This window comes from Physella acuta, unplaced genomic scaffold (assembly GCF_028476545.2).
Source record: "Physella acuta isolate Inbredline_101_S28 unplaced genomic scaffold, ASM2847654v3 ptg001944l, whole genome shotgun sequence".
Classification (NCBI taxonomy): Eukaryota; Metazoa; Mollusca; class Gastropoda; family Physidae; genus Physella; species Physella acuta.
In genome coordinates this window covers 1,075-73,163 of record NW_026733449.1, presented here as the reverse complement: position 1 = coordinate 73,163, position 72,089 = coordinate 1,075, and the positions used below count along the sequence as shown (strand labels likewise).

The 72,089-nt window shown below is 38.8% G+C and overlaps 4 protein-coding genes and 1 long non-coding RNA gene across 6 annotated transcripts in view; 4 read left to right on the top strand and 1 right to left on the bottom strand.

The window, feature by feature from the left end:
* LOC131931328 (uncharacterized) overlaps positions 1-9,257 on the bottom strand; it is an 11,017-nt gene extending 1,760 nt beyond the window's left edge. The window contains exons 1-2 of the long non-coding RNA XR_009384270.1: positions 8,825-9,257; positions 6,997-7,295 (exon numbers count right to left, since the gene is read on the bottom strand). This is a non-coding gene — a long non-coding RNA (uncharacterized LOC131931328). The remainder of the gene's footprint in view (positions 1-6,996; positions 7,296-8,824) is intronic.
* A 9,097-nt stretch (positions 9,258-18,354) lies between these two features.
* LOC131931327 (S-adenosylmethionine-dependent methyltransferase Rv2258c-like) lies at positions 18,355-21,864 on the top strand. Its single transcript, XM_059288083.1, has 5 exons — positions 18,355-18,579; positions 19,241-19,443; positions 19,695-19,814; positions 20,620-20,709; positions 21,377-21,864. Exons 1-5 carry the CDS (start codon positions 18,404-18,406, stop codon positions 21,862-21,864), a joined length of 1,077 nt encoding a protein of 358 aa, XP_059144066.1. The 5' UTR covers positions 18,355-18,403.
* Positions 21,865-26,000: 4,136 nt separating this feature from the next.
* Positions 26,001-44,110, top strand: LOC131931322 (uncharacterized). The gene is made up of 9 exons (XM_059288077.1): positions 26,001-26,633; positions 31,124-31,293; positions 31,793-31,937; positions 32,036-32,230; positions 37,979-38,158; positions 39,283-40,127; positions 41,245-41,546; positions 41,978-42,200; positions 43,945-44,110. Exons 1-9 carry the CDS (start codon positions 26,001-26,003, stop codon positions 44,108-44,110), a joined length of 2,859 nt encoding a protein of 952 aa, XP_059144060.1.
* Positions 44,111-46,393: 2,283 nt separating this feature from the next.
* On the top strand, positions 46,394-51,287 carry LOC131931326 (phospholipase A and acyltransferase 3-like). The gene is made up of 6 exons (XM_059288082.1): positions 46,394-46,484; positions 46,909-47,032; positions 48,517-48,655; positions 48,944-49,073; positions 49,907-50,015; positions 50,430-51,287. The coding sequence occupies exons 2-6, from the start codon at positions 46,927-46,929 to the stop codon at positions 50,468-50,470; spliced, it is 525 nt and encodes a 174-aa protein (XP_059144065.1). The 5' UTR covers positions 46,394-46,484; positions 46,909-46,926; the 3' UTR covers positions 50,471-51,287.
* A 5,445-nt stretch (positions 51,288-56,732) lies between these two features.
* LOC131931325 (ankyrin-1-like) lies at positions 56,733-66,867 on the top strand. 2 transcript variants are annotated; one of them, XM_059288081.1, is made up of 2 exons: positions 56,733-56,804; positions 63,635-66,867. In XM_059288081.1, exon 2 carries the CDS (start codon positions 63,647-63,649, stop codon positions 65,777-65,779), a length of 2,133 nt encoding a protein of 710 aa, XP_059144064.1. In that variant the 5' UTR covers positions 56,733-56,804; positions 63,635-63,646; the 3' UTR covers positions 65,780-66,867. The 2 variants fall into 2 exon arrangements, with proteins under 2 accessions (XP_059144064.1, XP_059144063.1); XM_059288080.1 differs by lacking the exon at positions 56,733-56,804 and adding an exon at positions 58,483-58,569.
* The last annotated feature ends 5,222 nt before the right edge of the window (positions 66,868-72,089 follow it).

The window sequence follows — 72,089 nt, the reverse complement described above, 5'->3', positions numbered from 1 at the left end:
GTTTCGTGTCTCATGTTTCGTGTCTCATGTTTCGTGTCTCATGTTTCGTGTCTCATGTTTCGTGTCTCATGTTTCGTGTCTCATGTTTCGTGTCTCATGTTTCGTGTCTCATGTTTCGTGTCTCATGTTTCGTGTCTCATGTTTCGTGTCTCATGTTTCGTGTCTCATGTTTCGTGTCTCATGTTTCGTGTCTCATGTTTCGTGTCTCATGTTTCGTGTCTCATGTTTCGTGTCTCATGTTTCGTGTCTCATGTTTCGTGTCTCATGTTTCGTGTCTCATGTTTCGTGTCTCATGTTTCGTGTCTCATGTTTCGTGTCTCATGTTTCGTGTCTCATGTTTCGTGTCTCATGTTTCGTGTCTCATGTTTCGTGTCTCATGTTTCGTGTCTCATGTTTCGTGTCTCATGTTTCGTGTCTCATGTTTCGTGTCTCATGTTTCGTGTATCATGTTTCGTGTATCATGTTTCGTGTATCATGTTTCGTGTATCATGTTTCGTGTATCATGTTTCGTGTATCATGTTTCGTGTATCATGTTTCGTGTATCATGTTTCGTGTATCATGTTTCGTGTATCATGTTTCGTGTATCATGTTTCGTGTATCATGTTTCGTGCATCATGTTTCGTGCATCATGTTTCGTGCATCATGTTTCGTGCATCATGTTTCGTGCATCATGTTTCGTGCATCATGTTTCGTGCATCATGTTTCGTGCATCATGTTTCGTGCATCATGTTTCGTGCATCATGTTTCGTGCATCATGTTTCGTGCATCATGTTTCGTGTATCATGTTTCGTGTATCATGTTTCGTGTATCATGTTTCGTGTATCATGTTTCGTGTATCATGTTTCGTGTATCATGTTTCGTGTATCATGTTTCGTGTATCATGTTTCGTGTATCATGTTTCGTGTATCATGTTTCGTGTATCATGTTTCGTGTATCATGTTTCGTGTATCATGTTTCGTGTATCATGTTTCGTGTATCATGTTTCGTGTATCATGTTTCGTGTATCATGTTTCGTGTATCATGTTTCGTGTATCATGTTTCGTGTATCATGTTTCGTGTATCATGTTTCGTGTATCATGTTTCGTGTATCATGTTTCGTGTATCATGTTTCGTGTATCATGTTTCGTGTATCATGTTTCGTGTATCATGTTTCGTGTATCATGTTTCGTGTATCATGTTTCGTGTATCATGTTTCGTGTATCATGTTTCGTGTATCATGTTTCGTGTATCATGTTTCGTGTATCATGTTTCGTGTATCATGTTTCGTGTATCATGTTTCGTGTATCATGTTTCGTGTATCATGTTTCGTGTATCATGTTTCGTGTATCATGTTTCGTGTATCATGTTTCGTGTATCATGTTTCGTGTATCATGTTTCGTGTATCATGTTTCGTGTATCATGTTTCGTGTATCATGTTTCGTGTATCATGTTTCGTGTATCATGTTTCGTGTATCATGTTTCGTGTATCATGTTTCGTGTATCATGTTTCGTGTATCATGTTTCGTGTATCATGTTTCGTGTATCATGTTTCGTGTATCATGTTTCGTGTATCATGTTTCGTGTATCATGTTTCGTGTATCATGTTTCGTGTATCATGTTTCGTGTATCATGTTTCGTGTATCATGTTTCGTGTATCATGTTTCGTGTATCATGTTTCGTGTATCATGTTTCGTGTATCATGTTTCGTGTATCATGTTTCGTGTATCATGTTTCGTGTATCATGTTTCGTGTATCATGTTTCGTGTATCATGTTTCGTGTATCATGTTTCGTGTATCATGTTTCGTGTATCATGTTTCGTGTATCATGTTTCGTGTATCATGTTTCGTGTATCATGTTTCGTGTATCATGTTTCGTGTCTCATGTTTCGTGTCTCATGTTTCGTGTCTCATGTTTCGTGTCTCATGTTTCGTGTCTCATGTTTCGTGTCTCATGTTTCGTGTCTCATGTTTCGTGTCTCATGTTTCGTGTCTCATGTTTCGTGTCTCATGTTTCGTGTCTCATGTTTCGTGTCTCATGTTTCGTGTCTCATGTTTCGTGTCTCATGTTTCGTGTCTCATGTTTCGTGTCTCATGTTTCGTGTCTCATGTTTCGTGTCTCATGTTTCGTGTCTCATGTTTCGTGTCTCATGTTTCGTGTCTCATGTTTCGTGTCTCATGTTTCGTGTCTCATGTTTCGTGTCTCATGTTTCGTGTCTCATGTTTCGTGTCTCATGTTTCGTGTCTCATGTTTCGTGTCTCATGTTTCGTGTCTCATGTTTCGTGTCTCATGTTTCGTGTCTCATGTTTCGTGTCTCATGTTTCGTGTCTCATGTTTCGTGTCTCATGTTTCGTGTCTCATGTTTCGTGTCTCATGTTTCGTGTCTCATGTTTCGTGTCTCATGTTTCGTGTCTCATGTTTCGTGTCTCATGTTTCGTGTCTCATGTTTCGTGTCTCATGTTTCGTGTCTCATGTTTCGTGTCTCATGTTTCGTGTCTCATGTTTCGTGTCTCATGTTTCGTGTCTCATGTTTCGTGTCTCATGTTTCGTGTCTCATGTTTCGTGTCTCATGTTTCGTGTCTCATGTTTCGTGTCTCATGTTTCGTGTCTCATGTTTCGTGTCTCATGTTTCGTGTCTCATGTTTCGTGTCTCATGTTTCGTGTCTCATGTTTCGTGTCTCATGTTTCGTGTCTCATGTTTCGTGTCTCATGTTTCGTGTCTCATGTTTCGTGTCTCATGTTTCGTGTCTCATGTTTCGTGTCTCATGTTTCGTGTCTCATGTTTCGTGTCTCATGTTTCGTGTCTCATGTTTCGTGTCTCATGTTTCGTGTCTCATGTTTCGTGTCTCATGTTTCGTGTCTCATGTTTCGTGTCTCATGTTTCGTGTCTCATGTTTCGTGTCTCATGTTTCGTGTCTCATGTTTCGTGTCTCATGTTTCGTGTCTCATGTTTCGTGTCTCATGTTTCGTGTCTCATGTTTCGTGTCTCATGTTTCGTGTCTCATGTTTCGTGTCTCATGTTTCGTGTCTCATGTTTCGTGTCTCATGTTTCGTGTCTCATGTTTCGTGTCTCATGTTTCGTGTCTCATGTTTCGTGTCTCATGTTTCGTGTCTCATGTTTCGTGTCTCATGTTTCGTGTCTCATGTTTCGTGTCTCATGTTTCGTGTCTCATGTTTCGTGTCTCATGTTTCGTGTCTCATGTTTCGTGTCTCATGTTTCGTGTCTCATGTTTCGTGTCTCATGTTTCGTGTCTCATGTTTCGTGTCTCATGTTTCGTGTCTCATGTTTCGTGTCTCATGTTTCGTGTCTCATGTTTCGTGTCTCATGTTTCGTGTCTCATGTTTCGTGTCTCATGTTTCGTGTCTCATGTTTCGTGTCTCATGTTTCGTGTCTCATGTTTCGTGTCTCATGTTTCGTGTCTCATGTTTCGTGTCTCATGTTTCGTGTCTCATGTTTCGTGTCTCATGTTTCGTGTCTCATGTTTCGTGTCTCATGTTTCGTGTCTCATGTTTCGTGTCTCATGTTTCGTGTCTCATGTTTCGTGTCTCATGTTTCGTGTCTCATGTTTCGTGTCTCATGTTTCGTGTCTCATGTTTCGTGTCTCATGTTTCGTGTCTCATGTTTCGTGTCTCATGTTTCGTGTCTCATGTTTCGTGTCTCATGTTTCGTGTCTCATGTTTCGTGTCTCATGTTTCGTGTCTCATGTTTCGTGTCTCATGTTTCGTGTCTCATGTTTCGTGTCTCATGTTTCGTGTCTCATGTTTCGTGTCTCATGTTTCGTGTCTCATGTTTCGTGTTTCATGTTTCCTGTCTCATGTTTCGTGTCTCATGTTTCGTGTCTCATGTTTCGTGTCTCATGTTTCGTGTCTCATGTTTCGTGTCTCATGTTTCGTGTCTCATGTTTCGTGTCTCATGTTTCGTGTCTCATGTTTCGTGTCTCATGTTTCGTGTCTCATGTATTGTGTCTCATGTTTCGTGTCTCATGTTTCGTGTCTCATGTTTCGTGTCTCATGTTTCGTGTCTCATGTTTCGTGTCTCATGTTTCGTGTCTCATGTTTCGTGTCTCATGTTTCGTGTCTCATGTTTCGTGTCTCATGTTTCGTGTCTCATGTTTCGTGTCTCATGTTTCGTGTCTCATGTTTCGTGTCTCATGTTTCGTGTCTCATGTTTCGTGTCTCATGTTTCGTGTATCATGTTTCGTGTATCATGTTTCGTGTATCATGTTTCGTGTATCATGTTTCGTGTATCATGTTTCGTGTATCATGTTTCGTGTATCATGTTTCGTGTATCATGTTTCGTGTATCATGTTTCGTGTATCATGTTTCGTGTATCATGTTTCGTGTATCATGTTTCGTGTCTCATGTTTCGTGTCTCATGTTTCGTGTCTCATGTTTCGTGTCTCATGTTTCGTGTCTCATGTTTCGTGTCTCATGTTTCGTGTCTCATGTTTCGTGTCTCATGTTTCTTGTCTCATGTTTCGTGTCTCATGTTTCGTGTATCATGTTTCGTGTATCATGTTTCGTGTATCATGTTTCGTGTATCATGTTTCGTGTATCATGTTTCGTGTATCATAATTCGTGTATCATGTTTCGTGTATCATGTTTCGCAAGACATAATATGGCTCACGTATCATGTCTCACGTATCATGTCTCACGTATCATGTCTCACGTATCATGTCTCACGTATCATGTCTCACGTATCATGTCTCACGTATCATGTCTCACGTATCATGTCTCACGTATCATGTCTCACGTATCATGTCTCACGTATCATGTCTCACGTATCATGTCTCACGTATCATGTCTCACGTATCATGTCTCACGTATCATGTCTCACGTATCATGTCTCACGTATCATGTCTCACGTATCATGTCTCACGTATCATGTCTCACGTATCATGTCTCACGTATCATGTCTCACGTATCATGTCTCACGTATCATGTCTCACGTATCATGTCTCACGTATCATGTCTCACGTATCATGTCTCACGTATCATGTCTCACGTATCATGTCTCACGTATCATGTCTCACGTATCATGTCTCACGTATCATGTCTCACGTATCATGTCTCACGTATCATGTCTCACGTATCATGTCTCACGTATCATGTCTCACGTATCATGTCTCACGTATCATGTCTCACGTATCATGTCTCACGTATCATGTCTCACGTATCATGTCTCACGTATCATGTCTCACGTATCATGTCTCACGTATCATGTCTCACGTATCATGTCTCACGTATCATGTCTCACGTATCATGTCTCACGTATCATGTCTCACGTATCATGTCTCACGTATCATGTCTCACGTATCATGTCTCACGTATCATGTCTCACGTATCATGTCTCACGTATCATGTCTCACGTATCATGTCTCACGTATCATGTCTCACGTATCATGTCTCACGTATCATGTCTCACGTATCATGTCTCACGTATCATGTCTCACGTATCATGTCTCACGTATCATGTCTCACGTATCATGTCTCACGTATCATGTCTCACGTATCATGTCTCACGTATCATGTCTCACGTATCATGTCTCACGTATCATGTCTCACGTATCATGTCTCACGTATCATGTCTCACGTATCATGTCTCACGTATCATGTCTCACGTATCATGTCTCACGTATCATGTCTCACGTATCATGTCTCACGTATCATGTCTCACGTATCATGTCTCACGTATCATGTCTCACGTATCATGTCTCACGTATCATGTCTCACGTATCATGTCTCACGTATCATGTCTCACGTATCATGTCTCACGTATCATGTCTCACGTATCATGTCTCACGTATCATGTCTCACGTATCATGTCTCACGTATCATGTCTCACGTATCATGTCTCACGTATCATGTCTCACGTATCATGTCTCACGTATCATGTCTCACGTATCATGTCTCACGTATCATGTCTCACGTATCATGTCTCACGTATCATGTCTCACGTATCATGTCTCACGTATCATGTCTCACGTATCATGTCTCACGTATCATGTCTCACGTATCATGTCTCACGTATCATGTCTCACGTATCATGTCTCACGTATCATGTCTCACGTATCATGTCTCACGTATCATGTCTCACGTATCATGTCTCACGTATCATGTCTCACGTATCATGTCTCACGTATCATGTCTCACGTATCATGTCTCACGTATCATGTCTCACGTATCATGTCTCACGTATCATGTCTCACGTATCATGTCTCACGTATCATGTCTCACGTATCATGTCTCACGTATCATGTCTCACGTATCATGTCTCACGTATCATGTCTCACGTATCATGTCTCACGTATCATGTCTCACGTATCATGTCTCACGTATCATGTCTCACGTATCATGTCTCACGTATCATGTCTCACGTATCATGTCTCACGTATCATGTCTCACGTATCATGTCTCACGTATCATGTCTCACGTATCATGTCTCACGTATCATGTCTCACGTATCATGTCTCACGTATCATGTCTCACGTATCATGTCTCACGTATCATGTCTCACGTATCATGTCTCACGTATCATGTCTCACGTATCATGTCTCACGTATCATGTCTCACGTATCATGTCTCACGTATCATGTCTCACGTATCATGTCTCACGTATCATGTCTCACGTATCATGTCTCACGTATCATGTCTCACGTATCATGTCTCACGTATCATGTCTCACGTATCATGTCTCACGTATCATGTCTCACGTATCATGTCTCACGTATCATGTCTCACGTATCATGTCTCACGTATCATGTCTCACGTATCATGTCTCACGTATCATGTCTCACGTATCATGTCTCACGTATCATGTCTCACGTATCATGTCTCACGTATCATGTCTCACGTATCATGTCTCACGTATCATGTCTCACGTATCATGTCTCACGTATCATGTCTCACGTATCATGTCTCACGTATCATGTCTCACGTATCATGTCTCACGTATCATGTCTCACGTATCATGTCACACGTCCTAAACGCACAACAAGACGAACACACATCAAACAGACCTTAAAGTCCTTAAGCCGAGTACTCTTGCAGGAGATCTGCCCATGATGGGTCCACTCGATGATGGGTCCACTTGATGATGGGTCCACTATATGAAGGGTCCACTTGATGATGGGCCCACTCGATGATCGGTCGACTTGATGATGGGTCCACTTGCTGGGTCCACTCGATGATGGGTCCACTCGATTATGGGTGGACTTGATGATGGGTCCACTCGATGATGGCGTGTAAAGTAGCTGTCGACAGCATCACATAAATGTTCTCCCCAACTTCCGGTGAAAGTTCCGGTATCCAAATCACCCTGTGATGAAATAAGTAATAACATAATGAAGAATTTTGTAATGTTTGTCATATTATTAACGATTTAATAAACTTGCTGTTTTGTTATACGGTAATTTATTTTTATCTTACAGTTTATTACTTTATTTCCATCATTCAGAACAAAGAGGAGAATACTTTGTATTGACTTCAGTGTTTTATTATTTACAGCAGACAACTCTGACTATACGTTAACAGACTGAACATTCAAGGGAAGTAACTATGATATGTATAATACAAGGGACGTAACAATAACTAACAAGATATAATTTAAATCTTACTAAAATAATTTTATATTCTATATATATTGTATTATGTCTTTTGTGTCTATGTTCGAATCGTTTAGGAAATGGTCCTGTATAACATAATTGAAAAAAAAAAGTTTTTCTTTAAAAAGAGGGGGTGGGCGGGGGAAGAGACAACTTTCCTGACGAAAAGTATTAAATCCCATAATTTAACTAAATTATCCTAATAATATGAAAGCCAGTGTGCACACCTCTCTCTCTGTCTCTCTCTCTCTCTCTTTCTCTGTCCGCAAAATATTTTCCGAGGCAATGAGATCAGTATCTTCAGCGATATATGGATGTATGGAGACCTTAATGAAACGGGCTTTTGTTGCAAACTATATGTTGGATTATTAAATGTATAACCTAAATTGTATTTAAAGAAGGAAGATGAAAAAGGAATTATCGAATGTAGAAACTTTTTAAATCATGCAACTGGAAAAGTGTTTATGGTTGTGGCAAGAACTCTTTAGAGAACATACAAATTTAAAAACAATGGCGTCATCGCTTTCAGGATAAAAATAGAATGTCGAAAATGATACACAATACTAATGAAGTCATCTTCAATAATATTTGCTTTCCACATTTTCCAATTATAGAATATGAAGAAAGGAACTATTTCGCTCAAATTAGATTTAAATCTATAGATTCTAGATCGGCTTATCAAGACTTAAGCTATAAATGTAGACCTTTATAATTTTCTCGGGCAAAAAAATACTTTAAAAAACAACACGAATAACAGCCGGGCTTTTAACGGAATCATTTTTTAAGTCTGTTAATCAGTTTGTGCATTTAATATGGTTTTGCGTTGACTAATAATGTATATGATTTGTTTTTTCTAATAGGTATTGGTAGCCTATGTTATTTTAAAGGTGTCGGATTTTTAGCTATTTAGTTATTTCTTTAATTTATCGCTAATATCGTTCAACGTGTAGTAAAGCATATTGCGTTTTGACCAATAACTATTTTATAAATTATTTTTCTCCAACAAGAATAACAAAAATATATAGGCATAGGGCTATAATTCGCGTCGGGTACCGATGGCTAGTAGTTTACCATAGGTATTCGAGGATATGTAAAATAAATATCTCATGATACTAAATACTCTATATACTTAGTATATTTCGTATACACTACTATAGACCTATTTGAGAAAGTAAAAATAAAAATAAAAGTTAGCCCTTATAAATTTTAAATATTCTGTACATTGATATTATACAAAACTTACATCAACCCTCGTCGTCAATATGATGCTGTTGTTTAGGTCGACGTTGTTTAGTGGCAATTAGAAAGATAAGTTATCCAAACACATGAACGATTAGCACCATTTTATTAGCAACATCGTCGTCAATATGATGATGTTGTGTAGGTTGACGTTGTTTAGTGGCAATTAGAAAGATAAGTTATCCAAACACATGAAATATTTTATTGAAATCCCTAAATTCAAGATGGAGGTCTAAGTCCAAAGGATACGCGCCTGTTCCCAAAGACACATGACTCGATTCTGCACTAACGTTTGGCCTCCACTGCGCATGACATCTCACAATAATGTGTCACACAATGAACTATTTCTACCCCAGGCACTTGTCAAAACAAACACGGGTACTGGTTGACATTCTACTTGGCACTGTGCTAAACCCATCAAACACACACGTCACACAATCTCACTACACATTCTACTTGCCGCTGTGCTAAACACACGTCACACAATCTCACTACACATTCTTTATAGTGAGCGTTTTCGCATAAACTTCACACAAACCACGTCACCAGACACCCCAGTTTCTTTGTCACCACCCTCCACTGGAATCTATATCTAGGGGGGGGGTCACAATTTATGACGTCAGCATAGGAGGGGGGTGGGAAAAATAGACTTTAGCAGAAGTGTGGATTGTGCGGGGGGGGGGGGTGGTAGGATCTTTTTGTACGTCCACATGATGGATTTAACATTTAAATTAAAAAAAAACTTCTCATATTGTAAATAAGACAAATATACTGGTAGTTTTTAGTAATTCATAATTTATAGGTTCGACACTACCAATGCTGCGACTGGACATCTCTATACATAATATCTAACCCTCCTCCCGCCCCCTCCCACGCTTTCCAGTCTGGTGAGTTGTGATTCACGCCGAATGTTTAAACGATTTGAAACTAAGGGGAGGTAGCCAAGGACCGTAGTCCATACATATTGTACTGTCTAGCGGCCGTTCATAAATGACTTCGCGTTAATTAGCCGAATTTTTCACCCAACCCAAATCGTGTGCACACACCAGATAGCCACTGACGACAATAAAAATGTTTTGTTCTGCAGCCCACCCACCTCCTCTTCAGTAAAAATTTTTTTTTAATTATTTGCATGTCTGACTGTAATAACATGCAATCTCTGACTAGCTTTAAGAAAAATTGTTGGTAAAATGGAGACGTACGCGGTGTCCATATGCGATCACTCTTTGAATTAACAAAAAGTTAAATAGTCTTAGCACATTCACACCGCCACAGTGTGTTTATAGATCAAATGTACTTCCATTGAATTATTTATGGTATCCAGGAAGATAAAATTGTAATCAACTTTCATAAACAGAAAATTAGCCGAGGAAAGAAAAATGTGTTGATGTTTTGTGATCCGTCACACAAAAGATTCTTCAGGGCATGACCACGTGATGTAAACATGTTTATTAACTTGATTCAGTTTCTAATCTTTGTCAACAATCAATAGAGTTACGTTTCCGGCACTAAATGATTGTTTCGGTCTATTTTAAACACTATTGGAGTATTACAGTATCGTCTACAAAAATGTGTAATTAATTGATACCTTGATTAATTGCTGAACTGATATTTGAGTTAGTTGTAACTCGCATGACGAAGATTGTCTAAGTACTGTTTTAACATTCTTTGGGTTGCTTGAAGGGTTTTAAAAACGATACTTTCGGATGCATAGCGACGTATTCCTGCGCCCGGGAGGTGCTATCACTTTAGCTATAACGCTAATAATAAATAGGCCGAGCTATTGTAAATGAACACACACTATAGAAATAACACGGTGAAAATGTACGACAATGCCACGTATAAAATGCTCACACAGAAAAACAACAACTCTGGCGTAATTTCCACACCGGATCTAAATTATAAAAAAAAAGTAACAAAACAACTGAAGCCGTCTTGTTTATCTGACCTATGACCCCCAATACACTTTGCTGTGTTTTACCGTCATGGTTAGTTTATATTTTGTTATTGTAGGTTATGTGAAAAACATGGTGTGGTGACTTAGTCTAGATAGAACATGGTGTGGTGACTTAGTCCAGATAGAACATGGTGTGGTGACGTGTTCTATCTAGAACATGGTGTGGTGACGTAGTCTAGATAGAATATGGTGTGGTGACTTAGTTTAGATAGAACATGGTGTGGTGACTTAGTCTAGATAGAACATGGTGTGGTGACTTAGTCTACATACAACAAGGTGTGGTGACTTAGTCTAGATAGAACATGGTGTGGTGACTTAGTCTAGATAGAACATGGTGTGGTGACTTAGTCTAGATAGAACATGGTGTGGTGACGTGTTCTATCTAGAACATGGTGTGGTGACTTAGTCTAGATAGAACATGGTGTGGTTAAGTGTTCTATCTAGAACATGATGTGGTGACTTAGTCTAGATAGAACATGGTGTGGTGACTTAGTCTAGATAGAACATGGTGTGGTTAAGTGTTCTATCTAGTACATGATGTGGTGACTTAGTCTAGATAGAACATGGTGTGGTGACTTAGTCTAGATAGAACATGGTGTGGTTAAGTGTTCTATCTAGAACATGGTGTGGTGACTTAGTCAAGATAGAACATGGAATGGTGACTTAGTCTAGATAGAAGATGGTGTGGTGACTTAGTCTAGATAGAACATGGTGTGGTGACTTAGTCTAGATAGAACATGGTGTGGTTAAGTGTTCTATCTAGAACATGGTGTGGTGACTTAGTCAAGATAGAACATGGAATGGTGACTTAGTCTAGATAGAAGATGGTGTGGTGACTTAGTCTAGATAGAACATGGTGTGGTTAAGTGTTCAATCTAGAACATGGTGTGGTGACTTAGTCTAGATAGAACATGATGTGGTGACTTAGTCTAGATAGAACATGGTGTGGTGACTTAGTCTAGATAGAACATGGTGTGGTGATTTAGTCTAGATAGAACATGATGTGGTTAAGTGTTCTATCTAGAACATGATGTGGTGACTTAGTCTAGATAGAACATGGTGTGGTGACTTAGTCTAGATAGAACATGGTGTGGTTAAGTGTTCTATCTAGAACATGGTGTGGTGACTTAGTCAAGATAGAACATGGTGTGGTGACTTAGTCTAGATAGAAGATGGTGTGGTGACTTAGTCTAGATAGAACATGGTGTGGTTAAGTGTTCTATCTAGAACATGGTGTGGTGACTTAGTCTAGATAGAACATGATGTGGTGACTTAGTCTAGATAGAACATGGTGTGGTGACTTAGTCTAGATAGAAGATGGTGTGGTGACTTAGTCTAGATAGAACATGGTGTGGTTAAGTGTTCTATCTAGAACATGATGTGGTGACTTAGTCTAGAATCTAGACTAAGTCACCACACCATGTTCTATCTAGACTCTAGATAGAACATGGTGTGGTGACTTAGTCTAGATAGAACATGGTGTGGTTAAGTGTTCTATCTAGAACATGGTGTGGTGACTTAGTCTAGATAGAACATGGTGTGGTGACTTAGTCTAGATAGAACATGGTGTAGTGACTTAGTCTAGATAGAACATGGTGTGGTTAAGTGTTCTATCTAAAACATGATGTGGTGACTTAGTCTAGATAGAACATGGTGTGGTGACTTAGTCTAGATAGAACATGGTGTGGTGACTTAGTCTAGATAGAACATGGTGTGGTGACTTAGTCTAGATAGAACATGGTGTGGTGACTTAGTCTAGATAAAAATGGTGTGGTTAAGTGCTCTATCTAGAACATGGTGTGGTGACTTAGTCTAGATAGAACATGGTGTGGTGACTTAGTCTAGATAGAACATGGTGTGGTGACGTAGTCTAGATAGAACATGGTGTGGTTAAGTGTTCTATCTAGAACATGGTGTGGTGACTTAGTCTAGATAGAACATGGTGTGGTGACTTAGTCTAGATAGAACATGGTGTGGTGACTTAGTCTACATACAACAAGGTGTGGTGACTTAGTCTAGATAGAACATGGTGTGGTGACTTAGTCTAGATAGAACATGGTGTGGTGACTTAGTCTAGATAGAACATGGTGTGGTGACGTGTTCTATCTAGAACATGGTGTGGTGACTTAGTCTAGATAGAACATGGTGTGGTTAAGTGTTCTATCTAGAACATGGTGTGGTGACTTAGTCTAGATAGAACATGGTGTGGTGACTTAGTCTAGATAGAACATGGTGTGGTTAAGTGTTCTATCTAGAACATGATGTGGTGTCTTAGTCTAGATAGATCATGATGTGGTGACTTAGTCTAGATAGAACATGGTGTGGTGACTTAGTCTAGATAGAACATGGTGTGGTTAAGTGTTCTATCTAGAACATGGTGTGGTGACTTAGTCAAGATAGAACATGGTGTGGTGACTTAGTCTAGATAGAAGATGGTGTGGTGACTTAGTCTAGATAGAACATGGTGTGGTTAAGTGTTCTATCTAGAACATGATGTGGTGACTTAGTCTAGAATCTAGACTAAGTCACCACACCATGTTCTATCTAGACTCTAGATAGAACATGGTGTGGTGACTTAGTCTAGATAGAACATGGTGTGGTTAAGTGTTCTATCTAGAACATGGTGTGGTGACTTAGTCTAGATAGAACATGGTGTGGTGACTTAGTCTAGATAGAACATGGTGTGGTGACTTAGTCTAGATAGAACATGGTGTGGTTAAGTGTTCTATCTAAAACATGATGTGGTGACTTAGTCTAGATAGAACATGGTGTGGTGACTTAGTCTAGATAGAACAATGTGTGGTGACTTAGTCTAGATAAAAATGGTGTGGTTAAGTGCTCTATCTAGAACATGGTGTGGTGACTTAGTCTAGATAGAACATGGTGTGGTGACTTAGTCTAGATAGAACATGGTGTGGTGACGTAGTCTAGATAGAACATGGTGTGGTTAAGTGTTCTATCTAGAACATGGTGTGGTGACTTAGTCTAGATAGAACATGGTGTGGTGACTTAGTCTAGATAGAACATGGTGTGGTGACTTAGTCTAGATAGAACATGGTGTGGTGACTTAGTCTAGATAGAACATGGTGTGGTGACTTAGTCTAGATAGAACATGGTGTGGTGACTTAGTCTAGATAGAACATGGTGTGGTGACTTAGTCTAGATAGAACATGGTGTGGTTAAGTGTTCTATCTAGAACATGATGTGGTGACTTAGTCTAAATAGAACATGATGTGGTGACTTAGTCTAAATAGAACATGGTGTGGTGACTTAGTCTAGATAGAACATGGTGTGGTGATTTAGTCTAGATAGAACATGGTGTGGTGACTTAGTTTAGATCAGTGGTTCCCAACCTTTTTCGAGTGGCGACCCCTTTAATAAAAAGTAAGTGACCCGCGACTCCCATAGAATTAAAAAGCCGAAATTAGTATGGGCATTAATAAGCACTAATGTAAGATTTTCTAGTAGACTTTCAATATGAACTACTCTTGATAACTGTTTTAATAGTATGAGTAAAATTGTATACTATTCACTAAACCTTCGTGGTTAATTTTTTAATTTAAAATTTTTTTTGTTAACGCCAATCTAGGTCATTATAATTATCTTAATTTTGTTTTTAATCGAAGAATAGTGTTGAAAATCTATTATCGAAAAGTCAATCAATTTTACGTTTGGGTATGAATGGTGAATACTACACCAAAATTGTGTCTGCAGTTTTTCATCTTACTCGGAATCATTCTGCAAATCAAAGAATTCATATTGTAATTCATCGGGAATGCTGGCAACATCAAGGGAAGAAGAGAATGGGTAATGCGTAAATGCAGATTCTTCTTTTTTCAGCTCAGAGAAATAGCTTCTTTCAAAATTTTAATTATCTCACGGTCAGATTCATCTACCACACCGCAGAGTCTCTCAAATTTACAATATTTCCAAGATTTATTTTCTTTACCGATTTTGCAGTTTTGATAAAATGCCCCGAGATTATCATGGAAAGTTATAATGCTCGTTCATTTTCCCTGAAGCTTCAGGTTAAGCTTATCAATAAAAATGTGTTATTTAACATTTACGTACATGCAAGCAGCGTTTGATGAGATTTTCTCCTATTGTTTTTTTTTTTTGTTTTTGCTTGGCATTTTCTATCGCGACTTCATTTGATGCTTGCACTAATGCTGGTGAAAACTTCCTGTTCGATCAAGTCTCTGGCGTTTGCAACTAGCTTCTTACCGACGAAAGAACTCCATATATTTTTTGGTGTGTTCCGAATGACGTTTTAGTTTTGAAGATTTCATAGATTCGTGACTGAGAACAACTTTGTTCAGTGCGCTTTGTTTCTTCTCTATTACATTTCCAGTGATGTTAATGAAGCCGAATTTCAAAAATTATTCTAAATATTTATGTTTTGTTTCAAATTACTAAGGTTTAGTATACCAGTTGGCGACCCCCAGAAAGACCTTCGCGACCCCCAGGGGGGTCGCGACCCCCAGGTTGGGAACCCGTGGTCTAGATAGAACATGGTGTGGTTAAGTGTTCTGTCTAGAACATGATGTGGTGACTTAGTCTAGATAGAACATGGTGTGGTGACTTAGTCTAGATAGAACATGGTGTGGTGACTTAGTCTAGATAGAACATGGTGTGGTGACTTAGTCTAGATAGAACATGGTGTGGTGACTTAGTCTAGATAGAACATGGTGTGGTGACTTAGTCTAGATAGAACATGGTGTGGTGACTTAGTCTAGATAGAACATGGTGTGGTGACTTAGTCTAGATAGAACATGGTGTGGTGACTTAGTCTAGATAGAACATGGTGTGGTGACTTAGTCTAGATAGAACATGATGTGGTTAAGTGTTCTATCTAGAACATGATGTGGTGACTTAGTCTAGATAGAACATGGTGTGGTGACTTAATCTAGATAGAAAATGGTGTGGTGACTTAGTCTAGATAGAACATGGTGTGGTGACTTAGTCTAGATAGAACATGATGTGGTTAAGTGTTCTATCTAGAACATGATGTGGTGACTTAGTCTAGATAGAACATGGTGTGGTGACTTAATCTAGATAGAAAATGGTGTGGTGACTTAGTCTAGATAGAACATGGTGTGGTAACTTAGTTTAGATAGAACATGGTGTGGTGACTTAGTCTAGATAGAACATGGTGTGGTGACTTAGTCTAGATAGAACATGGTGTGGTGACTTAGTCTAGATAGAACATGGTGTGATGACTTAGTCTAGATAGAACATGGTGTGGTGACTTAGTCTAGATAGAACATGATGTGGTTAAGTGTTCTATCTAGAACATGGTGTGGTGACTTAGTCTAGATAGAACATGGTGTGGTGACTTAGTCTAGATAGAACATGGTGTGATGACTTAGTCTAGATAGAACATGGTGTGGTGACTTAGTCTAGATAGAACATGGTGTGGTGACTTAGTCTAGATAGAACATGATGTGGTTAAGTGTTCTATCTAGAACATGATGTGGTGACTTAGTCTAGATAGAACATGGTGTGGTGACTTAGTCTAGATAGAACATGGTGTGGTGACTTAGTCTAGATAGAACATGGTGTGGTGACTTAGTCTAGATAGAACATGGTGTGGTGACTTAGTCTAGATAGAACATGGTGTGATGACTTAGTCTAGATAGAACATGGTGTGGTGACTTAGTCTAGATAGAACATGGTGTGGTGACTTAGTCTAGATAGAACATGATGTGGTGACTTAGTCTAGATAGAACTTGGTGTGGTGACTTAGTCTAGATAGAACATGGTGTGATGACTTAGTCTAGATAGAACATGGTGTGGTGACTTAGTATAGATAGAACATGGTGTGGTTAAGTGTTCTATCTAGAACATGGTGTGGTGACTTAGTCTAGATAGAACATGGTGTGGTGACTTAGTCTAGATAGAACATGGTGTGGTGACTTAGTCTAGATAGAACATGGTGTGGTGACTTAGTCTAGATAGAACATGGTGTGGTGACTTAGTCTAGATAGAACATGGTGTGATGACTTTTTCTAGATAGAACATGGTGTGATGACTTTGTTCTATGTAGAACATTCTGTGTTGGCTTGCTCTGCTTAGAACATTGCGTGATGACTTGCTCTATCTAGATTCTAGAACACAGTATATTGACATTTTACACACACAGTCTACCATTTTTATATAATGGACACTGCACATATATAACTATATAATATTTACTAGCACCTGCTGTCAGTATATAAATAGTCGCTCTTTAAAAAATAAGCCGAACATAGCTGTTGTTTTAAAATTATTTTTTTTTACGGAGTTATTCTATAACAAGGTCCATTCGAACAGTGGCGTAGCGAGGTCGGGTGTCACCCGGTGCGGCACTTAATGGTGTCACCCCCCCCCCCCCCCCCCCCCAGAGGCGCAGCGACCTTTCCCGGCGTCCGGGGACAAACTTTAAATTTTCGATTTGCATCCCTCTCAAACTTTCAATTTGCACCCCTCCTCAAACTTAAACTTTCGATTTGCATCCCCCCCCCCTCTCCACCCTTGTCGGGATTGGTCAAATTTGCTCTTAAACGACTATTTAACAGTCGAATTAATCACTTAATTAAGTGGAATTATCATTTTTCTCTATATATTTGGTTATTTTTTGCCTTGGTGTCACCCCCTAAATGGTGTCACCCGATTCGGTCCGCACCCCCCGACACTGCATTCGAAATTTGAACCTCACACCATGGTTGTTGATTGGGGTGGGAGAAGGGGCTGGGCTATATCTTCTGTTTCTACGTCACAGATAGAACAACGTCACGCTTGGTTTCTGTGGCGTGTCTGTAACAATGTCATTCTAAGGAGGTAAATACAAGTCAAGGCGCATAACTCATAATAATTCTTTGATTTATTCTCTTTATTCAGTAAGGTAAATGTGTTTTTCTGTTAATTGACAGTTTTGAATCTCTATCCTTCTATCTAATTATTATATATATATATATATATATATATATATATATATATATATATATATATATATATATATATATATATATATATATACATATATACATATATATATATATATATATACATATATATATATATATATATATATATATATATATATATATATATATATATATACATATATATATATATATATATATATATATATACATATATATATATATACATATATATATATATACATATATACATATATACATATATATATATATATATATATATATATATATGTATATATATATATATATATATATATATATATATATATATATATATATATATGTATATATATATATATATATATATATGTATATATATATATATGTATATATATATATATATGTATATATATATATATATATATATATATATATATATATATATATATATTTATATTTATATATATATATATATATATATATATATATATATATATATATATATATATATATATATATATATATATATATATATATATAAACACATATAATAGGTATTCGTATTAATTTTTACTTCAAGCAATACAGATAGTCTAGCGTGCTGCTATTACGTATAACTCCATGTAACTATAAATTATTCTTGGTTACAGTACTAGTACGGAAACGACCTGTCCAGTCAATCTCAGTGATTTAAAATAAAGCAATGGCGAGCAGCGTGAAGAATCCACTACAAGACAAACTGGAAGAGACCATCCGTCACACTCTGGTGGGCTTGGCTCTGTCCATGTCCTACGAGCTGGGGATCTTGGAGGCTCTCGTCATGTCAGATACACCCATGACGTCACAGGAGATAGCAGACGCCAAGCAACTGAAAGAGAGGTCAGTAACATAGGGTTCGATAATGCTGCATGTTTTATCTTACTACTGTTTAAGTTTAGAAGACTCCCAAATATGAGAGTTAGGGTCTTTAAATCAACCTTTCAAAATGAACTTAAATCTGCCGCAAATACTTTGATTATATAAATGGTTACACTATGGGGACAGCCATGTGTGTGTGGCGGTTCATTTCACCTGGGACCAGCTAAGGGTTGTTGTGAAGGGGGGTGGTGGGGGGTGGTCCAAACCCGCAGCTTACGGGATGGATGACAAAATCTTTCCAAGGCCTCGACGCCACATACCATGGGACTGTGTGGCCTAGCGGTAGAGCGCAAGACTGATAACTCGAACGTTTCGAGTTCGAATCCCTGTTTAAGTCGGAAGGTCCATGAGTCCACTCAGCTCTGATGGGTACCTAACTCACTTTAGCATAATGCTGACCACATTCTTCTTTCATTTGCCGAGGTCAAGAAACGTATGGACTCTAATTCTTCTGCCAAACGGATCACAAGGTCTAAAAAAAAGAAGCGTAAGCGTCACATGACAATGTGTCAAAAAGTAATATTTTGTATTACCAGAGACTGCCCAAGTCTCCACAAACATTTACAATTTAAAGCTCTTTAAATATTCCTTGAATGTGACACACTTTAAATATCTATCTTAGATACGTGCGTGAGCTCTTGAACAGCCTGGTGTGTGCGCAGATAGTTGACATCGAGTGCCATGGCAACGGCTACTACTACACCGTTGATAAAGAGTTAAGTCCCATCCTCCTTGGCAACAGCGTGCCAGTCTTAGCCGGCATATCGGCTGTTGCTGTACGCTTCGAGCCTGTTATGAAATGTGCGAGGAAAGACGGACCGTATGGTATGTGGCTTGTACACTTAAAATAACATTTTCGAAAATGGTACCAAATACCGTGTTCAAGTTATTTGTTTGGTTTAAGGTTACCAGCATAACACAACCTTTAACTCTAGCATTAATCCTAATCTTAATAATAATCAAATTGAAAACTCTAACCCTAACCTTCGTACAGATAACGACAGAAGAGTCTAACTTCTTGTTTAGTGTTGTGTCAACGTGTGGGCCTATATGTCTTTTATTACAACCATTTCCAGGGTGTACATACACGGGGACTACACAGTTAGTCAGTTTTTTAGACAAAGCCAGCTCTCTCGTGTTCAACACAGAGGTCAACATTATCCTAGAGAACACACCTGGGCTGAAGGACAAACTTGGTGAGTTGTCCATTGGTCTTGCTCTACTGCAGGGGTCTCCAAACGTTTCAGTCCGAGGGCCGCATTAACTATTAAATTTCAGTTCGGGTGCCTATTTCTTCCAGGCATGTCTTTGATTTTTCTGGGCAAAGTTCCTCAACCATCACTAACAAACGATTTTTCCTTGGACGAAAAGATCTCCGCGGGCCGGATGAGAGGACTTCGCGGGCCGCATCCGACCCGCGGGCCGTAGTTTGGAGACCCCTGCTCTACTGTAAAGCAGAAAAACGTCTTGTCAAGAAGATTTGTAAAAATTAGGGATTTGAATTTCATTTCGTTTCTTATCACGCACTTCGTGTTGCTAACGTAGATATTACAAGTAGCAAACAACTGACTTAAAGTATAACAAGAGATCCTCGATGTATATACATATATATATATATATATATATATATATATATATATATATATATATATATATATATATATATATATAGGTATAGGCCTATATATGTGTGTATAATGTTATACGCGGAAATGGGTCAATGGTTGTATAACTCAGACTTTAATTTCTTTAGATATTTTCTATCACACAATGTTTGCTAGTTGCTGTGGTTGATGAAGTGTCTGAAATCACTGACTGAATCATGTACTGATCATGTCATTATGATAGAAGCAGTTATGACTACCCCCTACGCTACACCATGAAAATAATTTTTTTCCTTAAAAACTTAATAAAACAAAATGTTAGTTTTTTGTTTATTTTAAATCTAAACAAAAATTTATATTCTCACACAATTATTTTGACATTTCACCCCACATCTAGAGGCAGGCGTCAACGTGATCGAGGTAGGTTGTGGGATGGGGACGTTCATTTCACGTCTGGCCCAGTGTTTTCCCGCCAGTACATTTACAGGTAATTTCTTCCCCTGGTATTAAGTGCTACTTATATAGTGAATGCATTTGTGGTACTATATGTTTGCGGATGCGTGAAGCGAATTTTATAATCCAACGAATTTGCACTTTAGCAATTATATTTTACATCATGATCCTGTCGTACGAACGCCTAAGACAAAGCTAATCTTTTAGTCAGCAAAATGTTATTTTTAATATTTTATTTAATATTATCTTAATGTGATATTTTAACCCACTTTGGTCTTTGTAAAGTTAAACCTAAGACAAGAAAAATGGCGTCTCTAGGTGAGATGACTTCAGGTGGGGTAACGCAAGTTGTGTCTCCCCCTTCGGTGGTGGTTTCAGGGCACTTTAGCTATAAACTCATTGTATCTTAAACACAAAATTATACAACTTGTCTTGTTAAATATGCACCACGCAAAGTAAACTGGCCAAACCGATATGAAACAGAAGTCATATTTAGTTGACTTTTACTAGGGGCTAGAGTGAATACTCGAAGTGTAATTCACTGAACGGCTTGGCGAAGTTAAACAATTTAATTCATCTATATATATATATTTGGTTTAAGTTACGCCGATAAATATGTAGCTCTTTAAGTTGATTTTGTTAATATTGGAAATTTATTTCAATTTTTAAAACTAATATTTTTCTACATGTTAGTTGTTAAGGATCAGATTACTCCAGTGTTTGTTTGGAAAAAGGGAGAGAAGCGATATCAGCCATGAACCTACCAAATTTAACCATGATACAACTTGATGTGTTTAAAATCCCTGAAGAGATGCACGGCAAATATGACTTGGTCGTAACCCGAGGGTTCATCCACTGTCTACCTGACCCAACCCAGGGTCTGACCAATATCCGGAAACTGGTCCGACCCGGAAGTTATTACGTCATGATTGAAGTCGGCCCGGAAGATGACGTCGTGTTAAACAAAGATAATCCTAAAACAGCCGGATTATACTGCATGAGCGCCTTCCACTGTGTCCCCCAGACCTGCCTAGACGACACGTCCACCACCCACGGCTTACTGTGGGGGAAGGATACAACCATCCGTTATGCTAAAAAATCTGGTTTCAAACTTGTTAGTCACCATCCCCATACTAACATATACGTGGTTTATATATTGCAAGCTGAAAATAAACAAGCTGAACAGTGATGGAGTCATATATATATATATATATATATATATATATAAATAAATATATATATATATATATATATATATACATATATATATATATATATATATATACATATATATATATATATATATATATATATATATATATATATATATATATATATATATATATATATATGACTCCATATACATATATATGCATATATATATGTATATGAAAGAACAACTTGGTGAGTTGTCTCAGTGTTTGAGAACACACCTGGGCTGAAGGAACAACTTGGTTAGTTGTCTCAGGGTTTGAGAACACACCTGGGCTGAAGGAACAACTTGGTTAGTTGTCTCAGGGTTTGAGAACACACCTGGGCTGAAGGAACAACTTGGTTAGTTGTCTCAGGGTTTGAGAACACACCTGGGCTGAAGGAACAACTTGGTTAGTTGTCTCAGGGTTTGAGAACACACCTGGGCTGAAGGAACAACTTGGTTAGTTGTCTTAGGGTTTGAGAACACACCTGGGCTGAAGGAACAACTTGGTTAGTTGATGTCAACATTTTGTTCTACAAGACAAAAACTAACAATTCAGGAATGTATGCAGTATTGTATTATTTTGGGGGTGTAGATCACATGACATCTGACCTAGTGACGTCACATAGTAGGTGCACATTTTATAAAAGGTGGATTTGCATTACTCACCCCTTTGTTTAAGTTTACCCTACCGTTAACTTTGTCGCTTAAGTCGAGATCACGCATACTTGTACTTTCACAATTCAAATAGTTACATGTATAACTAGCGCCAATATAGATTTATTTCTAACGCAAATAATAGTTTTACATGTGACCAATGTGGTTTCAACTTCGTGTACACCTAGAACGAATTACTAAAAAAAAAATTGGAAATTAAAACAAATACCGGGTCGGCGTGGTCGAGTCGGTAAAGCTCATGGTTGCTAAGCCGAAAAGTCTCGAGTTCGAACCCTCGGGCAGATGAGGCTCGTTAGCTGGGGACAGCCACTCTTCTAGGAGAGACAACTCCAAAATTAAACAACTGCTGCCTTGTAGTTTGTTCTTGGTTGGACTTAGTCTATGGAAGCAAATCCAAAAAGAAAAGCAGGCTGAAATCGGAGTCTATGGCCTTAATGGCGCAAAACCAGTTGACACGTAACGCTTAATTGTGTTGGAGGCGTGGTCGAGTCGGCAAAAAGCTCATGGTTGATACATTCGAACAGTCTCGAGTTCAAACCCACTGGCAGATAAATCTCGATCCCCTTCAACACTAATAATTAAGAACGAAGAAGAAGAAGAAGACTTGGTGTGCAATTCTTTTTTTTTACGAGATTCTATTTTATTATCAAAAGTTTTAGTAATTAAAAATGGATAACAAATATTGTCTATGTCCTGAGTTGCCATCCCTCGTAATTTTATATTAGAATATTCGAGAAAATTTAGGGGAGATCACTCCCGGTTTATTATCAAATGTATTCTGTAAATACATTTTAGATATATAAAAGATAGCAATAGAGTTGTTTGTCATATAACTGTAGAATGGTGTGGCAGAAAACAGTAGGATGGTGTGGCCGATAACAGTAGGATGGCGTGGCAGATAACAGGATAATGTGACCGATAACAGTAGGATGGCGTGGCAGATAACAGGATGATGTGGCAGATAACAGTAGGATGGTGTGACAGATAACAGGATGGTGTGGCAGATAACAGTAGGATGGTGTGGCAGATAAAAGTAGGATGGTGTGGCAGATAACAGTAGGATGGTGTGGCAGATAACAGTAGGATGGTGTGGCAGATAACAGGATGATGTGGCAGATAACAGTAGGATGGTTTGGCAGATAACAGTAGGATGGTGTGGCAGATAACTGGATGGTGTGGCAGATAAAAGTAGGATGGTGTGGCAGATAACTGGATGGTGTGGCAGATAACAGTAGGATGGTGTGACAGATAACATGATGGTGTGGCAGATAAAAGTAGGATGGTGTGGCAGATAAAAGTAGGATGGTGTGGCAGATAACAGTAGGATGGTGTGGCAGATAACTGGATGGTGTGGCAGATAACAGTAGGATGGTGTGGCAGATAACAGTAGGATGGTGTGGCAGATAACTGGATGGTGTGGCAGATAACAGTAGGATGGTGTGACAGATAACATGATGGTGTGGCAGATAAAAGTAGGATGGTGTGGCAGATAAAAGTAGGATGGTGTGGCAGATAACAGTAGGATGGTGTGGAAGATAACAGTAGGATGGTGTGACAGATAACAGGATGGTGTGGCAGGTAACAGGATGGTGTGGCAGATGAAACATTTACCAATCGATTCCTGCCATAATTTAGAACAATATTGCCGAAGAAAGTTTTCAAAAATATCCTTTCGTTCGGTCACAAAATTTTTTTAAAAATTACATAAACACCTACAAACCGATCGTTCTCCTAGCTTGAACGCACCCCAGCATTATACGTCTTGTGTTTTGTCCCCGTGTGTGCTTTACGCTACGACAGAGCTATTTTTAGATAGCATAAGGAAATTGCGCTTAAATTGTCACTAGACTTTTTATTAACTTGTTTTTCATGCTCTTGTGAGCGGTTACCTGTGTCCCATATCATGTGACATGGGACTGTGGGTAGTTTCGTGCCTAGTCGTGTCAGTCACACGCAAGGCTGCTGTCTGTGGACACGGTGACGGTTATAGACCTAATGAAGGTAGTGTAGTTATATATTGTTGTACTACTCATTGGTACTTGTTGGCAGTACTGTGTACTGGCCGAAACATATTTTATTGTACCCGTGTATGTTGTAGCCTACACGTGGTGTTATCATGAATGTAACTTTTTCTTTACATTTGTTTTAGGGCTACAGTTTTTGTCTTTCTTCAGTTTTTTTCTCTCTGTTTTGTAATCGTCGTACTACTGTGTTATGCATCGCCGTCATGGCTCGATGCAGTGAATAAAGCGAGTACTTGACAACAACTGTCGGTGTCAGTGTGTCCTAAATCTCAGGGTCAGCCCGTCTTAACCAAAACACCTCAGTGGGTAAAAGCATCCCCACTGAGTGAGGGTTACATTAATTATAATCTGTTGCGTTTGCAAAAACATACGTCAGTGAAGTTAAATTTTTGAAATGTGGCATGAAATATTTTTATTTTTGTTTTTATCATTAGCTATATCTGATAGTCAGTTATAAAGAGTAAAAAAAAAGTAGTATCTGTTTCCCAAGATGACGAATGAAACTCAACCGAGATTAACTTCCAAATTATTCTATAGACCTATTAAATATTTAAAAAACCATGTAGAATTTATTAAAATAATAAGTTTGTAAAAATTAGACTGTTTAATTTTTGTTGAAATTTACTTAAGATTGGATATATTTGTTGTTTTTGCTTAGTACTTTTGGTAACAAAACAAAATTTTTAAATTAATAAATAAAAATTTGTATCACTGAAAATGTAAATAAATATAGCATAATTACATAACTACATCACGTGATTTTAAAAATTAATTGAATTAATAAATCGTATCGGCAAAGTAAAAAATTATTTCAAAGCGGAGTTTTCAGAAAATCAATCACGCTATATCTGTACAGCCAATCAATTGTGGTTCTAAAAAATGGAAACATCAGATTATAACTTAGACTTGCTAAAAATAAACAGAACTTTAGCCTTAAACGCAAAAACATATTATTATGTCCTTTGCTTTTGCAACTTTTATAATATTGACCATAAATATATTACATTTCTGAACTTTTTTTTAGACTTAATAAGCTGTATGATTTATGATTTTTTTTTTCGGTCGCTATGACGGCAACTTAAAAAAGAACGTTTTTTTTTGTGTCAATTAATAATAATGGAACTTTTCTCGTCAAACCTGCCTTCCTACATTAGCATAAGTTCGCAACGAATTGCTTTAAAAGTGACGTCACACACAGCAACAGTCTCACGTGACCAACATGCATTGGTTGCCATGTGACACTGGAATCACTGTCCACTCGTCGTTAGGCGAACTCTGGTCACCATGACGTCACGGTATCTCGGCGAATATTCTCTCCGCCTCATTTGTATGGAGGCACCTGGTGTATACACATTACATTGACTCCTGTCTTTACATCACCTTAATGTTAACATGACTTCGATATTGAAATATGTGTGTATTTTTCTTATGATAAGCTACAGTTCTCAGGCAACTACCAGAACAACTCAAGCACCTAGCAACGTCAGGTATTATACCTGGAACAAAACGGCCGTGTCTTCCAGGGACTACCAGCAGAGTTACTGCCCCGCCAGGTGTCAGGGCGATCGACTGGTCTACACAAACAACATCCTGCAGCAGGTCTGTCCCACCTTCTACTGCACCACCTGCACCTGCCACCGACCGTCCTGTCAGATTTACGGCTCATGCTGCCCCAGTGTGGAGGACAACTACGCCCCACCCCCGGGCTTAAAAAGTGGAATCTACAACATCTCGGAATTTAACGAAACAATTTTTTTGGAAAACAATCCCGATGCCATACCAGGTTTTGTGACCGCTAAACAAAATCCAGTCCAAGTTTTTAACCAGAGTAAAGTTTCCCCGCCTAAACTTGGTTGTGATTCTGAATACACCAGTTTCTACTTCCTATACGTCCGCTCGTGTTTGGCGGACTACAATGGGGACAAGGACACAGTCAGGCTGTGTGAGGGGGAGCTGTCGGACGATGACGTCACCACTGCTTACGTCACCCGAGTTGTGGACAACGTCACTCAGGTGGTGTACAAGAACAGATACTGTGCTGTGTGCAACAGGGTCACTGAGGTATGTAACATGTCGTGTTTAGCGGAAATATTGGCGGAAATATTCGCGGGATTATTGCGCATGTTGCCATACAAGAAAAGATCAGTATTACAAACATCTCTACATGGTTGTTCTACGGAAAAGATTCTCAGTACCGGTATAGGAAAGTAGGTAAGCACCAGTGGCGTAGCGAGGTCGGGTGTCACCTGGTGCGGCACTTAGTGCTGTCACCCCCCAGAGGCGTAGCGACCCTTCCCGGCGCCCGGGGACAAACTTTCAATTTTCGATTTGCACACACCCCCCCCCCCTCAAACTTTTAATTTGCACCCCCCCCCCTCCTTCACCCTTGTTGAGATTTGTCAAGTTTGCTCTTAAAAGACTTTTTAACACTCGAATTAATCACTTAATTAAGTGGAATTATCATTTTTCTCTATATATTTTGCTATATTTTGCTATTTTTTGCCTTGGTGCCACCCCCCCCCTAAATGGTGTCACCCGGTGAGGCCCGCACCCCCCCCCCCTCGTTACGCCACAACATATAATTCGGGGTCTTTATTTCGAAAAAATGACCGCCGTATTGTATCAATAATAAAGAAACAAAGACACATGTGTGCTAGCCGTTACATGTGTCAACATCTAGTGCCAAAACTAGACATAAGTCAGTACACTTATACAATTCTATACAATTTATATCAGAAGCGTAGAGAACCGTTACGGCGCCCGGGGTGAACTACCGATATTGCGCCCCCACCCAGTTATACATTAATTTACATTTGACGAAGAAGCGCCCATCAACCCTCCCCCTTCACACCATTTGGAAAGGTTGATGGCGTGCTTTATTTGTCACTATCCCGTAACGGTCAATATTTTGGTGTCGCATAATTGATATAGAAAACATTTTAATTGGTCTGGTAAGCCAAGTTGTAGTCTATTACTTGACTTTTAGTTGTGTATAATTCATTAATGCCGCTCAAAATGAACTTTTTATTTCTATATTCTACCTTGTTTGACGCCCCCTTAGTGTCGTCGCTTAGGGCAGCCTCCCCACCATCCCTCCCCTAGCGCTGTCTCTTCATATGATCAAAATGTGTTTTTATAAACTGAATGATTCGTGACAAATGATCTCAGGACAAATGATCTTAGAAAAATATCCCAGACAAAATATCTCACGGAAAAATATCAGGACAAAAGGACTATCCGTTTAAAACCGTTATATTATCAAGTACTTTAAACGATTGTTAACAGCTCATCCTCTTTTATACAGTGATTGATGCCAACACAGTTGTCATACATTCGTGTCTGTAAAAAAATCAATGAATACGTTGTTAAGATCTTCAAAATATGTTTACAATATGTTTATGGTAAAAAAAGTAATTAAAGCGTAGCTATTTGTGTTAGAAATTGACCATTGACGCCGGATTCACTGACAATATGTGTAACAAAGATGTTTATTCAAAACGGTAAATGTGAGAACCGTTGAGTCCATGGTTTCTTTCAGCCATCTTTTCGGGAGGAGGGGAAGAGCCCCCCCCCCCCCCCCCCCACCCTTCTCCTGAAGAACGTCTACCGCCTGTTCCCGAAACGAAATATAATTTACACAGAAAATACATACTTTTTACCGGTGTGTGTCCCACCCGCTTCTTCCGCAGAAAAAAAAATCTGAAAGAAACTCTAGTAGGGTCAGCTTTACCACGTCAATAGATGATTTTAATTTTAATCTTACAATTTTAATGTGTTTTTTTTTTCATCTTTAGGTAAAAACTGCACTTAAATTTGTATTGATCAGACATCTCTTATCGTTTTCACTTGATAGCAGTTATCATTAGGCTTAATTATTTAATTAAAACCATTAAAGGATTAGAGCTTTATTTGTTTTGTGGATGTTGAATAATATATGCAGAGTACCGTACTAATTAGCTGATGACGTATTATAATTTTTTGATTAGTATAAACATTAAATCCATTTAGATCTTCTACAGAAATATTTTGTTCTTTAACTGTTTTCTGAGTAATATGATATACATACATTAGTCGTCTAAAATTTAGAACAAAAATTTCTAAGTTTGCTTTTACAAAATTGATAAAAATAACAAATCCTTCATGTCAAATAGATTGGTGCTAATAAAGCCTTAATTTAAAAAAATATATTATTACAAAAAAGTTACATAGGAAAACTAAAACAGCACTGTTCTTAATTAACTAAATTTACATCTTACAATATTAATTAATGCTGTCAATGGATGATTTATTTTGTTTAGCTTAACGGCAAATTTAACAAAAGTACTTCCCTTCAAATTAATTGTTTGCTTACTTTTTTGTCGCTAAATAATGAGTAAAAATATTAAACAATTTTTTTATTTCATTATTTAATTTCTATAAATGTTTCTTCACCTATATTTATATTAGCTCCCTCGGTGGTGTGAATATTTAATGTATAAACAGATGAAGACAGTGCAGCAGTTATAAAAAAAAAACCAACACATTTTAGCACTATAATTTTATTAAGAGTGGTAAAGTAGACACATTTAATTAATTAATACTAATAGTTTCGCTGTCTGTGTATCTATCTATCTGACAAGAACGCTCTAGAGAAAACATAAGCAATTTAAAAACTTGCACAGTGAAACGAAAACGAAGTATGACGTCATATAGTAGAAAATAATATCAAGCCGGAGAGTGCACACAGTAATATGCCGTCATTGATTCTCGAGTAAACATTAAATAAAAAGGAAATTTTGTCTAATCTAAGTGGTTTGCGTGAAGAGTTTCTTTCATACAATTCTTCGGGTAGGGGCGAAGCCCCACCCCCGCGTAAGAACGTCTGAGCCCCCCCTCCCCTCCCCAACTCAAAAGAAATTTCCTCATCGATACTCTATAATAAAATTACCGCTTAATTAATGTGTCTAATCTAAAAAGTGGTTTTCTTGCAATTTCTTTAATGCAATTCTTCGCGCAGTGGCTAAGCGCGACACCAGTGTTTCTTTCAGACTTTTTCCTCCCCGTAGGGGAGAACTTTTCCTAATCTAAAAAGCGTTTAGCGTGCAGTTTTTTTTTTCAAGCATCTCTTCCGGTAGGGGCGAAACCCCGCCCAGATTCTTCCTTTAGTTTGTATGATCTACAAATGCGACCAGTGTTTCTTTTAGACTTTTTCCTCCCCGGAGAGGGGTGGGGGTACTTGAAATTTTCGTGGGCGGGGGTTGAATTTTCTGGGAGGGTGCGGACACTGGAAAAAGTATATAATTATATTTTGTTGAATGGGACAGTAGTCATGTTTTGGAGGTTGTGTGTGTGTGGGGGGGGGGGGGGGGGCGAAGCAGAGTTGCCTGAAAGAAACTCTAAATGCGACTTTTGTCATGAATGAGATTAGGTGCATGGTTTAGGGATATGCCTATAACTATATTTTGTATATACTAAAGTACCGAGAAAATAGACAGCACTATCAACCTAGCGCCCGTTGTACCCTTCCTCAACGGGCCATTTTTCTCGTTACAAATAATAGACAAAAGTTCTTTCTTTAAAGATTAGTAGACACTTTTAAAATTAAAAATAAACTATATCGAATAAAAGACATTATTTGCCAGATGGTTTTCCATCACCAGCAAACTTGACAACTCTTTTATCCGACCACCGTACTGACCAAATGTTTTATACGACCACCGTACTGACCAAATGTTTTATCCGACCACCGTACTGACCAAATGTTTTATCCGACCACCGTACTGACCAAATGTTTTATCCGACCACCGTACTGACCAAATGTTTTATACGACCACCGTACTGACCAAATGTTTTATCCGACCACCGCACTGACCAGTACTCATCAAATCTTTCATCAGACAACCGTACCAAATATTTGTACTCACCAACGACTGACCTGTACAAAACAAATGTTTCTACTCACCAACAGATTTACTTCTACGGCTACTGAGTAAACGTAGACCCCTAGACTGACCACAATTAACCAGATGTTTATAGTGAGCCCCAGACCGATCTCTACTGACCTTCAGATTGAACTACTACTGACCAAACGTTTATAACGACCGAAAGACCGACCACTACTGACCACATTTTTGTATTGACCCCCAGATGGTGCCACTACTGACCAAATTTTTGTATTGACCCCCAGATGGTGCCACTACTGACCAAATTTTTGTATTGACCCCCCCCCCCCCCCCACCCCAGATAGAGCCACTGCTGACCAAATTTTTGTATTGACCCCCAGATGGTGCCACTACTGACCAAATTTTTGTATTGACCCCCAGATGGTGCCACTACTGACCAAATTTTTGTATTGACCCCCCCCCACCCCAGATAGAGCCACTACTGACCAAATGTTTGTATTGACCCCCAGATGGTGCCACTACTGACCAAATTTTTGTATTGACCCCCAGATAGAGCCACTACTGACCCAATGTTTGTCTGACCCCCCAGATGGTGCCACTACTGACCAAATTTTTGTATTGACCCCCAGATAGAGCCACTACTGACCCAATGTTTGTCTGACCCCCCAGATGGTGCCACTACTGACCAAGATCTACTGCTACCACTACATGACCGTCTACACAGCTACCACAGCTGACCAGATGTTGCGACTAGCCCTGACCAAAAACTCCACTTGTAACGTCACACAGACGTTCCCATACAACGTGTCACTGGCACCCTGTGACCCAGTTCAGTACAGGTACACGTGTTACGTCACGTGGTCACTTACCACATTTTAAGCACTCTGTAGCTCCTTCCATTACACATGTGTTTGTTTTACCATCTAGTCAATTACAAATTATTTGGAATCAATTTCTTTTGACTCGACCTAACCCTGTTTAATCGTTGTGGAGCATAGAGCCGCGACCATAACCTCCCATTTCGTCTGGTCCTCGGCTGTTTATTTGGCAACCTCCAAAACATCCATGTCTTCAGTTCTTCAAGAAGACTCCGTTTCCATGTCTTTCTTGAGCCCCTTCTCTTTCGTCTTCACTGGGGGTTCCACTCAAGACGGCTCCATTTGTTGACTAATTATATTTTTTTATAAATTACTTGTAATTTAAGAGTTACATTAATTTAATTAATTAAACTTTTCGTTAAAAGCTTCCTTAAAAAAACAACAGACAGCATGGATATTTTAAAAAAATGTGTTAATGCAATTTTTTGCAATTAAATTCTGCTATAATTTGTCCAACCAGCAAAAAATTGTTGGACTGCAATTCTACAACTTATGACGTGGATGTGGTTCGGGCATGTCAAGACTTGACTGGTCCCATCTACCCCGTCTACATACGGTTCCCGTTTAGGTATTATAAAAACATTTTCTGTGGAATATGCAGTCTGGTAAGACACTTTTCGTCACTCAAACTTTTTAATTTGTAGTCACATTGAAACATTACGTCTTTATTTACTAATGTTAAGACAACATATTTTCACCTCAGAAAATGTTCCCCAACTGGGGCGTCTGTGACTTTAAACTTCCGGGCGGCGGCCCCCAGCCTCCCCCTGTCAGAATCTACCCGCCCCTGTCTCTTTTGATCAACTTTGGCAACCGTCTGTCAGAAGATGACCCGCCGTTCCGCATGGATGAGATCGATGCTAATGAGTGTAACGACACACAGTGGAGCTCTCCTAATGTAAGTGGGCGGTGCTGGCTGATGTAATGTGGAGTGGGTGGTCCTGTGATGTAATGTTGGATGGGGCAGTCATGTGATGTAATGTGGAGTGGGTGGTCCTGTGATTTAATGTAAGTGGGTGGTGCTGGCTGATGTAATGTAGAGTGGGTGGTCCTGTGATGTAATGTGGAGTGGGGTGGTCGAGTGATGTAAGGTGGAGTGGGGTGGTCCTGTCTGATGTAATGTGGGGTGGTCCTGGCTGATGTAATGTGGAGTGGAGCGGTCCCGTGATGTAATATGGAGTGGGGTGGTCCTGGCTGATGTAATGTGGAGTGGGGTGGTCCTGTGATGTAATGTGGAGTGGTTGTCCTGGCTGATGTAATGTGGGGGGGGGCGGTCCTGTGATGTAATGTGGAGTGGGGCGGTCCTGTGATGTAATGTGGGGGGGGCGGTCCTGTGATGTAATGTGGAGGGGGGCGGTCCTGTGATGTAATGTGGGGTGGGTGGTGCTGGCTGATGTAATGTGGAGTGGGGTGGTCCTGGCTGATGTTATGTGAAGTGGGGTGGTCCTGGTTTATGTTATGTGGAGTGGGAGGGTCGTGGCTGATGTAATGTGGAGTGGGGTGGTCCTGGCTGATGTTATGTGAAGTGGGGTGGTCCTGGTTTATGTTATGTGGAGTGGGAGGGTCGTGGCTGATGTAATGTGGAGTGGGGTAGTCCTGTTATGTAATGTCGAGTGGGGTGGTCCTGTTATGTAATGTGGAGTGGGGTGGTCCTGTGATGTAATGTGGAGTGGGGTAGTCCTGTTCAGTGGCGGAACTAGAAAAAAAAGGCCCCCCCGCAGAATTTTTTTTTGGGCCCCTATATATATATATATATATATATATATATATATATATATATATATATATATATATATATATATATATATATATATATATATATATATATATATATATATATATATATATATATATATATATATATATGGAAAACAAAGGTCGCACTAAATTTAAAAAAAAAATGTATCCGGTACCTGAATAAATCAGAGGTTTTCCAACACACGAGCTGGCCCCATTCAGTTTTCCATGTGAGAAGCACGGACTCTCTAAATCTAGTCCAACACTCCAAACTGACGCCGGTTTTTATGAGACTTTCATCAAAACGTTACCAACCGTGTGCCCTGTTTTCCAGAAGTTGAATTAAAAGTTAACAATGTCGGCAGTTCATTTCTTGGATCTTAGGGCGCGGGTTTGTCCACACTACCAACTAGACACGCCAAGGCATGCTGTAAGTCCCTCGGCTACGACCCAGGTGTCAGGGGAGTCACTGGGCTCTTGGAGCTACCGGTTACATTACTGCACGGGTGATGGGTGCAACACATTGTTTCTTCCGGCAGAGCTCCCCCTCCCCCACCCCTCCTCCGAAAACAGTCTACCCAGGAAGAAACATTGGTGCGACACCTAATTAGATGTAGTCATCGAGTGTTGTAGCGAGACTTATTCCTAGTGTTGTGGGAACTTTTAAACGACTGTCTGTGGGAGGCCAACTTGCTCATATGTGATGCGCTCAGGATGACACTGACGCCGGTTGTATTCAAGTAGTAACCTCATCCGTTTATGCAGGATCACGGGGCGCTAAATCACATATTTCCGTTAGGAGTCCCCACTCCAATATGTACAAATGTTAGGCCTATGACAGAAACTTTTGCGGGGCTGTACTCAACAGCTTCCCAAGTTTTCATGGCGATTGGGTGAATGATGCAGTAATGCAAAATAGACAGAAAAATGTTTTTCACATGTACAACTGTATGTGGCCAGGTCACGCGTTGGATAACCTTCTGATTTAGGGGAGGGGGGGGGGACTAACAAAAAGCCAGACCCTCACACACCCCCACCTCAATGACGTCATTTATAAATAGTAATTGACTATTAATAATGTTCAATTAATTCTAAACGTAATTAATTTCTAAATAATTATATAAAAATAATCTTACCTGCCCTGTTTTGTGAATTATATGTGCCTAATACTATGAAAGTAAATTAATATCTGTTGACTAGATCTAGATCTAGTGCTGTCTAGTGTCTGACAAAATGTGCTGAAGTGTTGAATCGTACGGTTAGGAAGTAGTTCATAAACGATACATTTATCTCCTCGATACTTGTGAGGTTGAGAAAGAGGGGTGGGATAGGGGTCGGCTCGGGAAAAAAACTTGAAAGCGACATCAAAACGCCTTGATCTATGTACGTCAGCATCGCCCATTGTAAAACTTACTCAGGGGAGATTATTCCAAGTATAGACTTTAAAAGTTTACTATGATATTTCTCGTAAAAGCAAAAACAAGTAACCGTATATAAAACGGAAGTTTCTAGTATAGTATTATATTATTTTTTTTATTATTTGTAGGATGCAAGATACAAATTCAACCACTATCACAAACACATTAACATTGAAAAATGTACAAAGGATTTCGGGTCCCTTACCAATGCCGCAAAGACGAAAGCCCACTTCATATGTAGCGGCTTTTCGTGCTATGGACTTTGTTGTTTTTTAAAAAGAATTTAGCCGACGACAGCGTGTGTTTGATTGTAGGGAAATAGAACTCGGCCTTGACAATGGTTAAAAAATACAACTATAAATAACTGTTTAAAATATGTAAAAAAAATTCGACAATTTTTGAACCCCCTTTTTGGTCCCTATCCCCTGCCTAATCCGCGACAGTACACTTTGGAGGATCGGTTAAACAGTTACGTGTCCTCTATTTAGCTATTAAAGAGGTGGGGGGCAACGAGTCAAAGAAGTCATTCAAATTTGAAGAGTTGCCTATATTTTACACTGTAGTTTGTGTAATGGATTTTATCTGTTGCGGAAGAGCGTGGTATAGTGACTGTAAAATAAAGATAATCGTACCGCAGCTAGTGTTTTTCTTTTACAAACCAAATATTAAGGCAAAAATGCACGAAAATTAAATTCAAAATTTTAAAAAATATTAATTTTGGTCAGCCGTGGACCCCTAAACGGCCTGCCCCCCCCCCCCCCCCCCCGTGCATTGCGGGGTCTGGCGGGACTGTAGTTCCTTCGCTGTTCATCAGGTAAATGAACAACTACTGACTAGTGTCTTTAACAAAATGTGCAGGAGTGGTCAGTTTACAGTTCAGTAATTCATAGACGGTTCGTTAATCTATGCATTACATCTTATTGTAAGATTAAGGGTGTGGTGAGGGGCAGAGGTGAGGGGTAGGGGTGAGTGGGGGCAGGGGAGAGAGTTGGGAAGGTTCATTGGAAGGGGACAAGAAAGCGCCGATGAACATCTACATCAATAGCGCCGACTTTTTCCGGTCGTCTAGAAGACCAGGATAGTCGCCGCAACATTTCCCCAGCCCGATTTCAAAGTGTACCGGCACAGTCAAATTTCAGATGCTTCGCTGAAGGGAGATAACAAACTTTTACAAGTTTATTGATACAGTTGTTAAAGTAAAAATGAACGCAATTATAAATGTACGAGATCGAAATAAATAATTATATTTTTTGTAGAATTCAGGCCAGTAGTTTAAACACACAATCATAGATATGTAGTTTAATAATGTAAACAATATAACAATGCTTTTTTGTTCTCCTAGTCGACGCCACTAAAAAGAACGGTAGGCTGCGTCTTTGAAGTTGACTTTATGTCTGGCGGTCTCTCGAGCTATATAGTCTGTGCATTTTTATCAAAGACGTTTGCCGACTATCGTGTTTGTTTGTAACTGTAGAAGAAAGATAACTTGACCTCCACCTAATTTTTTTTTTTTTTTTTTTTTTTTTAAATAATTTAGCCAGGATTTTTGGGCCCCCAATCGGTCTGGGCCCCCCCCGCATTGCGGGGTCTGGCGGCACTGTAGTTCCGCCCCTGGTCCTGTTATGTAATGTGGAGTGGGGTGGTCCTGTTATTTAATGTAAGGTGGGGCGGTCCTGGCTGATGTAATGTGGAGTGGGGTGGTCCTGGCTGATGTAATGTGGGGTGGGTGGTCCTGTGATGTAATGTGGAGGGGGGCGGTCCTGGCTGATGTAATGTAGAGTGGGGTGGTCCTGTGATGTAATGTGGAGTGGGGTGGTCCTGTTATTTAATGTAAGGTGGCGCGGTCCTGGCTGATGTAATGTGGGGTGGGGTGGTCCTGTCTGATGTTATGTGAAGTGGGGTGGTCCTGGCTGATGTAATGTGGAGTGGTGTGGTTCTGTGATGTAATGTGGAGTGGGTTGGTCCTGGCTGATGTTATTTGAAGTGGGGTGGTCCTGGTTGATGTTATGTGGAGTGGGAGGGTAGTGGCTGATGTAATGTGGAGTGGGTTGGTCCTGGCTGATGTTATTTGAAGTGGGGTGGTCCTGGTTGATGTTATGTGGAGTGGGAGGGTCGTGGCTGATGTAATGTGGAGTGGGGTAGTCCTGTTATGTAATGTGGAGTGGGGTGGTCCTGTTATTTAATGTAAGGTGGGGCGGTCCTGGCTGATGTAATGTGGAGTGGGGTGGTCCTGGCTGATGTAATGTGGAGTGGGGTGGTCCTGGCTGATGTAATGTGGGGTGGGGTGGTTCTGTGATGTAATGTGGAGTGGGGTGGTCCTGGCTGATGTAATGTGGGGTGGGGTGGTTCTGTGATGTAATGTGGAGTGGGGTGGTCCTGGCTGATGTAATGTGGGGTGGGGTGGTTCTGTGATGTAATGTGGAGTGGGGTGGTCCTGGCTGATGTAATGTGGGGTGGGGCGGTCCTGTGATGTAATGTAGAGTGGGGTGGTCCTGTTATTTAATGTAAGGTGGCGCGGTCCTGGCTGATGTAATGTGGGGTGGGGTGGTCCTGTCTGATGTTATGTGAAGTGGGGTGGTCCTGGTGGATGTTATGTGGAGTGGGAGGGTCGTGGCTGATGTAATGTGGAGTGGGGTGGTCCTGGCTGATGTAATTTGGAGTGGTGTGGTTCTGTGGTGTAATGTGGAGTGGGTTGGTCCTGGCTGATGTTATTTGAAGTGAGGTGGTCCTGGTTGATGTTATGTGGAGTGGGAGGGTCGTGGCTGATGTAATGTGGAGTGGGGTGGTCCTGTGATGTAATGTGCAGTGGGGTGGTCCTGGCTGATGTAATGTGGGGTGGGGTGGTCCTGTTATGTAATGTGGAGTGGGGTGGTCCTGGCTGATGTAATGTGGAGCGGTGTGGTCCTGGCTGATGTAATGTGGAGTGGTTGTCCTGGCTGATGTAATGTGTATTGGGGCGGTCCTGTGATGTAATGTGGAGTGGGGCGGTCCTTGCTGATGTAATGTGGGGTGGGGTGGTTCTGTGATGTAATGTGGAGTGGAGTGGTCCTGGTTGATGTAATGTGGGGTGGGGTGGTTCTGTGATGTAATGTGGAGTGGAGTGGTCCTGGTTGATGTAATGTGGGGTGGGGTGGTTCTGTGATGTAATGTGGAGTGGAGTGGTCCTGTATGATGTAATGTGAAGTGGGGTGGTTCTGTGATGTAATGTGGAGTGGGAGGGTCCTGACTGATGTAATGTGGAATGGGGCGGTTCTCGCTGATGTAATGACTAGGTCAAAGATTGAGGTTAAAGTGTGTTCTTGGAATGAGATTGGCTATTGTTTGCTTGCCTTCACAACTGAAACACATCTTTTAATACATATTTGTCCTAAAGCTGTGACTTCTTTAAATCGTTGGTCCTTACTGTCATAAAATATATCTAACTTAATTCTTGTAAAACAATATTCAGTGGATCCCAGAATAGTCTGAACTTTTCCCTCTAACCTGAGCAGGGTGAGTGTCTGACACTAGAGTGTACACCTGGCAAGGTGCTCACCAACAGAAGCTGTGCTACAGCCATACAGGACATCACAGGTCTGGCCTACAGCCTGAGGGTGTGGCTAGTCCCAGACATGAGGCACCAGCTGGTCAACTGGACAGATGGAGCTTCTCTAGCCACAGTCACTAAACATGTCTGTTTTTACTTTTTGTATCTGACTATCTGATCAACTGGGGCTTCTCTAGCCGCAGTCACTAAACATGTCTGTTTTTACTTTTTGTACCTGACTATCTGATATAGCTATTGATAAAAATAAAAATAAAATTAGTTCATACCATATTTTAAAAATTTACCTTCACATACGTATGCTTTTGCAAACGCAACAGATTATGATTACATTGATTATGAATTTAAAACGTTTTACGGAAAACACATGAAAACACATAAGTTATTTTAACTGAATTTTTACAAGTTTTTACTTATTTAACAACGTCGGTTTGTGGGTTTGTGGCAAATCTTGTAGGTCAATTTCGACCAACTTCTAATGAAGTGATTTCGCTTAAATTGTCAAGATACGTTCGTCTTAAAGAGCAATGCGTGAATATCTGTTTTAATTTTATGTTAAATTAGTCATTAAAAACTAATTAAACCATTTTGAAACTAATGGAGCATAACAAGATTAAATGCTAGCGATCACTCGATCACTCTAACTAAATCAATCAAAGAAAGGGAGATAACTTACAAATTAGTTTTATTTTCTTATTTTCAAAGATTTAAAGGCTTGTTACTACAAGTGTTTTTTGTATTTATTTTTTTGTAAAATAAAACTAAAATATATTTCTATAAATGGAGATATTCGGAAAATGTTTTGTGTTTAAAAGACCACAAATTTGGACATAGAGGTTTGAACTAACTAACAGAAGAACTGTACAGAAGTTACAATCTTTTGTCTTCATATATAATACAGCGTCGTTTAAATGTGATGCATGCTTTTTATCTATATAGATTTCACAAAATTCCAAATGTTATTTAACTTGTAGAGTTTTCCTAAAATGGAAATGTATATTATTCTTGAAATTAATTGATATGAAATTAATGATTATAACTGTTATAGCAGCATTTTATTTCATAGTATATCGAGATTTGGTTAAAGAGATATCATTACTGACTGTACTGTTCGGTTTTTACAATAACGATCTGTCTGAAACATTGTATAAAATATTTTCTTGAATAACACTAGATGTATAATATTGTTAACGTACATTTAGTGAACACTATATTTTCTAATTGCTAAACAGTAACTTAAAATCCAACCAGATCCAGAAGATGTTGCAGGATTTACGTGTTGAGTACTCCATCAAGGTCGGCACCATCTCCATCAATCAGACTCTGCTGACAGCTTCTAATTTTAGCTCTCAGGGCCCCGCTGTATTCTGGGTAGACGGGGCCGTCATCGCTGGCAACGATAAGAAGAGAGACGAGTTCGAAGAGGAGATGACACGTCAGTTTGTCACCAGTTCAATGACACTTGACATTGACGCTACAAATGTCACCTTCAGCAGACGTGTCATGCCAAGTCAATTTGACGTCAAGTTTTATTGTAACACGACCGTAGCTGATATTGGGATCAACTGCACTGCGGTAGATCTGAAATCTGAAAACTTCACATCCAAACAAGACAAGATGAAATTCGTCACTTCGTATTTGAATGTTTCAATGCTGTTGACGTGTAGCTATGTGAGATTAAACAATACAAACTACACGATACATATAGATAACACTAGCATCCCACCTGCGGTGAAAGTTGAGATAGAACTAAAAGACAAACGTATAGTAATCTCAGAGAACATGGGGCTCAATATGTTACAGGTAGAGGAAGGTGTGAGCGTGTGTCATAGTTACATGGAGGAGAAGCTTCGAGAATTGGAAAGTGTCCAGAACAATGAGCTGGTTCAAGGTCAAGGTTACCCAGCCACGGATGTGGTGTTTGCCGAGTATATCCTGACCTTGATATGCATGACCTTGTCGATGTTAAGTCTTGTGTTGACCTTGATGACCTATGTGAAGTTTCCGGTACTCAGGAGTCGGGCCGGACACAGCAACATGTGTCTATCTGGCAGCCTACTGTTGGCTCAAGTGTCCCTGCTCATTAGTTCACACTTGTAAGTTCTCTATGTGTCTATCTGGTAGCCTACTGTTGGCTCAAGTGTCCCTGCTCATTAGCTCACATTTGTAAGTTCTGTGTGTCTATCTGGTAGCCTACTGTTGGCTCAAGTGTCCCTGCTCATTAGTTCACACTTGTAAGTTCTCTATGTATCTGGTAGTCTACTGTTGGCTCAAGTGTCCCTGCTCATTAGCTCACACTTGTAAGTTCTCTATCTATCTGGTAGTCTACTGTTGGCTCAAGTGTCCCTGCTCATTAGCTCACACTTGTAAGTTCTCTATCTATCTGGTAGTCTGCTGTTGGCTCAAGTGTCCCTGCTCATTAGTTCACACTTGTAAGTTCTGTGTGTCTATCTGGTAGTCTACTGTTGGCTCAAGTGTCCCTGCTCATTAGCTCACACTTGTAAGTTCTGTGTGTCTATCTGGTAGCCTACTGTTGGCTCAAGTGTCCCTGCTCATTAGCTCACACTTGTAAGTTCTCTATGTGTCTATCTGGTAGCCTACTGTTGGCTCAAGTGTCCCTGCTCATTAGCTCACACTTGTAAGTTCTCTATGTGTCTATCTGGTAGTCTACTGTTGGCTCAAGTGTCCCTGCTCATTAGTTCACACTTGTAAGTTCTCTGTGTGTCTATCTGGTAGTCTACTGTTGGCTCAAGTGTCCCTGCTCATTAGCTCACATTTGTAAGTTCTCTATGTGTCTTTCGGTAAATATATTATTAATAAAGTTTTCAAATCAAATAATTAAAACACATTTGAAACACGCCTGGCTTCAGATCAAAGCATTTCATTATTTTAAAAAAATCATAAAAAACGTTTAATAACAATCTTTTATGTAATAATGCACTAAAAAGTAGAAAATAAATTATACACTACTATTTAAATAACTATAAAGAAAACCTTGGCCCACCTGACGTAACCTTGACCCACCTGACGTAACCTTAGCCATCTGACGTAACCTTGGCCCACTTGACGTAGCCTTGACCCACCTGACGTAACCTTGGCCCACCTGACGTAGCCTTGACCCACCTGACGTAACCTTGGCCCACCTGACGTAACCTTAGCCCACCTGACGTAAACTTGGCCCACCTGACGTAACCTTTGAACCATTGTACACAGGTCAGGCCCCAGCTCTACGTGTACAACATTTGGCGTCCTGACCCACTTCTTGTGGCTGTGGATGATCACCTGGACCTTCACCTGTAGCCTCCAGATGTTCCGTGTCTTTACCTCCAAGACCAGGAGCTCCGGCCTGACCCCGGGGGACCAGACGCTCCATTACATCAGACAGGGCCTCACCACCCTACTTGTTCCCGCCACAATCTCTGCCGCTGTCGTGACGTCATCACTCGTCTCAACGCGAGGCTCCACCATTGGCTATGGCGTTACCGTCTGCTATTTGAATTCGACATTCCTGATTGGTCAGTAAAAGATAAGATTTTTAGTTTATGTTTGTTCTATATGTTTTATATCAGGTTTAAAAAATTTCACGCCAATATTACTGATTCAGGTGTTTTGCTAGTCATGACCATGTCACTAATTACCTGTCTGTTTCAGGTATGTCACTTGTCATGTCATTGTCACTAATTCACCTTTTTCAGGTGTATTTGTTTGTCTTACGCATTTTACTAAACCTGTTTCTGGTGTGTCACTTGTCATGCCATGGCACTAATTACATGTCTGTTTCAGGTGTGTCACTTGTCATGTCACTAATTACCTGTTCAAGTGTGTCACTTGTCATGCCAATGGCACTAATTACCTGTTTCAGGTGTGTCACTTGTCATGTCACTAATTACCTGTTTCAGGTGTGTCACTTGTCATGCCAATGGCACTAATTACCTGTCTGTTTTAGGTGTGTCACTTGTCATGCCAATGGCACTAATTAACCTGACCAACCTGACGATGTTCGCCATCACCGTGGTGAAGATCTACCGAGTGGGCAAGCTCCAGGTCTACGACAGTTCCAGACTTGACGACCACAGGAACCTGGGGGTCTACGTCAAACTTTCCTCCCTGACTGGCGCTTTCTGGACCCTCGCCATCATAGCAGAGGCGGCGGACGTGACCATTCTAAGGTGGGTAGTGGTGGTAGAGGCGGTTTTATGTGGGTAGTGGTGGTAGAGGCAGTTTTAAGGTGGGTAGTGTTGGTAGAGGAGGTTTTAAGGTGGGTAGTGTTGGTAGAGGAGGTTTTAAGGTGGGTAGTGTTGGTAGAGGCGATGTGGGTGGTGTTGGTAGAGGCGGTTTTATGTGGGTAGTGGTGGTAGAGGCGGTTTTATGTGGGTAGTGGTGGTAGAGGCGGTTTTAAGGTGGTAGTGTGGGTAGAGGCGGTTTTAAGGTGGGTAGTGGTGGTAGAGGCGGTTTTAAGGTGGGTAGTGGTGATAGAGGCGGTTTTAAGGTGGGTAGTGTTGGTAGAGGAGGTTTTAAGGTGGGTAATGTTGGTAGAGGAGGTTTTAAGCTGGGTAATGTTGGTAGAGTCGATTTTAAGGTGGGTAGTGGTGGTAGAGGCGGTTTTATGTGGGTAGTGTTGGTAGAAGAGGTTTTAAGGTGGGTAGTGTTGGTAGAGGCGGTTTTATGTGGGTAGTGTTGGTAGAAGAGGTTTTAAGGTGGGTAGTGTTGGTAGAGGCAGTTTTAAGGTGGGTAGTGTTGGTAGAGGCAGTTTTATGTGGGTAGTGTTGGTAGAGGCGATTTTAAGGTGGCAGTGTTGGTAGAGGCGATTTTAAGGTGGGCAGTGTTGGTAGAGGCGATTTTAAGGTGGGCAGTGTTGGTAGAGGCAGTTTCAAGGTGGTAGTGTTGGTAGAGGCAGTTTCAAGGTGGTAGTGTTGGTAGAGGTAGTTTCAAGGTGGTAGTGTTGGTAGAGGCAGTTTCAAGGTGGTAGTGTTGGTAGAGACAGTTTCAAGGTGGTAGTGTTGGTAGAGGCAGTTTCAAGGTGGTAGTGTTGGTAGAGGCAGTTTCAAGGTGGTAGTGTTGGTAGAGGCAGTTTCAAGGTGGTAGTGTTGGTATAGGCAGTTTCAAGGTGGTAGTGTTGGTAGAGGCAGTTTCAAGGTGGTAGTGGTGGTAGAGGAGGTTTTAAGGTGGGTAGTGTTGGTAGAGGCGATTTTAAGGTGGGCAGTGTTGGTAGAGGTAGTTTCAAGGTGGTGGTGTTGGTAGAGGCAGTTTCAAGGTGGTAGTGGTGGTAGAGGAGGTTTTAAGGTGGGTAGTGTTGGTAGAGGCGATTTTAAGGTGGGCAGTGTTGGTAGAGGAGGTTTTAAGGTGGGCAGTGTTGGTAGAGGCGATTTTAAGGTGGTAGTGTTGGTAGAGGCAGTTTCAAGGTGGTAGTGTTGGTAGAGGCAGTTTCAAGGTGGTAGTGTTGGTAGAGGCAGTTTCAAGGTGGTAGTGGTGGTAGAGGCAGTTTTAAGGTGGTAGTGGTGGTAGAGGCAGTTTTAAGGTGGGTAGTGTTGGTAGAGGAGGTTTTAAGGTGGGTAGTGTTGGTAGAGGAGGTTTTAAGGTGGGTAGTGTTGGTAGAGGAGGTTTTAAGGTGGGTGGGTAGTGTTGGTAGCAGCGATTTTAAAGTGGGTAGTGTTGGTAGAGGCGATGTGGGTAATGTTTGTAGAGGCGGTTTTAAGTTGGGTAGTGTTGGTAGAGGTTTTAAGGTGCTTAGTGTTGGTAGAGGAGGTTTTAAGGTGGGTAGTGTTGGTAGAGGCGGTTTTAAATGTGGTTAATACTGACAACGGGCGGGTGACAACTGAAATACAATCAAACCTTCTAATACTCTCAGACATGTACATTTTAATGCAGCAATAATTAAACCATTGTTTGACTGCAACTTTTTTTTTGTCCCAGGTTTTTCTCGAATGTTCTCAACGGTCTACAGGGCGTCTTCATCTTCCTGTCTTTTATTTGCAACAGACGAGTCCTCAATCTCTACTTGGTCTGGGCGGGACTCGAACCCTGGCCCAACGTCTCGGGGAGTAAAATTAAAACAACATCATCAAGCCTCAAGTATTAAAACAGTCAAGCTTCGAATTGTATCTTATGTTAAAGCTAATATCATGATTTTCTTTAAAAACTACTCAAAAGTATTTAAAATATTTCTTTTAAACTTATCACGTTTATAATAATCGCAAGCTTATGGATATTATAAGAAAACATTATATATATATCTGTATACTTTCATGAGTTCATAAAACTTTTTTTTTCTTGTCGTCTACAACTAATTTAACTACCATTTGTATTTCTCTATTGTCCACAGTCTTTAGTGAGAACTAAAAAGAAATTTGATGACATTTTCAGAACATATTCGATTTAGAATTATAGCTGTGCTTATTTCTTTGCAACCTTATTAAAAAAGTATGTTGTAGTTTTTCGTATCATAATATTTATGAAGTCCATTCTTATTTTTGACATTCTTTATTAAAGTGCAGCTACAGTAAAATAAAAAAAAAAGCCAACGTCTTCACGAACGTCCAGATCCCCCCCCCCCCCGCTCCACCCGAAGTGTAATCCAATCCGCCGACGAACAACAAAATATTGCACAATAGCTACACCTACCCGGTAAGGCTATAACAAATACCTTGGGATAATGTTTCTACAAATAACAACACCCCCTCCCCCCTGTCACAATGTATCGCACTGTAACACGTCTCTGTGTCACAGCATAGCAGCACCCCTACAACAAACCACAATCATGAGAGTGGAGCCACTAAGAATCACAAACACACCACAACTATTGGGTTCTTCTCTTGAGGGATATGCTGGTCAACACAATATTTAACGAACGATACAACATACTTAATAACATTAATGATGATACTAAATAATAATAGTTATATATATATATATATATATATATATATATATATATATATATATATATATATATATATATATATATATATATTGTGACCAACTTAGGTCTAGTAATGTTTTATTTTTAGTTTGACATTCTTATAATACCATATATGGTTTGTGGTGCAACCACCGGTTTTTTTCCACTGTCTTACTAAGAGAGTCTTAGACTCAGTAATATTCCATCGAGAGATGATTGATTGTTTCAGACCAGATGACCACACCAACCAATGGTCTTACGATCTGAAGGTGACCTTCCATGTTACCTAAGTCTATATATAGATCGCCCACAGGTATCTCGAGGCAGTCCATTTTGACCAGTTGAATGTGAGAGAGCTTAAGTCCTGAGTGTGCTATGTATTATTAAGTTGTTTAAGTATCCTAGTATTATATTACTTGTGGCCAAGTGATTCTTGATGCTATAGCAGTGTTATGTGACCTGTGGCTATTTTTATAAAGTATTAGAATCTGTGATAGTATTTATTCTTACGCTTTGTAAGTTGGGTTTTGTTATTTCTAAACTAAATATTTTATCTTGTTTAACCTAGTGTTCTGCCACAACTGTGTTCACTTATTAAAGGTTGTATGCAGATTGAATGAGTTGTTAACTTCAATAGTTTCACTAGTTTTCCCTAGACCTCGAAATCGAGCCCTAGTGAGTTGTTGAGTTAGTTTTCATTCATTTAGGCTTTAGGTCATTTGCATATAACCCCAAAAAAGAATCCGGGAGCGTTCACCATCTATCTGGCTGGTAGATAGGTGTCCGTTACAATATATATATATATATATATATATATATATATATATATATATATATATATATATATATATATATATATACATATATATATAATATATATATACTACACAAATTACAATACACAGTACTTAAAACACTCCACGCCCTCCTCCTAACCCACACGTTAACAAACCTCCACACACCCTATCACACACTCTGTCACCAGTCAATTGACAATCCTCACGTGAACACCTCTCGCTCCACACACTCAACCAAGGGCTACAACTACATACAAAAAAATAGTACCTGTCAATCGACACACAACACCACACACACGCGCAATCAGGGAACGCTACATGTAAGGGACGTAACACAACAACGAAATCAAAACAAAATTCTGGCAAAAATCTTGGCCCAAGACCAAACCCAACTTTTCTCTTCTCCTGTGTAGTGCCCTGCACTATGTGTAGCCGTCTAACAACTTCGTTAAGAGTACACGAACTTTCCGCTTAAGAACATGCAGGTAACATAAACTCCATATACTGACGCCCCACCCGTCTAGCTATGCGGGTGACACCCTACTGCATTGGGTGTCACCCCCCCCCTTCCCCACCCGTCGTACTATTAGCTGCATTACGCCGTGGCTCATCAATAAATCAGGCCGTCGTCTAGCTAGTATCGACACCACGCCTGTGTACTTTTATCAACAAAGGAAACCAAAACAGTTAAATAGGAGGCATGGCTGTTTTGTGGATATTTTTATGCAGCCTACGGCCTTCTGATTCGTACAGAAAACGTAAGTAACAATTTTAAAGATGTATTAGCAATTTATTACAAGTAATCTTATATCTAACCAGTATTATTTTTTTTTAAATCCTATATTACATTTCAACTAAATACATAAATTTTCATTATTTACGCGAGGATAATTGAATTAACTGCAAAAAAGTTTTGCCGAATTAACTTTTTATTAATGGGAATGAAATAGTTTAGTAAAACCGACACGAATTAATATGAAAGACATCGTTTCCAGATTGTTCTATACCATTCTATAAAGAAAATCGTGCACTCTATTTTGTTTCATTAATAAAACTGTGTTCTTGAATAATAACAGATAATCGTTTTCCCATTAACATTAATATGCCAATTAGTATAATAGAAAATAAAAATTATGGATGTAAAGTAAATACAGTATCTGTTTATTTTTTGCACGTGTTCAGTGAAGCGTGACCACAGACATGCCGACCGTTGAGGAAAGGAACAAGAAAGTTCTGGCACTTCTCAAGCCTGGGGACTTGGTCAAGTTTTACAGGACGTTGTACACACACTGGGGGGTCTATGAAGGTGGGTACACACTGGGGGGGTCTATGAAGGTGGGTACACACACTGGGGGGGTCTATGATGGTGGGTTTACTGGGGGGGGGTCTATGAAGGTGGGTACACACTGGGGGGTCTATGAAGGTGGGTACACACTGGGGGGTCTATGAAGGTGGGTACACACTGGGGGGGGGGGGGTGTCTATGAAGGTGGGTACACACTGGGGGGTCTATGATGGTGGGTACACCACACACTGTGGGGGGGGGGGGGGTCTATGGAGGTGGGTACACACTGGGGGGTCTATGAAGGTGGGTACACACACTTGGGTTCTATGAAGGTGGGTACACCACACACTGGGGGTCTATGAAAGTGAGTACACACTGGGGGGGGGGGGGGTCTATGAAGGTGGGTACACACACTGGAGGGTCTATGGAGGTGGGTACACCACACACTGGGGGGGGGTCTATGAAGGTGGGTACACCACACACTGGGGGTCTATGAAGGTGAGTACACACACACTGTGGGGGGTCTATGAAGGTGGGTACACACTGGGGGGGGGTCTATGAAGGTGGGTACACACACTGGGGGGGTCTATGGAGTTGGGTACACACTGGGGGGTCTATGAAGGTGGGTACACTACACACTGGGGGGGGGTCTATGAAGGTGGGTACACACTGGGGGGGTCTATGAAGGTGGGTACACACACTGGGGGGGGGTCTATGAAGGTGGGTACACACTGGGGGGTCTATGAAGGTGAGTACACACACTGGGGGGTCTATGAAGGTGGGTACACCACACACTGGGGGTCTATGAAGGTGGGTACACCACACACTGGGGGGTCTATGAAGGTGGGTACACCACACACTGGGGGGTCTATGAAGGTGGGTACACCACACACTGGGGGGGGTCTATGAAGGTGAGTACACACTGGGGGGGGGGGGTCTATGGAGGTGGGTACACACTGGGGGGTCTATGAAGGTGGGTACACCACACACTGGGGGTCTATGAAGGTGGGTACACCACACACTGGGGGGTCTATGAAGGTGAGTACACACTGGGGGGGGGGTCTATGAAGGTGGGTACACACACTGGGGGGTCTATGGAGGTGGGTACACACTGGGGGGTCTATGAAGGTGGGTACACCACACACTGGGGGGGGGGGGGGTCTATGAAGGTGGGTGCACCACACACTGGGGGGTCTATGAAGGTGGGTGCACCACACACTGGGGGGGGGGGTCTATGAAGGTGGGTACACACATTGGGGGGTCTATGAAGGTGAGTACACACTGGGGGGGGGGTCTATGAAGGTGGGTACACACACTGGGGGGGGGGGGGCTATGAAGGTGGGTTCACTGGGGGGGGGGGTCTATGAAGGTGGGTATAAACACTGTGGGGGGGTCTATGAAGGTGGGTTCACACATTGGGGTGAGGGGCCTCAAATACCAAACATCACCCTTACCTTATTGAGTATCTATTATAATTCTCAGGAACTGTTACGTCTTTATTTACAGGTAACGGTAAGGTGATCAACGTGTCGGGGACGTTTCTGGATAAACTTGAGGATCGCGTGGAGATCAAACGTGAAGATTTCCTCAAGATTGCAGACGGCGATGAGACCAGTGTAGGCAATGAGATGGACGCCTATTGGAAGTGAGTGCTCATTTCTGCTCTTTTGTCACGCCTAACACTGTGCCATGTGTAGAGAAATTCAACTTTTATTTAAAACTATCATCAAAGCCATGAGTTAAAATATAAAAATTCATTCTTTAGGCTTCACTTAGCCACTGAATGTCACTCTTATTTTGTAACGTGTTCAAAATTTCCTTAATTGTTCGCCCTGAGATTAATAGACTGATTAAGACCCAATAAAATGGTAGATATACCTGTTACAGAAAGACAGTAATGTTAAAGCGTGTACAACATGGATTTGTTCCTCAGACCCCTGGATGTTAACGTGATACTGGCGAGGGCAGTCAAACAAATCGGGCAGGTGTTCTACAATGTGTTCTGTCACAACTGCGAACATTTCGCCAAGTGGTGCCGGTACGACCGGAACCAGAGCAGCCAGGTACAATCTGTTTTATTGTAAGGTCATAGGGAGGGGAGGGGGGGGGGGTGGGGGGGGGGGGGGTTAAGCTCATCGTTGCTAATCCGAAAAGTCTCGAGTTCGAAACCCCGGGCAGATGAGGTTCAATAGCTAGGGACAGCAATTCTTCTAGAAGAGACAATTCTAAAATCAAACCTTTTAGTTTGTTCTTGATTGGACAAAGGCTATTGAAGCAAATCCAAAAATAAAAGCAGGCTAAAATCGGAGTTAATTGCCTTTATAGCGCAGAACACGTTGACACGTAATACCTAATTGTGGTGGAGGGAATTCAGAAGAAGAAAGAGGTAAGGTTATTGGATTCTTCTAAAATACGATGTTTTCCCGATGAAGGATTCTTGGTAAAGCCAAAACCGATACAGCACGCCTATAATGTCTTTCTGAAATCGGATTCTTGGTTAAGTTTGAGCTTTTTGGAATCGGATTTTTTTATCGGATTCCTATTAAAGACGGCCATATTTTCTTATTGGTTTCATTTTACATGGCCATTCTCCAATATAAAAAACAAACAATCAGAAAACTTTAAAACTTATTTATCGAATTATTGTTTTGAAAACAAATATTGCCTTAATGCATATGCAAGTATTTAACAATTTGTTCTGAAATAAAATAAAGTAGTATCATCAAAGTTGTAACATGAATTGTGTAACATCTAATGTGTAATATGAAATGTGTAACATATAATGTGTAACATGAAATGTGTAACATCTAATGTGTAACATGAAATGTGTAACATCTAATGTGTAACATCTAATGTGTAACATGAAATGTGTAACATTAATTGTGTACATCCCCAGGCTGAAATGTTCGTACCTCATGAAGTCTGTGAGCTGATGGTTGACAGCATTGAACATCAACAAATGAAGAAATACAGCATCAGTCCTGGTTCAAGCTATGAGCTCACAGGTGAGTTACAGACTTCAGCTCAGAGATTACAAGTGGCAACATATTAAAGCTCTGAGCTAACACGTGAATACACACTTCAGCTCTGAGCTAAGAATTTAGCACATAATAAGGTTAAGCTGTGAGCTAACAGGTAAGTACAAACTTAGCTCAAGCTATCAGCTAACTGATGGGTTTAGACTTAAGCTATGAGCTAAACGGTTAAGAGATGACGTAAACTCTGAGCTAACAGGTGAATGCAACATTTTATTTGGTTAACTCATAAAATTTTGGTTTGTTCACTCTTGTTTTGTGTTTTGGTTGTGGGCTGTTATATTCTTAAAATTCGTGCAGATTATTTTATTTAGCGTAGTAAACAATAATTATTTTAAACGAATGAAGTAATTCTAACTCAATTTTTTAAACTTTTGTTACCAGAGGAAGCGATGAGGAAATCACGCTGTTGTACCTGCTTATAACATTTACATTTGGTTACTGAAGACTTGACTTCACACGCGATCTGTACTAAAGCTGGTACACATTTTTAGTTTTGCGAGAAACACGGGGAAACACGGAGACACACGGAGAAACACGAATTCTGATGTATAAGATATCGTGTTGTAATACGAACACTTGACAGATGTTTTTCTCAAATTATACAAGTACTCGGAAATTTAAAAAAAAAATCTAAATACAAGGGTGTAACTGTGATTTTAGGTTTAACATTTTTATTTAATTTACCAAAGTTGTAAAACAGTTTTAAATTTTTATTAATATCCTTTAAAAGTTAGAAGTAACTATTTTAAATTGATTAAACGCTACTGAAGACAATAGATCCTACACCAAAGCTAAGCGTCAGTTCTAAATTTAGAGCGACCATAGTGTTGCGATTTATTTTTTGTCGACAAATGCTATCGACACCGTGTACATAACTCGTGTTAAAGTGCTAGCTAGCACTCTAAACACTTTTACAGTATGTTATATGGAAATAACTTGTTTACTTGTTCATGTATCTATTCACACTATGTATATAAATAGACTATATCCTTATTTGAAGTGTTGTGAACTTTATGAAAAATTTAAAGTTTTAAATATTCTATTGTGGTTCTAAGGGCCACAGCTGAAAAGGTTCTGCCAAAACAATTTTTTTATGGGGCATATTTAAGATGTTGCCAAATATTTAACTGAATGCCTTTTTTATTTGATTTTATTTGATTTTCCCATGGTATTTGTAAATCTTATGTTCTCAGATATTTTAAAAATGTTTTGGGTCTCAAATAAAGAATCAATGTTGTACTACACGTGTTAAGTTCCTTCTTAGTTTTTAAACAAAAGGATAGTGATTTTAAATTCTGTAAACACCGCTAATGTATTAACATATACTAATACCTAAGACACACATGCGATCACAAATACACAAATACACTCACAAAGACATATTCATATATATATATATATATATATATATATATATATATATATATATATATATATACGCCTACATACAATAAAGTGCGTTTCGTTGTTTACAAACTGTTTCCCAATGGCACACTATTGATGTGGCGTCACCATACGGCAATAATGTTGTACTCTACTATCCATGAATGGGTGACGTATAACCACGCAAACATCCTTGAATGGGTGACGTATACCCTTGTACGTCTGGTTTGTTATTGTTACGAGACACACCAACCTCCCTAGCGTAGGTGCACTTTAGTTGCCAGACCTTGAACCCATTTAAAGACGTCCACTGTAGTCGACACTCCCCGAACGGGTAGGTTATGCACCAATGATTTCAGGACAAGCGAGCTAGCATACAGGGTTGGTCCGTTGTGTTAAGGAGTGTGCTAGGGGGTGGATTGTAATGCGACGTTACACACATACTTTAAGACAAACACACAGACGACTAATTCGCATACAAAAACACGCCAGACACAAACACACGCACGCTAAAAATTGCCAAATCGATTAGCGATAATTATCGATTTTTGAAATCGATTTTCTGAAAAAAAAGTCAATACGCCACAGACTTTTCGTCGAAACTTAATGTTGGAGAGATTAAACTGCTTTTAGTTCTGATACTATCTAAAATTTAACTTTATGCATGGTTGAGGGTGGGAATAATTTATCCGGAAATCTAAAAGAGCTTTAGAAGAAAAGTGCACACCAATGTATAAAGTGAGAGAAGGGTCATCCATAAATGTCGTCACGCTCTTTTGGACGATTTTTACCTCCCCCCTCCCCTCCGTCACACATCGTCGCAAAAAGCCAGACCCCCACCCCTAAAATGACGTCACACCTCAGCCTACAAACCACCCTCAAAATTGGTGTTGCATTTTTCTTAAAACATCGATATTTTTCCAAAATCTTGTCTGAACTCTGTCTATATTTATATTACAAATTGTTAAAACAGTTTTCTAAAACCCGATATAACGTCTAAAATTAGTATTCTAGCGAGGCTTTTTTATAATGCAAAAGTGTGACGTCGAACCATCTGACCCCCCCCCCCCCCACCCATCACACACCGTCAAAAAATTACGGACCCCCCTCCCCCTTCTACAAATACGTTTACTGTGGTAATTCCCCTTGAATTAATACTTTCACCAAATAAAACATTTTTTTGCGCAATTTCCATTCTGGAGAATTGCGTTTATTAACTCGTCATTTCTGGGAATGTATGGATGGATGAATGTATGGATGTATGAATGTGTGTCCGGGCTTTAAGTCGTATCTCCTCCTCAACGAAGCAATATCGATGACTAGTTACAAAAGCAATTATGTTAAGCAAGTTACGAGGATGAACATAGGCCATAAAAATTCAGAGTTTCTTTCATGGATTTCCCGAAAAAGCCAAAAAAACCTAAAAAATGCAGTTTTTGGCCCATATCTCGGCAACCAGACCACTTAGCGACTTGAAACATGTACCAATCGATTCCTGCCATAATTTAGAACAATATTGCCGAAGAAAGTTTTCAAAAATATCCTTTCGTTCGGTCACACATTTTTTTTTTAATTAATTAAAAATTGGGCCGAATTAGTAGGCATGTTTTTCCAACCACACCACACGCGTCATCACGTTCAATAGCTGCGCCATCACGTTCAATGGCTGCGACATCACGTTCGGTAGCTAGGCGCGCAATGGTTTTTAGTCATGTTACTCTATTGTAAATAAAACATGTAAAATACTGAAAAAAAAAATTAATAAAAAAACGTTTTAATAACTAACCAATGGTTTTACTAACCCTACTCTTGATTTACGCTACGACAGAGCTATTTTTAGATAACATAAGGAAATTGCGCTAAAATTGTCACTAGACTTTTTTTTAATTACTTGTTTAAATGCCTGTGTGTGTTTTTTAAATCTAATTTTCAAAGAGAACGCAATAAAAAAGGGTTTGAAAAAATTAAATTAGATATAACATTAGTCATTTTAATCAAATTTAAGCTTGACTGTCTTAATACTTGAGGCCTGATGATGTTGTTTTGATTTTACTCCCCGAGACGTTGGGCCAGGGTTCAAGTCCCGCCCAGACCAAGTAGAGTTTGAGGACTCGTCTGTTGCAATCATAACTAGAAATAAGTAAGTAGTATTGACCATTACACCATACAGTCATATGTGCTTCATCTTACGTGTGTTGTTTATAAATATTTGAACCGAAACATTAGCCTGGTAATCTGGTAGTCTGAACATACTTATTTTAAAGTTTTAACAAAGTTCTTTTTTTTCTTAACCTTCGGTATAATTTATAGAGTATGCTTGCAAGTTTCCAAGAAAATTTATCCGAGACACATCCATTAATTAGTTTCGTTATATTTTATACAGATAATTTCCATCTTCAGTATCAATACATTTTGAAAAAAAAATCATTCTTTTTTTTTCATAACAGTAACGAAAACTCTAAAATAGAATCCAGAAACAATAAAACTTTTCCCGTACCCAAATGCGCATTTCTATCGGTACAAAATAACATCACTATTTTCTCAACAATAAAACAGCAATGATGACCAAACAGTCTAGCCTCGATTTGGAAGCGACCACTCCCCTCACCGTAAACAAATAAATAAATAAATCGTTTAATAAATATTTACAACATCTTCGGTCCAGTCACAGGTAACAGCCAGACAGACTACCTGACCCAGCACACGCCACAAATAGAACACATCAGGTACAGCACACGCCACAAATAGAACAGATCAGGTACGACAGTTTTCCCTGTGGCTAGTCTGGGTATTCTGCGTGGCTGCTAAAAATATAAACCACATCATTTCGACCAATAAATGCAAATCTTCCTGCTTCTAACTTTGGCTGGTGAATTTTTAAAAATTCTCAAACCATGATGTAAAAAGCAATGAGATTACATCAGAATGTGACTGCTCATAATTTCCATGACAGAATAAACATTGATTGAGCGAAACTAATAATTCAACTTAAAATATTTAAAATCAATACTGCAATTTGGGAAAAAACCAAAACGCCATTTGTCGCTATGCCCTTGTCAATGTAATCTACATTTTTTCCCAGAAATTTCAATAGCTAGAAGTTTCACTTTTGCTTAAACGACTGAGACGGGTAGCCTAACCGTTCGTCCGATGCTCTGAAAGTTTATGTTGCTATTTCAATAGATATTATATTGCGGGAAACTATACTACTAATTATTCTACTTATATATATATATATATATATATATATATATATATATATATATATATATATATATATATATATATATATATATATATATTCCTCTACAATACCAATACATTGACCTAACATCTTTCCCTATCAGGAAAACTATCAACTATTTCTGAAAACCTAGAAAGACACGTTCGTCTGACTAGACCCTCACTATAACTCACCCTTCCCTCCACGTAATACGCATTTCTGTCCTGACGAAACTACCCGAAGAGATTTCCTCAAAAAGAAAACCTGACCCAGTGATAAAGGAAACAGTCTTTTCTCGATTTGGCAGCGACCAACCTCCTCACCATTATAGCATCTACGGTACAGGTAAGGTCACTCACGGCTACCAGACCCAGCATAAAAACTCCAGAAATAAAACAAATTATTTTCTTTCATTTTCACATGCACATTTTGTGCTTGGCTACTAAGAAACCAAGCCACATTGTGTCTGCCAAATGAATTTACATTTTCTAGCCCAGTTGTATGTAGCCCATAGGATCTGGTGAAATTAGAGAATTTTCTGGCACTGAGGTAAGACGCAAGGAAATTACATCAGAACATGGCCAACGTGATTATTATAATTTCAGTGACGGAAAAACCTAAGATGATCCATTGCAAACATGAATTCAAATGCAACATATATTTAACTAGTAAAGCGATTCAGGATTAACCTTAACGCCAGCTATCGCCAAGCAAAAAAGGTGTTGTGTGCAGAAATTTCCGATTAATAATCATTGGTATGACCAGGGGCGTAGCGAGGGGGGGGGGGCATGGGGTGCGGACCGCACCGAGTGACACCATTTAGGGGGGTGACACCAAGGCGAAAAATAGCAAAATATATAGAGAAAAACTTGAGCGTGGGGGGGGGGGGTTCAAATCGAAAACTTGAGGGGGGGGTGCAAATCGAAAGTTTGAGGGGGGGGGGGTGCAAATCGAAAACTTGAAAGTTTGTATTCTAAAGCAATGTTACTCAAATGTCAAATAGTATATGAAAAATATCAGACTTATTTTTGTAAAAAAATTAGCATAATATATAATGCAAGAACATAACTGTAGGTAAAGATCTTAACAAAGTATGAAGGCTAGAATTTATTTATTTCAGTTTATTATCTTCAATTAACTTAGGGGTCATCCATAAATGTCGTCACGCTTTTTTGACGATTTTTACGTCCCCCCCAATTCCCTCCGTCACACATCGTCACAAAAAGCCAGACCCGTCCCCCTAAAATGATGTCACATCTCAGCCCACAACCCCCCCCCCCCCCCCCCCCCCCCTCAAAATTGCAGTTTAATTTTTCTTAAAATATGACATTTTTTCCAAAATCTTGTCTGAACTCTGTCATCAAAGAGTATTTTAATCAATTCCTATTACAATTTATTAGAACAGTTTTCTAAAACGCGAAATAACGGCTGAAACTAGTTTTCTAACATTGCTCACCACAAAATTACGGATCCACCAAGTGGCGGAACTATAAAAAAAGGGCCTCCCCGCAGAATTTATTTTTAGGCCCCCATATATATATATATATACAAACACAAAATACGAACATAGGATACTCATTGCTGGCCTGTTCGGGTTTTGAAAAAAAAAGTTTTTTTTCAATTAAAACAAATTACTATATCATGTCATATGTGTGAGTGCATTAGTGTGTTTTGAGAAAATCGGTGGGTTTTTTTTACATCTGCTATAGGGCCTCGTAACATTTAGTCGGACAAAAGAATATAAAACGTGAAAGCTTTGTAGAAGTAATGGTGTCTTGTGTTATGATTATTTTAATGTTTTTTTTTTGGTATTTATTTTATTAATTTTAATGCATCTTTTTTTTTTTCATTTCAGTGGCGGCACTGTAGTTCCGCCCCTGGATCCTCCCCCCCCCCCCCCTTAAGAATGTGACATCATTTATAGACGACCGCTTACTTGAAACTTATTCCAAGAATATTATTTTCGGAATTTTCCGGTGTGATGTCTCTCGCGCATAAGAGATACGGTTACTGGGTTTTTTTTTATAGATAAAAAAACTTCTGTACGTGGCAGTTGTTTATAAGCTTTAAAACCACAAGCCCAGTTCACTGTGGACAACATATGGGTGCCTCTTCACATCGCCTGAAAACATTGAGTGATCTCAGATATCGTAAGCTTCCTTTCAGCATTTTAATGTGTACGATTGGTCTGTAGAATGTAACAAAATACAACCAAACCCTGAAGGGTGATATTCAGAATGTGGAAAGCAATTGTGGTTGTTTTCAGTGTTGATAGATTAATTCACATATGCCTTCTGGACAATTAGCTCAAAAAAAGTTCTTTATAATAATATATAGCTGATATATATAAAAAAAAACTAACCTCAGAAAAATTGACATGATACTTTAATGTGTTCATTTTGATATTTGTTGTTTGTATATTGAAAAGAAAAGATTTTATGATCAACAATTATTTATATAGATACTTTAGCTACTGCTTTTATTACAAAACTCGTAATTTTGGTACTGCTATTTTTTCAAAGTGATAATAAGCTTGAAAATATGTTTTAAATGTATAGGCTGAACCTTAAATCACACAAAGAAGAAATAATATGATCTAATTATATCAACCAGAAAATGAGCAAAGAAAATGATATGAAATACTGCAAATATGAAAATAACTATACCCTCAGATGTAAATTTAGGTGATACTATGGCTTAGATTATGTAGATTAACTAAACCAATATTTTGATGGCATAGTCAAGGTTTTTACTGCTAATTATTTAAATATTTAATTAACACTAATCACTGTCTATAGTCAGAGGCGTAGCGACCCTTCCCGGCGCCCGGGGACAAACTTTTCGATTTGCACCCCCCTCAAGATTTTGATTTGCATCCCCCCTCTCAAACATTCGATTTGCACCCCCCTTCTCAAACCTTCGATTTACACCCCCTCATGATTTCAATTTGCAACCCCCCCCCCCTCAAGATTTCGATTTGCACCCCCCTCAACCGTTCAATTTATTTTTCCAACCCATTTTGGCGCCCCCTAAGGTCGGCGCCCGGGGACATATGTTTCCCCCCCCCCCCCCCCCTCGCTACGCTACTGTCTATAGTTCATATTTTAGCACTGTTGGTGGAGTATATGTCCTTAACATGACCTCAACGACGTGTAACCGACAAAATCAAGTTTGATAATATTCTTAATTTCATGATGTTTTTCGCCTATTCCAAAATTTAAAAAAATATAATAGACACTCTGTCTGAACGAAATAGAAGCTAATAATTCATATGGAAAACGGTATTAATTTAGATATTGCATTTGGCAATTATTTAAATGAAAATCAAACAAAAATAAAGTATAAATAATAAGCCTTTCAATGCATATAAAAATAACACGCTCTTAACTTTAAAGGATTAATAATTTTCAAGGGATAGTACACATTGTGTTTATTGTGTAGACCTTTGATATATTATATAGAAGATTAGTATTGCTTATATCAGTTCATGCTGTTTGTATATCTGTATCAGACGCATATATGTTATTATGCAGCTAAATAGTCCGGATATACTATAAATAACAATAAATCGGGATTTCCCGATCTTTACTATCAATACTAGGTCACTGTATTTTGTCAGTTAAAAATATAATTCTTACATTTATGCTTCCCACTTTTAAGATTTATTTATTGTGGTTTGCAATGGAAATTAACTATTTTTTTAAATTTGCTAATTTTTAAATCTTCTTTTTTCTATTTATATACGTTTTAAAAATAGGCTTGCTGCTACGTAATTTCGGTAAATTCCGTTTCTAAATAAGGGAAAACGGGTAAATCAATTCGAACACAAACAGATCTAGAAGAATCTAGAGCTCTAATGTGCGTAATTAATGTTGATAACAACGTATTTTGTTGATTTCTCTCAACAACCAGCAGGTAATGTCTAATTTTCATAACGCTTATGTTGTTTTTCGTTTTATAACTTTATTCAGGCTAACATTCTAAAATCATTTATTTAACAGGCAATCTATATATTTATTGAAGTCAAACCTAAAGCCGCAAAACTAGAATCTAGATATAAATACTAAATACTAAACTATTGAAACTCTACTAGATCTAGATCTAGATATATGTAGATCTAGTCTAGATCGAGATGTAAGTTTCTACTTCTTACACTTTTAACTGTAGATTTATTTATTCTTTAATACTAGATCTATATCCAATCTATATTATTATATGTAGGGTATTGTGGGTTAAAAGGTGATTACTTTTATTAAGTGCCAAAATATGCATACATTTATTTAATTTTAATTACTAATTATAAAACAGAGATGGTTCATTTAAAATATTTACACAGATAGTTACAGAAATATTTCTATTCTATTTGTCGGTATGCTGTTTTTCATATACAGATTTTTACTACGAATAATTTTACAAGCAAACAAGCATGGCGGATGTTGGTCATAATCCTTAATAAACCGGGAGTGATCTCCCCTAAACTTTCTAGAATATTCTTACATAACACTACGGGGGATGGCAACTCGGAATATAGACATGGTTTTTAATCCATTTTTAACTACTTAAACTTTTAAAAATAGAATATAATCTCGTAGGAAAAAAGAATTGCGCACCATGTGAACGGCTAACAATGTCTGTATAATAGTACGGAATAATAGTACTTTATAAATTCATTTTCGTTTTTGCGAAATCGGAAATCGAGCAAATTAGTACTTCAGGTCAACGGAAATTACTCAAAATTTGTCAGAAGGCAGAGAATGATATATTTTTACACATATGTGAAATTTCATGTATCTATCAGAAACAGTACTCACGTTATAGGCTTTTGAAAACATTGAAAGTAGAATAAGTTCCACTTCCATTTACTGGAAATCGCTGAAAAGTTTATACAGAACAACAAATTTGATATAATGCTTATATATGAAATTTCACCAACCTAGCTGTAACGGTACTCAAGTTATTTTGTTCACAGACACACGTACACGCACACACACATACACACATATATACACACAGACATACGGACAAAATTGAAAAAAAAAGTATGTTTTTCTGACTCAAGGGGGTGTAAACATCGAGATTTGTAAAAAATATCGATATTTTGTTTTTTGCACAAATACAATACTTTCTCTATACTTAGTATGACGAGGAAAAAATTCAAAAATATGTAGGCCCTATTTGTAAAATGTAATCGAAATTACCTCATAAAAATTAGAATCTATAAAACTGACAATCGCTATCTGTAAAATTTAAATAATTTACTTAAATTTAATTAAAATGAAAAAAAAATCTACACCTACAATTGCTGAACCTAAGCAGATTTTTTAAAAGTTTGTTAGTTTATATAAACTAAAACATATTATGTTACCTTTCAAATATAAAAAAAATATCAAGATTCTCGGTCAAGAAATTTAAGTCAAATTTTAATAAAGTTAACTTAGCCGATAAACTTCTATGAATAATAGATCTTGGTCTTTTTAGAGTAACATGAATGTTTGTAATAATGGAATTTTTAGAATTTGAAATCGATTATATTATATTCTGCATATTAATGTGAATGTAGACGTCATTTAAATGTATCACTTTTTTATGAATTTAATTCTAAATATGTGCACTGTGCAGTGGCGGAACTAGAAAAAAATGGCCCCCCCGCAAAAAATTTTTTTAGGCCCCTATATATATATATATCTATATGTATATATATGTGTATATATATATATATATATATATATATATCTATATATATATATATATCTATATGTATATATATGTGTATATATATATATATATATATATATATATATATATATATATATATATATATATATATATATATATATATATATATATATATATATATATATATATATATATATATATATATATATATATATATATGTATATATATATCGGGTGCAGTGGCGTAGCGAGGTCGGGTGTCACCCGGTGCGGCACTTAACGGTGTCACCCCCACCCCCCTCCAGAGCCATAGAGACCCTTCCCAGGGACAAACTTTCAAATTTTCGATTTGCACCCCCCCCCCCTCGAGTTTTTCTCTATATATTTTGCTATTTTTTTGCCTTGGTGTCACCCCCCCTAAATTTTTTTACCGCCCCCCCCCCCCGAAAGAAATTAATTTTATATAATTTATATAGAAAATATATACTTTTAACAGTGCCCACCCCCCCCACCCCCTCCGAAAATTTCAAGTGCCCCCCCCCCCCCCGAAGAGAAACGTCTGGAAGAAACACTGCCAAAGACCCACCCATATTATAACCGAATATAACCCCTCCCCGTTACGGGCTAAACATGAAATTAAACATTAATACATTCAAAGGTGATATAGATCTTTTGGTTGTTTTTAGGCTTAAAAGCTAGATCATTGTATCCTAAATTTGATTAACTTTAATGTATTTAGTGTTAATAACTAATGTTCAATTAATACGTGTACTAATTATAAAACAATTAATAATATAAAGACGAGCCTTACCTTTTGTTGTGTGAATTAGACTCGTCAACAAAATACTTCATCAGGTAAATGAACAACTACTGACTAGTGTCTTTAACAAAATGTGCAGAAGTGGTCAGTTTACAGTTCAGTAGTTCATAGACGGTTCGTTAATCTATGCATTACATCTTATTGTAAGAGTAAGGGTGTGGTGAGGGGTAGAGGTGAGGGGTAGGGGTGAGAGGGGAGTGAGGGGGGAGGGGTGAGAGTTGGGAAGGTTCAAGGGAAGGGGACTAGAAAGTGCCGATAAACATCTACATCAATAGTGCCGACTTTTTCCGGTCGTCTAGAAGACCAGAATAGTCGCCGCAACATTTCCCCAGCCCGATTTCAAAGCGTGCCGGCAAAAACTTCAGATGCTTCGCTAAAGGGAGATAACTTAAACTTTCACAAGTTTATTGATACAGTTGTTAAAGTAAAAATGAACGCAATTATAAATGTATGACATCGAAATAAATAATTATATTTTTTGTAGAGTCCAGGCCAGTAGTTTAAACACACAATCATATATATATATATATATATATATATATATATATATATATATATATATATATATATATAATAATGTAAACAATATAACAATCCTTTTTTGTTCTCCTAATCGACGCCACTAAAAGTAAAAAGGTAGGCTACGTCTTTGAAGTTGTCTATATGTCTGGCGGTCTCTCGAGCTATAGTCTGTGCATTTTTCTCAAAGACGTTTGCCGACTATCGTGTTTTTTTGTAACTGTAGAACAGGGGTCTCCAAACTACGGCCCGCGGGCCGGATGCGGCCCGCAAGGTCCTCTCATCCGGCCCGCGGAGATCTTTTTGACCACGGAAAAAAATGTCTGTTAGAGGTGGCTGAGGAACTTTGTCCAGAAAATTCAAAATAATTTGAAAATGTAGCTTTGGGTGGAAATACCTTTGCCCACCGTGTTGCAGACATTGGTGAAAACATCGTGACTCAAATAGCGAAAAATGCATTTTTTAATTGAAATGGATGAGTCGCTAGACAGCTATTTCACCTCTCAACTGCTTGTGTTCATTAGGGGTGTGGATGAAGACATGAACATAACACAAGAGCTGGCTTTCCTTCATAATATAAACGGCACTGTTACCGGAGAGGATATATTCAATGAGTTAAAGAAAACATTTGCCGATTATAACTTGGACTGGACTAACGTCAGTTACCTGACTGTTGATGGAGGAAATTACATGAGTGGCATAAAGAAAGGTTTGGTTGGACAAGCGGATGAGAAAAATATTCTACAACCAATGCTCCTGCACTCTATTATTCATCAGCAAGCTTTGAGTGCTAAATATATGGACATTAGCAGTGTACTGAATCCTGTGGTGAAGATGGCGAATTTAATAAGGTTACATGGGCTCAACCATAGATATAGAATATGTGAAGAATAATTTGAGAACAAACTTGGACCTCGAGTGTGTTGTCGGCCCTCGACAGTGTTTTTTTTTTGGCTGGGGGGGGGGGGGGGGGGGCACCCGAAATTTGTATATATTTTTATATAAAATATGTTTTGTCGGGGGGGGGGGGGGGAGGGGTCCATAACACCGAAGATATGCCTTGAAGAAACTCTGGCCCCCGACTTGATATTTGATAGTCAATGCGGCCCTCGGTCTGAAAAGTTTGGAGACCCCTGCTGTAGAAGAAAGATAACTCGACCTCCACCTAATTTAAAAAAAAAAAATTATTTTTTTTTTGTTTTAATTTTTTTTTTACATTTTTTTTTTTTAAAATAATTTAGCCAGGATTTTTGGGCCCCCAATCGGTCTGCCCCCCTCCCCCGCATTGCGGTGTCTGGCGGCACTGTAGTTCCGCCCCTGCGTCTTTGAAGTTGTCTATATGTCTGGCGGTCTCTCGAGCTATAGTCTGTACATTTTTTTCAAAGACGTTTGCCGACTATCGTGTTTTTTTTGTAACTGTAGAAGAAAGATAACTCGACCTTCACCTTTTTTTTTTTTTTTTTTTTTTTTTTTTTTTTTAAATTTTTTATTTTAAATTTTTTTTTTTAAATAATTTAGCCGGGATTTTTGGGGCCCCATTCGGTCTGGGCCCCCCCGCATTGCGGGGTCTGGCGGCACTGTAGTTCCGCCCCTGGCACTGTGTAAAGCTTTGGTTGACTCGTCTTGTAAAGCAATGGGGTTTAGCCTCACTTTCAATATTGTATAACAAAAAAAGCTATGTTTATGTATTGGGTATTTTTTTAAATTCTAAGTCACTACATACTGTCGAGTGTTGTTCTATGTAAGTGCCAAACTGTATTGTAAACGTCGACTCGTTTGAAGAATGTAATACAAAATATTCCGATATTCAACTACTATAAAAGAGAGTTAAAATGTTTTAATGCTTTGATAAGTATAATTTAGTGTAAACATACATAGATATGTTAAACGTCTATTCTATAAAAAAATTATTTAGACAATTGAACGTTGCGCTTTTCCTAATACATTTGCTTTTAAATTTTGCAGCAGCTGTTCACGATGGGAAAGCTTTCAAAACTTGGGGAAGACGCTGTGTTCGATCAATCCCCCAACCTTGATGTCAACAAATTACGACTCAGGCGAACGGGTAGCATTATGGATTCAAAAATTCGCAATATCATGAGGGCTTTTAAAACATCTACCTGTTATTTACCTGAAGAAGAGTTGGACAAATTGAAAAAGTACCTAGGAAAAAGACATTGCTCACAAAAGTGTATTCAGTCGATGATTTTGGAATCCGTGACAATGAAAAGTTTAGAATTAGTCGAACTATTCAGCGCTTATAGTTTAGAAAATGACGAAAAGTCGATTATTCAAGCTGTTATATTAGACGCTTCAGATATACTACAGCTGTTAAAGGATCGCGGTTTCAACCCATTTGTAACAAGACGACTTTTAGAACCTCCATTTTGCATAAATACAATGGATATTGCATTAAAACACGGAAGTCTGAAATGCGCGGAGATATTGAAAGACATTATGTCACCAGATCATTATTATTGTGTATCTGAAGCTATAGCAAGAAACGATTTGGGATGCTTGAAATTTCTGTCAAACAATTATCCAAGGGAATTTCGCAATGTTTTAACCTTTAGCAGTGCAGGATTTTTGCACTCTGCAGTTGAAAATGGAAACAAAGAAGTTGTGAGTTTATTGGCAAGGGAAAGGGCGGACTGCAATGCCGTTGCACAAAACAGGACGCCATTAATGTGTGCATTGTGCCCATTTATCATTGACGAACTTGTGTTCCATGGAGCTGATGTAAACTTTGAAATCAGCAACACTTTAAATGGTTCTACAGCTTTATTAAACGCAGTTTCAGCAAGCTTTTTCACAAGAGTGGAAGTTTATTTAAGAAAAATTGGCAGTTGTTTTGACCGAGTAGCGTCAATCCAACGTGTTTTGATTCTGGTAAAAACTCTGGTAGATCATGAAGCGGATATCGAGGCTACAAACCCTCAAGGCAACACAGCCCTGATGCTGGCGGCAGCAAATGGTACATACACAAACATTCTGGAATATTTGATCAAAGCAGGAGCTTCTATAAGACACACAAACAGAGAAGGAAAAACAGCGTTGCATTTGGCCGTTAAGAACAATTGTATTGATAACATCAACATTCTTATTCAGTCTGGGGCTGATTTGAATAGCAAATGTAACATGGGGTTCACTCCCTTGCACGAGGCTGTCATTGCGGGGAATGTACATGCGATAAGTATTTTAATAGTAAAAAGAGCGGATCTATCGCTAAAAGACAACAAGGGAAATAATCCACTCCACACTGCCGTATCTCTGGGAAGCCAGGACGTTATGCAGATGATCTGCTACAGTGTGAGCGACTTTAACGACACGAACAACAACGGTGACACAGCCCTCATGCTAGCCTGTCAAAACCTTGACCTTGATGCTATACAAATACTGGACAAAATGGGGGCTGATCTAACAGTCGTTAATGAAACTAATAACAAAACTGCCCTTGATTATGTGTTGAACAGGAAATACGATTCTAAAAACAGGGACAAAGTTTCCATTTGCGCCGAATATCTGCTAGATAGGGGTGCGGTGACGCTAAAAACGACCCCATATAATTTTCACTTGTTACTATTTGAAAGAAATATTTCCCTGATACACAAACTCATTGCGACCGGTCTAAAACCTTCTGAGCTGGAGCTAAACCTACGGGACGTAACCCATCACGGTAGTACTGTCATTCTCTCCCCTCTCATGTTCGCGGTCGTATGTAACGAAATGGAGATCGCTCAGTATTTTTACGACATCGGTTTTTTGACGGCTTCTGATCTACAGCCAGGTTCCTGTTTTGAAACCGTTGAAAGCTACGTCAGACAGAAGGGCAACATGAAAAGTTTACAGTTCCTCCACCACTTCTCCCCACGAACTGCCACCCTCCAGAACTTCTGCTTCCTCGCTGTCTCGTCTGCTATAGGCTTCGGTCCCAAACGTGAGTCCAGAATTCGAGGCACCGGTCTGCCTAACGTTTTCCAGAAAAAACTTCTTCTAAAACCTGACACGTTAGCCAACAGTGACGTGGGTAGGGGCTCCGTCAGAGACGACTACAGATTTGAAAAAGTTTTGTCTGACTTTGATAGGTTCTGTGTTGCGAAACCACAGTAGATGGTTACATTGTACTGGGTACATCTTCATTATTAATTGTGTAATTATTAATTATATGACGTCGATTTGTTTTTTCTTTTTCTCCAACTGGTTTTCTCAATAAGTCGATGGTTTTATTCATTTTACCCAAGACTTTATTGTTTTTATCTACAGTTATTGTATTCTACATACATTAAAAACTTGATGATAAAAATAATACTAAATTTATTACTTCAAGAAATGTTCAACTTATGAAAGTTTTGCGGAGGAACTTCTTTTAAGAATAAACCAGATGTTAAATTAAAAGGATGTAATGTAATGCATATTTTAAAGTATACTTTTTTAATATTATAATGATTGGCTTGTACTTTTTAAACTTTAACTCACAAAATTCCATTATTCAGATTTCTTTCTATGCTTTTGATCAGATTAATGATTTTACTTAAAAATATACTAAACTCCTCTCTGTATAGACCATTGTATCAGTATTAGGGTTATAATTATATATATATATAGCTTAGAATACATTTGTAATGTAAATGTTATCAATGGTGATGGAAATTTAATTTATTTTTGTCGGCATGGTTGAGGTATTAGTCCAATTTCCCAATTTTTATATGGAAATGGTGAATGTATTGCACACAATTTTTTTTACGAATTGTAAGTTTTGATACATGGTGCTTACCTTTTTTCCTTAAAATTTTTTGGGTTGATATTACATAGGTTTGCAAGTGTGTTTTTACATAATAAATAATAATATGCCTAAGCAGTAAGTTAATTAAAGTAAGAATTTATAACATATGTTAAGATTTATTTGAATGAGTGGAAGATGAAAGTATATTTTCAACTTTCAATGCTGTAGAAATAATAGAATGTATTGAAAAGTCGTTTTATCTTTGACATTAATGCATGTTTAAAAAATGCCTCGATGGTATGTTAGTAAGGTTTTGATTATGTGCAGTTTTGAGAGACTATTATGTTATACCTAATTTATTTGTTGGTTGTTAATATTTAAATCTTTCTATTTGAAAGTTAATAAAACGTTGTCAATTATAATTTACATATCTGTATCTTTATGGAATGGAGAGGAAAAGGGAATAAAAGATATAAGCAGCAATTGATTGTTGATGTTCTTTTTAAAAATTAATATATACACCCAAATATACACTTGTAAATATACGTGTGAAAATATTTATGAAACATGTTTCTAATGTATGATACGCAGACATATATAATTTTATTTCAAGAATGGGACACGCATTACAAATTGTTATCCTATAAAATATTTCATGGAGAACGAAAGTTACCTTCAGTCTGCTTAACAAATGTGGAGCGGAAACTGTAGTAACAAAAATATGACTAGCTCGGTCATCTGCAGGAATAGCAAGAATTTGGTGCACATTTTACAACTGTATAGTTCTAAAAAAAATACCCTAACAAATACTTATTTTTACATACTAAAAATAATTAACGTTCAAAATTCACTCATTATTTTTCTTTATATTAAATGTATAAAACTCGGTTGTCCTTTTGTCGGTGTTTAACTAACAAAGTAGGTCCTATGTTCAAGAGAGATTTACATGTTTCCTAGAATTTCCATAGGAGTAATATGCGGAGTATTCATCTATTAATATAATGTATGGCCAACAGAGATAACATTACTTTTAACCCAACATTGCAGATAACATTTCTATGCTGACTAGTCTTGAATATTGTAAGCTGGTCTACTGAAGGTGACTACCTACAGGGGCGGACTGTCTGTGTCAAAGCGGCCGGGGAGATAAATAAAACGGCCCAACCCTGATTTATATTTCCATTGTGCATTTTTCCCATCAAAACCTAAGGTTCTACAAAATGTATGGGTTACTTTACAAATAGCAATACACACAACTAAACCAAAGTCGAAGTAAATTAAAGTTCAATGCGTAATTAGACATACAGCAAAATATAATTTTATTACGGTGATTGTGGTTATATTATAAGCAAAATCTTTCATATTTCAAAACAAACAAATCTTCAGGGTGTAAACCAACGATCTTCACAATCTGTTCTTGATGTTACTAAGTTGAGAGATTCATTTCTCACAACTTACTTGGGCAGACGACAGACTACAGGTGATGCGTACATTCGAAAATGAAAAGTTGTTGTTCTGCAATACAAACATGACATTCTTTTAAAGATTTTAATAATGTAAGTTTCTCACTCTTATCCACAACATAAATCGGACCAAGTGGGAACTAGCCGGCCAAACGTCAAAAAGAGCGCACGACAAAAGAGCGCCGACATAAGAGCGCAGACAAAAGAGCGCCGACATAATAGCGCCGACATAAAAGCGCACTAATTTGCCGACATAAGAGCGCCGACATAAGAGCGCACTAATTTCCCGACAAAAGAGCGCCGACATAAGAGCGCAAACTAAAAATCGAAAAACCATATTTAATAAATAAAAACAAGAAAATTAACTCAGATCAGAAGGCATCGTTTGATGTTAAATTAAAAAACGAATTGTTCAGTTTCTTTAACTAAAAACTGGTATAATCAACGAGAAGTCCAATTATTCAAAACGCAATCTAATAACACACACACAGATTTTAAATGTTAGGCCTAAAGTGAGAATATAAACTGAAATGAAATGTAACAAAATGAAAATAAGTTCATATTAATAAGCTGCATTTATAATGCTATGTTGTGGGCTGTACCTCGTAGGTAGTCCATCATTGAATCATTAGCATTGGTTGAAGCAATTGTCTGCAATCTTCGGTTCAGCTGAACATATTTGTCCTTTGAAGCTTCTAGTTGTCGTTTGAAGAGGTCCAGGAATTGTTATCTATGCAACGTTCTGCGGATTTTGGTATGGCAGCTGCGTTATTGTGTTCTGATAATGACAGAACAACATCGTTCAGCACTTTCATCCGTCCTCGGCAGCCATCTTTCTTGCAGCATCTCCATGTCGTACTTAAATCAGCATTTGCTCTGTCCTGTCTATATCTGTAGCCTTCGACCAATATAATAACCTTCCCTTTCTGTGATTCGATCTTCTCCATGTTACTTGGATTAGAAATATTGTCAAACTGCATTCATAACATATTAACCATAATATATAAATAAAGACGTTGTTCTCTCACCGATTGTTTAATTAAAACAAGTGTTAACCATGTCATATTTGTTTAGCGTACAACATGTGTTTTTTTTAATTGACTGCGCTCTTATGTCGGCGCTCTTTTGTCTGCGCTCTTTTGTCGGCGCTCTTATGTCGGCGCTCTTTTGTCGTGCGCTCTTTTGACGGGTCACCCGTGCCTCCATACCATTAGTATGTCACGTTGTTTATTTCACAAATGACGTGGGCATAGTTAAATTGCACTATTTTACACTCTATACCAAATGTGTCTGGATTTTCCAATTGCTATGTCGTCGACCCGTCATTCTTGCAGGAGAAAAAGAGTATTGGTCAAGGTTTTTCCACCACATTGAAAAAGTCGCTGACCCAAAAAATTAAATACATCCAGCAGAAAAAAAAGATTTGAATTCATAGACACATGCGTATACGCATACTTACAAGTGTATATGGAATATATATATATATATATATATATATATATATATATATATATATATATATATATATATATATATATATATATATATATATTTTTTTTTTTTTTTTTTTTTTTTTTTTTCTTGGGGGTGGTCGGGGGGTGACACCATCAGGTGCCGCACCGGGTGACACCCGACCTCGCTACACCACTGTGTACACAGGAATATGACGTTAGTTAAACAACATTTGATTCTATTTTAAGATCAGACCTAGTTTTAACCGACAGGATTTTCCGGCTGTCCGGCGGGCCATTCCACCCCTTACGTTAGATTTTATTCTGTGAGAACGGTAATACACCTGCAAGTTTAAAAGAAAACCCCACCCCCATATCCTATCCCTCTAACTTAACAATTAATTGGAAAGTCAGGTAATGCGTCTTTTTAATGCTCGCTAGTTTTAATTTTAACAGGATTGGCATTACACATCCTATACAGTAAAGTGAAACAATTACTAGGGTATGCGGAAGTTCAGTTTACTCGTTGGATATCCCCAATACACTATTAAAATATGGGTGGGTAATCTAGGAAAGGATACGGTTCAGTTAGTTATTTACTACGTGTTAAATTTAAACGTTGGATTTACAACGAATCCTAAGTTTATTAAATACAAATGTTATTAAGACTAAGTTCAAAAGTGTTGAGTGCACATATACATCCGAATCAAACCTTCTTCAAAGTCTATTTTAAGTTTTTGAGGATGATGATTTATGAAAAATTTTTCCACACTGAATACAATAATTTAACGATAAAATATTATCACATGATCTATTAAAAGAACGTTACGGCGGTTATGGTCTGCGCCTTAAAAATTCTTAAATCTCCAAAATACATTGTCTTTTCATAGACTAATTTACATTTTGACAGTCTTTATATAATTGAAAATTATACTTCCATAAGCTAATTTTTATAGTTAAATATTCTTAAAAAGTAAAGTTCCCTTTCGAACCTGAATGTCAATGGGACAATTGAAGTAGAGTTACCTGTTTCTGTGACCTCGGCATATGAAATGATAACGTGGTCAGCACTATGCCCAATCGCCTTTAATTTACCTCATGTGATTTAGGTACCTAAAATAGAAGGGTGGACTCAGGGACGTTATAAGTACTTGCAGCCTGATACTTTAGATTTAACAGTCGTACCATTCGACTTTTTCTTAAGAATATTCCCACTGAACGTTTTCGATACATTTCTCTTTTATCTCTATGAATTTTATATTGAGATATAATGTATGTTGCGTTCATACGTATATGTATTTATTATTTAACATATATATATATATATATATATATATATATATATATATATATATATATATATATATATAATGACATATAACTCATGATTTACATATTTATGGAAACAAAAAAAATGTGTTGATTTTAATGTTTGTTTGTATCAGAAATACTGCCTAAAATGATTATTTATCAAGTTAAAGAAGTGAGTATTAATACTAACGAGAAAAATGGCCCGTTGAGGAAGGGTACAACGGGCGCTAGGCTGATAGTGCTGTCTCTTTTCTCTAAACTAAAACAACCCACCCCACACACACCACACCCCACCCCCACCACTCAGACGTTCTTACGCGGGGGGTGGGGCTTCGCCCCTACCCGAAGAATTGTATGAAAGAAACTCTTCACGCAAACCACTTAGATAAGACAAAATTTTCCTTTTTATTCAATGTTTACTCTCCGGTTTGAGATTATTTTCTACTCTGTGCTAAATGTGTCGACGTCATACTTCGTTTTTCGAAATACTATGCATGTTTTTAATTTCCTTGTGTTTTCTCTAGAGCGTTCTTGTCAGACAGAGCGTTCTTGTCAGATAGACAGACAGCGAAACTATTAATACTAATAGTTTCGCTGTCTGTCTATCTGACAAGAACGCTCTGTCTGACAAGAACGCTCTAGAGAAAACACAAGCAATTTAAAAACATGCACAGTAATTCGAAAAACGAAATATGACGTCGACACATTTAGCGTAGAGTAGAACATAATCTCAAACCAGAGAGTGCACACAGTAATGTAATGACGTCATTGATTATCGCGTAAACATTGAAAAAAAGGAAATGTCTAATCTAAATGGTTTGCGTGAAGAGTTTCTTGCATACAATTCTTCGGGTAGGGGCGAAGCCCCACCCCCCGCGTAAGAACGTCTGAGCCCCCCCCCCCCCCCCCCCCACCCCCCCCCCCCCCCCCTCCGCAACTCAAAAGAAATTTCCTCATCGATACTCTATAATAAAATTACCGCCTAATTAATGTGTCTAATCTAAAAAGTGGTTTTCTTGCAATTTCTTTAATGCAATTCTTCGGGTAGTGGCTAAGCGCGACACCAGTGTTTCTTTCAGACTTTTTCCTCCCCGGAGAGGGGTGGGGGGTACTTGAAATTTTCGGGGGCGGGGGTAGAATTTTCTGGGAGGGGGGCGGACACTGGAAAAAGTATATAATTATATTTCGTTGAATGGGACGGTAGACATGTTTTTTTTTTGGGGGGGGGGGGGGGGGTGGGGGGGTGGAGGGCGGTGTGTGGAGGGGGTGGTGTGTGGGGGTGAGGGGGTGGGGGTGGTGTGTGGTGGGGGGTGGGGGTGGTGTGTGGGGGTGGGGGGGGGGTGGGGGGGTGTGTGGGGGGGGTGGGTTGGTTTTAGTTTAGAGAAAAGAGACAGCACTATCAGCCTAGCGCCCGTTGTACCCTTCCTCAACGGGCCATTTTTCTCGTTAGTATTAATAGTTTCGCTGTCTGT

Coding starts and splice junctions, on each gene's coding strand:
- LOC131931327 (XM_059288083.1), top strand. CDS start 18,404: ATGGCGAGCAGCGTGAAGAATCCACTACAAGACAAACTGGAAGAGACC. Junction 18,580..19,240: donor GCCAAGCAACTGAAAGAGAG/GTCAGTAACATA, acceptor TATCTATCTTAG/ATACGTGCGTGAGCTCTTGA. Junction 19,815..20,619: donor TGGGCTGAAGGACAAACTTG/GTGAGTTGTCCA, acceptor CCCCACATCTAG/AGGCAGGCGTCAACGTGATC.
- LOC131931322 (XM_059288077.1), top strand. CDS start 26,001: ATGATAAGCTACAGTTCTCAGGCAACTACCAGAACAACTCAAGCACCT. Junction 40,128..41,244: donor CTGCTCATTAGTTCACACTT/GTAAGTTCTCTA, acceptor CATTGTACACAG/GTCAGGCCCCAGCTCTACGT. Junction 42,201..43,944: donor GCGGACGTGACCATTCTAAG/GTGGGTAGTGGT, acceptor TTTTTGTCCCAG/GTTTTTCTCGAATGTTCTCA.
- LOC131931326 (XM_059288082.1), top strand. CDS start 46,927: ATGCCGACCGTTGAGGAAAGGAACAAGAAAGTTCTGGCACTTCTCAAG. Junction 49,074..49,906: donor ACCGGAACCAGAGCAGCCAG/GTACAATCTGTT, acceptor GTACATCCCCAG/GCTGAAATGTTCGTACCTCA. Junction 50,016..50,429: donor TTCAAGCTATGAGCTCACAG/GTGAGTTACAGA, acceptor TTTTGTTACCAG/AGGAAGCGATGAGGAAATCA.
- LOC131931325 (XM_059288081.1), top strand. CDS start 63,647: ATGGGAAAGCTTTCAAAACTTGGGGAAGACGCTGTGTTCGATCAATCC.